The following is a 72,089-nucleotide window of genomic DNA, read 5'->3' as shown; positions in this document are numbered from 1 at the left end:
AGTGTTAGACAGGTCTCGTCTCGTGTAGAACAGACCACACTTACTCTGAATAATCAGGTCAGGCGATTGGAAGTGAATTTCGCTTCCCAACTAGCCAGGATCCGGGGGGAACTAGAGCAGGAAACGCCACTCGATGAGATCAGGTCGGAATGTAACGGTAGCATCCAACAGATGCAAGAGACCGTTCATGACGTGTGTGCACAACTCGAGAAGAAAATGGAGGAGTGGAAGAGCTCCATTCAGAAGGAGACGAGTGAGGTGATAGAGGGGAGACTCGCTAACATCTCTGTCTCCGGCACACAAGAAAGACCGCCATCTCCAAACGACATCTCGAGTCGCGATCTGCCTGGTTCTCAACCTGGGAACCTCGCTACTTCCCGCGAGACAGAACCTGTCCCGTCGACGTCTCGCTCATGTAATCATGAGACGAGACAGAATCTCGCAACAGCTTTTGGTCTCATACACAGGGATGTTACCTTACCTGTGTATGCAGGAAATGAATCTGAGACCGAAACCTATAACTTTCTCCAAGATCTCGACCGGTACTTTGAGGTCACTGGAGTACCGGACGAGATGAGGCTCAGTTTCATACCGCGAGCAACTCGGAATACTTGTTACCAGTGGTTTCAAGTTAACAGGAACAAAATCCACACTTACGAAGATTTTGTGCAAAACTTCAAACAGTGTTACCTTAGCGAAGAGCGGCTGGCAAACCTACGGGCTACTATTCTCACCTCCCACTTCGACAATCGTGTACACAAATCCCCCGCAGAGTATCTGCTGGATTTGTTACACAAGAATAGCATATTGGAGCCAAGAATGTCTGATGCTACTTTACTGAAGGTACTTCCGCGTCATTTCCCGAACTGGCTATTTAGGGCGATAGTCTCTTCTCGCCCAAAGACAATAGCAGAACTTTTAAATCTAGTACAGGAACTGCAGTCGTCGATGACGAATCGCGACCAGTTTTTCCAGGGTAACCAGAGGAAAGGGGTCAACATGCTCCAAGTGAGCGTGGAAAACGAGGACAATAACCCCTCTGGCCACAGTGGTAAGCACGCTGCTCGTAAAAAGAATAGAACGAGAGAAAACCAGCGTCCTTATCAGAGAACGAGACATCAAAACACGAATCAAAACAACCACCAGCGATCCCCGCCTCGCCATCAGAGCAGCGGAAGTGGGTCGTCTGGCTGGTCACGTGGGGGAACTCCCACTCCTCTCACAACAACAACGTTCGTGGAGCCCGCGGTAGGAGGGGAGGGATGCGCCAAACGGATAGACCGCAGGGAAATTCCTTCCGTCACGAGGACCAGGAAATCCAGCTGTTGGAACATTATGACCGGGCGCCTCCTCCTACCAGCCAGAACCAAAACATTACCAGAAGTAACCAATCCTCTTCTTCTGCTCCCAGAGAATGAGGATTGTCCGCATGTGCTTGGAACAACGGTAAGGTTACTATGGAGATTACGAGTACATCTGAGTTGACAAATGTAAATTCCAAGTATGTGCGAAATTTAGAAGAAAATATAGAAAATAGACATTTATACGAAAATACATGTGAAACCGCAGTTAAGGAAATTTTTGAAAATGTAGAAGGAAAAGAAGAAGAAAATTGTAAAATTTGTTTAGAAATTAAGGCAAAGAAGCATTTCAGTGAAGGCATGTTCAAAAATAAGTTAACCTTGTTAAGTAGGACTGGAGAACACATCGATTTAGATAGGGCTGTATATGAAGAGGCCAATGGCATTTTTAAGAATTTATTTGATTCAAGTAATGAAGAACAACCAAGTAATAACGTCATCTTACTGCCAGAGATGAATGTACTTTTGTTTGGAAAGGAAGTTAATTCTTTATTAGATACAGGGGCTACTTGCTCCGCCATTTCTAAAGAAATTTGGGACTCCGTCTCAAATAGGCACCCCACACCCGCATTTTTGAGTGCTAAGAATATACGGGTTACGTCTGCTTTCGGAAGTAAATCAGCGACGATCATAGGCCAGACGCTGTTAGTCATTCAGATACATGGGAAGGAATTTCATACGTTAGGCATCATTATTTCAGGTCTGAACAGATCTTTGATTTTAGGTTCCAACTTCTTTACAGAATCTCGTGCCGTGTTAGACTATGACACCGGCCTTCTACATCTCAAACATCCTCATGATGTAGAAGTGAAATTTAGATCAGTAGATTGCGAGACTGAGGATCTAGTAGTTCGTTGTTTAGAAGTGAATGGTGAGTGCGAGAAACCATATAGTTTCATAGAGGAGTTAGATACTTTTGAATGTAATTTTTCCCCGTCAGATGAAAGACGGAAGGCCATACGGGTTAGCGCACAGAATGAGCATAAGACCTGCAGAGAAAAGGCAGCTCGTGCCCCGAACTTGGATGATGGTAGATTCCCAAGTGCCCAAGAAATGGCAGTTCATGTATTCCCACCAGAAGAGTGGTTGAAAGTGAACACACGTGCCTCCCATTCCGATATAGAAGATTTTGTCTCGAACTACTCAGATCTCTCAGCCTCACAAAGAGAGAGTTTGAAAGCTGTTCTTTTAAAGCACCAGGCGCTTTTTGATATCAAGCCAGGTTGCATAGCTAACTACGAGCATGAGGTTGGAGTAACGGACGAACGTCCCATAAAAACAAAATTGTATCCTTACCCAAAGAAATTCAGGAATTTAGTATCGAATGAAATTTCGCGTTGGGAAGCCTGGGGTGTGATTAAGAAGATGCCTACAGCTTATATAAACCCTCTGGTAGTGACGCCGAAGAGTGACGGACGCATTCGAGTTTGTATTGATGGTCGAGCTCTGGCCAAAATTTCAGGGGATCTCTCTGACAGACCTATGCCACCCCTATCTGTTCTCCAAGACATTTGCGACAACTCTTGGTTCAGTTGCGTAGATGCAACCGAGATGTTTTTACAGATTAAAGTGAAAGAAAGTGACCAGAAATATCTTGGGTTCCTACATGAAGGCATTTCGTATGTTTTTCAAAAACTTCCGTTTGGAACAAAACAGAGCCTTGCTTCTTGCGTAAGAGCATTAGATATGCTGATTGGATCAGAAGCTAGAGAGTACTGCGGCGCTTATGTTGATGATTTAATTCTAGCCGACAGGAGCTTCGATGATCACTTAGTACACCTCGACAGAGTGTTGGGTTTACTCACTGCGGGCGGCCTAACTCTCAGGCTGAAAAAGTGCAATTTTGCGAGAAAATCATTGAACATACTTGGTTTCCATCTTTCGCAATCCGGTATCGGTAAAGATCCGGCGAAAGTGAAGGCGGTGTTAGATTTTAGGACACCACGGAACGTAAAGGAACTGCGTTCTTTCATTGGCTACTGCCAGTACTATCGTTGCTTTAGTAGGAAGTACTCGGAAGTTCTCCATCCGTTGTTCCAACTGCTAAAGAAGAATGTTAGGTTCAAATGGGAGCCAGTACATCAGGCAGCGATGGACAGGATCAAGCAAATCTTCCAGGAGGAAGTAGTACTGAAAACCGTCCTGCCTGACAAGCAATTGATTCTTGAATGTGATGCGTGTGATATTGCGTGTTCTTCTCTGTTGTACCAGCGTGATGACAATGATGACATCCGTGTCATTGCTTTTACATCACGTGTGTTCAATGCCGCACAACGAAATTATTCGATAACGGAGAAGGAATTTTATGGACTCATAGATGGCGTTGTTAAGTTTAAACAGTACTTAGTTGGTACTAAATTCATAGTACGCAGTGACCACCTTGCACTTAAGTTTATTCTCTATTGTAGACTTACAAACCAGCGCATCACCCGGTGGGCGATGTTGCTCTCCAATTTCAATTTCGAATTCCAGTTTGTCAAGTCCAATGAGAATCTGAGTGATTATCACTCTAGGTACCCTCCTCACACAGAAGAAGACCTCAGTGTTGCACGGAAGCCTATCCTCCAGGAGTCGCTGATGTCCATCCTGACGGAAATCCCATGTGAGTTGAGGAAGATGATAGCCATACTACCGGAGATGCAGTCTTCAGATCCTGTCTACGGCAAGATCAAGAAAGATGTCGAAGAGAAGACGGACTCACCAAAGGTGAATGGTGCTTGTCATCGTTTTGAAGTTTTGAACGGGCGCTTATGCAAGCGTGACCGGGAAGGAGTCCGAATATGCATCCCAGAAGTGTTAGTAGTTCCACTGCTCGATTATTACCATTCAGATCGAGGGCACATGTCGGCTAGCAAACTACTTCCACTTCTATCAGAATTTTTCGTATGGCCAAAAATGAGGGCAAGTGTGAGGCGTTTTTGTGCTTCCTGCGAATTATGCCAGAAAAGCAACCCTCCCCAATGTTATCGTCCGGGACCACTGAATCCAGTGGTAGTTGAGAAGCCAGGCTACTTGGTCTGCGCTGACTGGTTAGGGCCTCTAACCAAGGGAATTGGGGGAGTCCATTACATATTGGTATTTTATGATGCATTTTCCAAGCTAATTGGCTTGTACGCATGTAGAAAGGCAAACACTACCACTGCCATAAGGAAAGTAAAGGAGTATCTGAAAGTTAACCCTAGTGTGGAACTAGTCTTGACAGACAGAGGGTCACCTTTCCAGTCTAACCGCTGGAAAACCGAGTTAGCAGATCTTGGTATCAGGCACATCACGTCGACGCCATATTATCCGCAAGGTGAAATGGCAGAGGTAGCTGTCAAGGCGACAGTACGTTTGCTACGTAAATTGTGCCATGATAACCAGAGATTGTGGCCCAAATACTTGGAGAAAATAGAGAAGTGCTTAAATTCGGCCAAACACCTGACCACTGGCGTGTCAGCCTTTGAGTGTCACTTTGGGCAGTCTATGTCTAGAGACATAGCCAGGCTGTTTGAAATCCCAGAAGTGGATCATCGCCATGACGTGCAGTACTATGTAGAAATTGCAAGAAAGAACCATAAAAGGAATGCTGCTGCACGAAAACGCAACTTCGACAAGTCACACCGTACTGTAGAGTACAAAGTGGGTGATCTTGTGCTAACTAGAGTTTTCCCCAAGTCGGATGCTCTAGCAGGTGTGTCAAAGAAGCTCTTGCTCTTGTACTCGGGACCATGGCAGATTGTCGCCGCCACTGGTCGTAACATGTACACACTAGGGGATCCAGCGACTAAAGAAGTCAAGATGACAAGAAATGCTTTTCTATTGAAACCATACGTTTCTAGAGAAGAGAAGGATCACAGTGGTACTGGTAAATAGAGAAGACACAGATCACACATATAAGCATCAAGTAACCAGATTTGACAACCTGTGTATATAGTGGTAGTGTTAGTGTATATTTCAGTGATATAGGGTATTAGTGTAAGTGTATGTATTGGGAATTTATGTCATTTATGTTTATGTAACTCAGGGAACTCTGAATTCTCTTTATTTAGCTTTTGCCTATTTATTTTCATTTATTATGTTTACTGTGTGTTTAACTTTGATTTTTTTTAACTTTGGATGTTTTGTGAAATAATATTTCAGGAACGAAAATGTGCCCTCCGTATGATCTACGTCCTGTACTAGAAAGTACAGCACCTAGAATCATAGGGGGGAAATTACTGTAGAAGGCCGATGCCCTTCTCCATCATCTGCATATCGAAATGCAGATGAGGGGCACATTTGCATATTTATATGTAAATATAATGGATTTTGTGGTATAATTATTTGCTTAACATTAGCATATTCTGTGCATATTATTTTGATTTATTAGTAATGAAGTGTAAAACACCCAGCATAGTACGTAAATATTAATACAATATTGTATTATATTGTATTTATTTCATTTGTGTTTATTTCCTTTATAGGCATTATATAGTGTATTAATGGGTTGCATAATTTACTGCGTCGTTGCATAATGTATAGTTTACAGGGGATGATGGAAGGAATGATATTACAAGCATAGATGAAGGATTAATTAAATAGGAAATGAGAAGATTCTATAGGAATCATACATGAGTTTTCAGAACGCTTGGAAGAGAGCTAGCGCTGAGAGAAGTTTTTTTTTTTCTATCCCGACTTGCTGTCGCCTAGACTACTAGATGTGAGGTCTCTCTCAACTCAACATGGAAAGAAATTACCAGAATAGGAGCTAAATAAGTATCTTAATACACAGGAAGTAGCCTACGAACTTCCTTGGTGAATCTACACTGAGTTTGTTACAGTGTGTTGAAACAGAGCATTTGTATTGTTTCAAAAGCCATAAACTTTTTCGCATCTACATGCGAAATTTTAGCTTTCTATAGGTGTGATTTCCAATGCACCGAGTTCAAGCGTCATTTCCTTCCCCCCCTTCTCACCAGAGACCAGTAACCTGGCCAGCGAGCCTTTTAGTTATTTCCCGAAATGCAACACCAATTTGAAAATGTATACTCTGATTTGACTTATTTTCTGTGTTTAATATTAATATTTACGTACTAAGCTAAACACGTTCTTGGAAATACCGCACAAAATTCTGATTTATTTTAACAGCGTGTTTCCCTTATCGAACAAGACACTTGGATCTTGTATTTGTGAAATATAAATAATTAACAAAGATGTTTCCTTCAATCTCTCTCCAAGAAAACATGGCTGCATTGGTAGCAGACAGTTTTGAACGACAGCCGCAGAAATTGGGTGTACTGCTGCTTCTGGGAGAGATGACAGTTCATAAATTGTATAAATATGTATTCTTTGTATGTTTACCTTTATTTTGATGTATAATATCATATGTTTCTCAATTTTATTTGTATTTAACAAGTGAAGAAAAACAAAAGTGTGCGAAAAACTTTCATAGTTTCTGCTGCGAGCAAAACTTTCAGTGTTGGCCGTTCCTTAGAGAAGGAGCAGCACATGTCAGCCAAGAAAGGGTGAATTTGGCTACGGATGGTAGCTGAACAAGTGCATTGTGCAGGTCGGACCACACGCAAATCGCCTCAGGGCAGAGAACCTTTTGTCAAAGGTGGCTTGAGGAAGCGAGTTTCTTCGTTTCTTTGTTTTTGCCAGAAACATATACTCGTTTTCCTGAGAGAACGAGGTAGTTCAAGTCAGATTCGTGAAGCAACAACATATAGTTTTTCGGTTCGAAGGAAGTCACCTGACTTCTCTTACAGAGTGTTCGATACCCGGGACGAGGTGTGAGCAATTTGTTTCCGGCTCCCCTGGATTTGTCCTGTGAACAACTGTAATACGCGAGTGTGTAGAACTCAGTTTTTTATATGAAGCTATAATCATATTACAAAAATGTGTAAGACTTACACATATCTGCAGTTTGTCGTCAGTGGTGCTTATTGCATATAGTGACAATGGAAGATGAAATTTGAAATCATCAGTTTATAATCATTCATTCTCTGAGTGCTATGGACGCTCAATAGAGACAACATAATTTGAATCTCATCGCACCTCCCAATTTTAATATGGGAAAACCCAGTTTTTTCAAACATGGAAGAAATACATACTTTACGATATCTCAGTTAGAGATATAAAACCTAGGCCAGTAACGTCTCTAAGCTGTGCCTGTCCTTGGACATTTTAGTACAAGGTTTCAGTAATTATAATTTGCTTGGTTATAGGAGCTACTAAAGTTCCTTCATTGAACGTGTGAAATCCAGCTTACCGTATCTCCTACAGAACATTTTACATTTCAGTGGAATGGGAATCTAGGAGGACACTGTGTCATACAGCATAGAACTTGTGAACAGCGAGTGAATATTGGAACAGTGTATCAGCATATTAAATTGTGTTTATTTTTATCTTCAATCTGTGTATTTATATCACAGCTATTGAAATATGTTCTGTGAAATACATCTCTCCTCTAAAAACTGTTAGAGACAAGAAACTCAAAATTATGAGGAGATAAAAGAATGTTGTAAATATCTCTATATATAATTTTTTTTTCTTTCTTTTTGAAAAGGTCAGACAGACCTTTATAACTTCAGGTTCATCCTACCTTCTCCTTTTTGTTATTTTTATAATGATGAAATAGTGTGTTAAAATTATCAAGTATATCTATATTTCTAGAAAGTGTGTGTGTAGTGCACTACGAAATGGTGATAATTATTAGTGTATCGAAGTTTGGATATCAACACATTCATCCTATTTTATGTTCCTGATTCCGTTGTGGAAAATAAAACTGCCAGCTCTTACCAGAACAACTGTCTATTCAATTTGCTGTATGGTGAGTACCTGTGCTAATGATATGTTTGTTTTCAGGAGTGTGATTCAAGGAGGCATTTTCCCCTTGATTGTGTATGTTTGACCACCTCTCTGTATGGGGCTCAGAGAGAATTCTGCCCAAGGAACCAAATAACAGTCATGAAATAGTGAGATTACATACAGGCTGCTACCTGTAAATTTTAATGTCAGATTAAAATTTTTTTTTTAACCTTATTTGAAATATATAACTAACTCACTATTGTAGCATCTTGAGCATGGCTGTTATGCAGATTGCCCTGAGATCTGCTGTTCCACAAAACATAAATATTATTGCTCTACCGACTTCATAAGGGAGTGGCGGCCCTTACAGGAGAGAAACTTATCTCCAAGAGGGAATAAATCTTTTCATAATTTGTATTTGCATTCTATGCAAATATTTCAGTTAATTAAAATATTCCCAGCCACTCTCCTTTATTTTTTTATTTATTTTGTGTTGGTGTTCTTAGGTAAACAGTAGTTTCGGCTCTGGCTACCTAGCACCTCACAGCTACCCTTTATTCCTGCTTACTTCTTCCTCCTTCGTATGCTTAATTTCTCCTACTATTCAGAGCTTAATAAATTACAGCAACCCATGACGGTCTGTAATTTCTATGAATGCGCCATAGTTTGACAATTGTAGAGATATTAAATTACGATTTGGGATCGTCACATTCTTCAATGCTACTACTTGATATCTTTATTTTTCACTAATCAGACTTTTTTTTTCGAAAAAGAAACGAACATGTTGCATTAAGCTGGTAACTCCGCGTCACCCGAATTGGCGTATGGTATCAGCCAATAAGCTCACAGTGCTCTGTTACTAATCCTTCAAAGAGGAACCTAATCATTCATAATTGAGTTTGTTCGTATTTGTGGACAATTATGAATGATTATGAATATATATGAGTCAAAATTATGTTTCCATTTAACCCTTATTGGCACAATCTGGGCCTGAGAGGCCCGGAAGGTATTATTTCCTGCTTTAAGTTTTAAAAATATTTATGTATGAGGCTAAGTCTTTCTGACATAATGAGTTGAACATTCAATGCTGTTACGGTGATATCATTTCAATTTTGCAATTTTAAGTTTTGAAACGTAAAGGCATTTTCTTTATATACGCGGATTGTGCACAATCCGGGCCTTGTAGGCCCGGAATAATATTATTCATTATGCCATATACATGTTCTGTCTTTCTTACTTGTTTCCTTCAAAATATTGAAGTAAATATAAATTATTGTTTTACTTGTGTCAAATAGATGGCTCTTACATTTCTTTCATAATTTGTTTATATATATTTTTTTGGTATTATAATATTCAGGAAGCAAATATATTATTTTTATTTACACCTTTAGTATGTTTGAAAATAGGTCCTGCTAAGATTTTTAAAACATTTTTGATGCCATTCTATCTCTCTTTCGATATGTAATTTTACTACACAAGTTTAGTGTAGGTCTATTCAATACGTGTTATTCATTACTGTGACTTGTAAGTATAACTAGTCTATCAGAAGGTGAAAATATTAGACGGATGTTAGAAGAAGCGGACGAAAATAATACTTGTCTCTGGTTGAGCTGTAGTGAAAATAGTGATGGTGAGGATTCGAATGTTCTTAATGATATGGATTGTCATATAGAAAATACATAGTGAAAATGATACAAGTGAAAGTGCCAATTAAAATGACTCTGATACAGAGGGAAGTAACAGAACATCGAATATTGTAAATGCAGAATTACATTCAAAAGACCGACGTTCTTGGTCACGTTCTCTGGGCAAACAATCTCAGACTAGATCTCACAATATTATACGTCCAGCTCCTGAATCACGGCAGGGAACATATACAGATTCACCTCGCGCTGCGTTTGATTCGTTCATTACACATGACATTTTGGAGGAAATTGTGTTGTGCTGTAATTTGCAAGGAAGACGAGCAGCAACTAAGGTCCCAAATAAATGGAGAGAAGTCGACAAAGAAGAAATATTAGGGTTCTTAGGACTTCTACCTTTTGCTGACGTCGAGAACAATTGGAATGTATTCGTCAGAAAACTGTTTCAAAATTCCAACTCGAACCCGTATTACAACTCTACAATGTCTGTCAACAGATTTAAATGTATTGAATTCAAATCAGCCTACCGTCGAATCGTTAACAGTTGACGAACAGTTGATTCCATTTAGAGGTAGATGTCCTATTATTCAATACAATACCTAAAAATGGATAGAAAGTTTTTTGGATGTACAATGCTATATCTAGCTACGCTTTTGACGTGTATTTGTATTGTGATAGAAAAATTGCTGAACCAGTTCAAAGAGGTCTTGCAGTAGAAGTTGCCAAGCGTTTCGTGTCTAGCCTCAATCAATGTCAAGAACGTAACATAACAGACAATTATTTCACAAGTATTCCTTTAGCAGAATACCTTCTTAGAAGAAACATAACAATAGTTGTAACAGTTAGAAATAATAACAATAGCATCTCTGCCATCAGGAGACCTAGTGATAAGAGAAATGTTTATTCTTCCGAATTTGCTTTTAGTAATGATGTATCAATGGTCAGTTACGTTCCCAATACAACAAAAGTGATTCTCATCAGCAACATGCACCATGATTCGATAACCTGTGGTAATCACCTAAAAAGGAAGCAGGACATTATCAAGTACTACAATGAAAGTAAAAGAGGGTTCGAATTTATGGATCAAAAATTGCGAGAATATTCGTGTAAAAGACGGACTTGAGGATGGCCTTTTTCATGAATATGTTAGAAGTAGCAGTACCAAACTCTTGTCTTGTTTTCAAATATCATAATCCGTATTGGAATATCCAAAAGTAGCATAAGCGAAGGATTTTCATCAACGAGCTGGCTTATGATTTGATTACACCTCTAATGTTGAGAAAAGCTGAGTCCTCCACTTTGTAAGAGAATTTATTAAGATGTGGTATCAAGATTGAAAACGATAAGCCAGCAAGACCTGGAGAAAAGAAAAGGAAACAATGCCACTTGTGCACTAGTTTTAGAGACAAAATATTCAATGTGGTATGCTGCAAAATCAGAATAATATGTTTGTTGTGTGTGGGCAATATATGAAATATGCATTATGTGCAGAAATATTTCAAGGTACCAGTGAAACAAATAAACAAATAATGTATATTGTGAACAATAAACTTAAAACTTCTCACGGTAAATATACGCACTATACAATTTTAAAGCGTATATGTAACGTGAAAATTTGCACCTTTTCGTTTTCGAAATACTAATTTTAGTTTATACTTTATATTGTGCTCTTTATATAATTTACGAATTATATTGCTGTATGTAGAACTGAACATATTATACAAAATAAATGTAAGTTTGTTATACATTCAGAACGATCTCCACTAAATTATGTTCATATGTTCATACAACAGTGTACGTGAGCCTCGCAGGTCCGGAAAGTCCAAACTACGATAAGAAAAGCGTAGTGCAATTAAGGATTAAATGGGAGATGTTTATCATTCTTTAAATGTGATAAAGAATTTACATCACTATCTAAATCGGTTCGCCACCATATTCAACACATAAAAACAAAAGTTAGCAGTACAATTAGAGTTCGAATACACATTTTGAGGGGGGAAAGGATAACATTAATCATCCGATCATTTACATCATTTATGTCGTAAATGTTTCTGCTATGCACATGTTCCTTTACCATACTGCATAACCAGAAATCCCATTTGACAAATCTGGGGATTGTACAGGCCAGCACAGAGGCCTATCAAGACCAATCCATCGACTGAATATCTTTGAGATACACCAACAGTAGGAGTAAAACGCAACGGTGCACCATTTTGTTGGAAACACAATGCAAATCCTGTTTGTAGTGGTAGTTCATCAATGATGTACTGCTACAACATCGTTAAGTACACGTCTGACGTCGCTAAGGGAGATATACAAAAGTAGGGAGCAATTACTTCATTGACGCCACAACACACCAAATATTCCTCTTTGCCTACTCACATTCATGCTAATGACTGATTCAAGGGTTTTCATTGCCCCAAACTGTTGTGTTACAACTGTTTATAAGTCTATTCTTATGAAAAATGGTTTCATCGCTGAATGTCATTACATTCAAAACGTTTTCTTGGATATTCTTGATTTCAGCTTAAGTCTCGCCCATTTTAGTCTAACACGTTTCTTCGCCATTGATACAGCTTAAATAACTTGAATGTGCTACGGTCACATTCCAAGGTCATTTTTTAAGACATTCAACCTTGTTTTTAGGAGAATTCTTGTTTGAAGAATACCATTTAGTTCACTTTGAAAATCTCTCCAATAGGGCGTCTTCCACATCACCAATATTCAATTTCCACTTCCCTGATCTTGAGTGTTCTGCAGTTCTTCGATAGCTATTATATACAAACTTTCGGTAAATACCTTGTATTATTAAACGGCTTGGTAGGTCATGAGCAAATCACTGAAACATTCAATGGACTACGTACAGTGAATCATACACTTCTACCAAGCTTACTACAAGTCTTCCTTGTTCCAATGTAAATCGGTCAGCCATTGTGTAACCTATAAAAAACAAGGAAAACATGGTGAGTAAAAGGTGAAGTGATAAACAATAGAAGCTAATCTATGAAAAGGAAAATATGCTAAGTCAAGTTGAAGAAGTAAATAAGAGAAGTGAATCTATAGAAACAATTGAAAATAGAGTGAGTTGAGTTGAAAGAATTGAGAATAAAAGTTAATGGACGATCTAAATTCGATATAATACATGTTTTGTGTTTAGTAAAATACTGGAGAGTTCACTTGCTGTCAATGGTGGGAAACCTGCGAAATTATCGCCATCTTAAAAAATGTTTTCGGCCATTTTTCTTCAGAATTTTGTTTTTTGTGCTAAAACTATGCAAGATACCCGAAAATGTTATTGGACCTTTGTTGTAGAGCATTAAATTTCCAATAAATTGAAGCAAATTGCAATTCTCTAAAGCAGTGGTTTCCAACAGATGGTCCGCGGGCCAGTTTAGGTCAGAGGACATTCACTACAGGATACGCAATTTATAGTTAGGAACAGAGGCACAATATTCCTTTACAGTGAGAAGATGCAATAGAACATTGATGCATCTGCATTTATGCATCTGCAACCTAAAAACCAAACCCTTTGACATTTATATACTATTACATTCAAGAGGTTTACGGGATCGGGTGGTTTAAACGTGGTGACTGAAACCAAAGAAATTCCATCTTTTTTTCTGCTGACCCAATTTTTTCTCTGGTAACACTTTGCCCTTCCGTAGTTCACTTGATGATACACTCTGGATAGGTGTTGTTGGGCAGCCTCTGTTGTTGGGGAAAGTCTAGTCAAGTTAACTTCAATTTTGGATTTAGAAACGAGTTGACAGATTTTAGTATATTTAAAGTATTTAAAGGAGCCCTTGTCTCTGTAGTTCCGTAGATTCAAAGAAGACTTTTTTCTCCCTCGACCAGTAATATAGATGTTTATGCTGACAGATCATTAAAAACTGAAACTGCATTTTGAAGTCCAGAGTTAGTTCTCAGTAGTGATGTGAGGTGGAAAATTTTGGAAAATTTTGGAAAATTTTCCGCTATATTTTTCCGGAAAATTTTCCGTTCTAAAAATATCAGTAATCAAGTAACAATTCCTCAGCAATCATAAAATTGGTTGAATTCATGTACAGAAATGCAAATATGTGAAAGATCGTTTAAAGAATCTGAATTTTCATGGCTCAGACAATTTTCAGTACTATGTAGAAACAAGTTAAACCATTTTTCATGAATCGAAATATTTTCTGTCTTATATGGAAAAACTGAAGAACTTTTTATGAGTCGGAAAATTTTCATCATTTTGAAGCAAAAAGTAAAACAATTTTTTGTGCATCGGAAAGTTTTATTGCTCTGTAGAAACAAGTGAAAGTAATTTTCATAGATCGGAAAATTTTCATCATGATGTAGAAACAAGTGGAAAAAACTTTTCATAAGCCGGATAATTTTGGATATTATGTATAGTGATGTTAGGTGGAAAATTTTCAACTATATTTAACTGCACATTCAGCTACAAAATTGAATTTCTGTAGAGGAAAGTTAGTCAACAACAAATTATAATTTTCCAATTAGCTTTCGGGAACCGGAAAATTTTCGAATATTTCAAGTTGGGAAGTAAATTTTACACAGTGTTTCTCTCTTTCTCTCTCTCTTCACCTACGAGCTCCTTCTTTGCTAAGCAGTTAGCATACGTGCCTTTGGTGCGGAAGACCTGGCTTCGATTCCCAGCGGGAGCTCATGCAGTTCGGATTTCACGTTAATCAGTTGGTCCCGTTTTATATAGTCTCGTTGCTGAAAGGGACGTTAAACTCAAAATCAACTCAATCCAACTCCTCTCTCTCTCTCTCTCTCTCTCTCTCTCTCTCTCTCTGTGTGTGTGTGTATGCAAAGTGCAGAGAACATACATTGAGTTCATAGAGTACAAATATCCCACTCTATTATTTAAAATTTCAATTTATTAAAAATCATGAATGTTTTCCGATTTATAAAAGCATACTCCACTTATTCCTACATCGTTGTTTAGCCGTAAAATTTATTGATAATAAATATTATCTTAAAAAGTTTCATGAAGTGAAAATCTAACGATTCTTCATTTCAAGAATGTTTCAAAAACTTCAATGCGTTCTTCCCTCAGAATCCACCTTTGATCTTACAATCTTAGATTTCGTCAGTTTAATACGCATAAGACGGTTTTCTCATAGTTTTACTACTTTTATAGATTTACATTCTGCAACATTTATAAATAAATAGATATAATACAGAGAGAGAGAGAGAGAAACACTATGTAAATTTTTACTTCCCGACTTGAAATATTAGAAAATTTTCTGGTTCCCGAAATCTAATTGGAAAATTATAATTTGTTGCTGTCTAATTTTCCTCTATAGGAATTGTATAACTCAATGTGCAGTTAAATATAGTTGAAAATTTTCCACCTAACATCACTATACATAATATCCAAAATTATCCGGCTTATGAAAAGTTTTTTCCACTTGTTTCTACATCGTGATGAAAATTTTCCGATTCATGAAAATTCCTTACATTTGTTTCTACAGAGCAATAAAACTTTCCGATTCACAAAAAGTTGTTTTACTTTTTGCTTCAAAATGATGAAAATTTTCCGACTCATAAAAAAAGTTCTTCAACTTTTCCATACAAGACACAAAATATTTCGATTTATGAAACATTGTTTCACTTGTTCCTACATAGTACTGAAAATTGTCTGAGCCATGAAAGTTTTCTGATTCTTTAAACGATCTTTCACTTTTTAACATTTTTATACATGATTTCAATCAATTTTATGAATACTGAGGAACTGTTACTTGATCACTGATATTTATTAAGAACGGAAAATTTTCCGGAAAAATATAGAAGAAAATTTTCCACCTCACATCACGGCTAAACAACGATATAGGAATACGTGGAGTATGTTTTTATGAATCAGAAAATTTTCCGTTTCAAAATTTTCCGGAAAATTTTCATCGCTATACAGGACAGACAATTCTTTGATTCATGAAAAATTGTTTCACTTGTTCCTACATAGTACTGAAAATTGAGCCATGAAAATTTTCAAATTCTTTAAACGATCTTTCACTTTTAACATTTCTGTACATGATTTCAATCAATTTTATGAATACTGAGGAACTGTTGCTTGATCACTGATATTTATTAAGAACGGAAAATTTTCCGGAAAAATATAGACGAACATTTTCCACCTCACATCACGGCTAAACAACGATTTAGGAATAAGTGGAGTATGTTTTTATGAATCGGAAAATTTTCCGGAAAATTTTCATCACTGTACAGGACAGACAATTCTTCGATTCATGAAAAATTGTTTCACTTGTTCCTACATAGTACTGAAAACTGTCTGAGCCATGAAAATTTTCAGATTCTTTAAACAATTTTTCAATTTTTAACATTTCTATACATGAATTTAATCAATTTATGAACACTGAGGATTTGTTACTTGACCACTGATATTTGTTAAGAACGGAAAATTTTCCGGAAAAGTATAGAAGAAAATTTTCCATCTCACATCACGGCTATACAACGATGTAGGAATAAGTGGAGTATGTTTTTATGAATCGGAAAATTTTCCCGAAAATTTTCCGTTTCAAAATTTTCCGGAAAATTTTCATCACTGGTTCTCAGGATTTAGAAGATTTTCTTCTTTCCTTGCATAAACAAAGATGATGTGGTGTCACGGCCACTTAATGCATGTGAAAACAGAAATAGATTTTTGATATTTTTGAAACAGTGTTGCGCATAGAGGAAAACATTTTATCTGAAACTTTGCCTCGTCCTGGCTTCAAAAGATAGGTAAGTATCTCATCGGTGCAAGTGAGGTCAAGAGAATCAGCAGGTCAACATCTCCAACTACAACGACATTCTTATTATTGTTGATGCTGCTACCTAGTGGTGGTAATTTTTTTCACTACTGATGTTTGCTCGGTAATTGTACCCTGTAAGGAGTGGCTATGCTTGTTTAACATAGAACTCCGTTGTATACAGCTTTTAGCACTGATTGTGAATATAAAGTGAGGACTCCTCTTCCATTGACTGTCATTTTCCATCGCCTCTGTGGTAACCGTATTGTTTTAGCTTCTCAAGCCACCCCCTCCCTCATCACTGTCACAAGTGATTCGTCGGAAGAGTCACAAATGAAACAATTCATACTTCCACTATTCATTTTCCATGTGAGCTATTAATATACTATACTTACAAAGTCAAGTACTCTTGAAACTTCCTTGGGTTCCAATCTAATCAAATTAATGATATTTAATACATCTGGGAATTTTCACGACGATTTTAAATTTGAAAATAAATTGAACTTAGGTATAACGCCAGTAAACAAGATAAAACAGATTGTTTTAACAGATTTCATGTTGCGTTGGCAAATGAAAAACATTCTTGTTTCTATGTTTTCAACGCTTGTACAAAAAAGCGCACCTCTATCTGCTGTCAATATTCAAAGTTAAGCAAAATCTTGTCGAATATAATTAGCAGTTCTTAGATTTTTTTTGTAATGTACACATTATAAATTGATAGTCCAATAAGAGTAAGAAACCTAAATCCTAAAAATCGTAATTGAAATTCCAATTTTAAAAATCTCAGACTGAATGTGTCCTGTCACCAATTAAATCTGTTAAGACATAGTGCGGTTAGACATTTTAAAAATGATATTATATTGTTTGCTGAAGGCTAGTTTAAGATAAACCTTTGTTTCTAACTACAAATTGCGTGTCCTATAGTGAATGTCCACTGACGACCTCTATTGGTCCGCGGACTACCTGTTGGAAACCACTGCTTTAGAGAATTGGAATTTTCTTCAAATTATTTGAAATTTAATGCTCTACAACAAAGATCCAATAACATTTTTGCGTATCTTGTATAGTCTTAGCACAAAAAAAAAAAAAAAAAAAGTGAAGGAAAAATTGGCCAAAAATAGTTTTTCAAGACTGCGGCAATTTCCCAGGTTTCCTACCTACCATTGATATCAATTGAACTCTCCAGTATTGTTTCTAATACTATTTTGAACGTGTGTACCAAAAATCAGCTTGTTCCGAATTTGTTCCACTGATCGCCTCTTGTTTAGTTTAACTTGCTAGACTAAAAAGGGATCTAGCCCCGTAGTCATCTTAATAGAAGGATAAGATATTTCCTAAAGAATCATAATTATAAACAAATAGAAAAGAACAAAGTCAATGAAGAAGAACAATAAACGTTGAAGAAGAAATAAAGCGAATAATACTTAATCTTCATTTAAGCTGAGCATTTGATTTCTATCAATCCGAATATTCCTCTCACATGTCAGAGAATCGAAAATCACTCATTAATACGTATATTCGATTACGAATCCTTTCTGGTATTGGCCGCCGGATGTCGCCACTGGTAAAATTGATGTTTCTGCTTACGATTGAATGAGCGTGACTGATAGCACTTGAAATCCGTGCTGGCGTTGTCCCTCGTACTTTATATCGCTTTGTATAACATGGTTGTCAAACTGACAATAGCGACTCCATGTTATTTCGTTGAAATAATTAAACTACGACCATCATACATCACTGTGATGTAAAATAGATATTTACGTTGTATCTAATCATAACTGATTTGGTTTTCATTAGTTGTGCAATTTTGTTTTCTCATTAGAGAACTTTATATTTGAAACAAAATTAAGCAACAAAAGTAAAACATAAGAAAGAACATCCGAAAAATTTACCACGCTTAGATATATATTTCTGATTGCATTTTATATACTAATTTAAAATCACTGAATCCAGAGAAACTAATTCAAAGACACTATTTTTAAACTTGACATATACATTTAAAAATAGTTTCGATTCAGCGTAATAAAAAGTATAAAATATGGAATTGGAAATGTGTCCAAGCATGGGTACTTTACTATTGACATAACCGAAGCTTTAAAGCCTCCAACCTTGAGGTCATTTTCTGCGTGACCCATGAAAAAATGTTTTAAAATAGTTTATTTTATTCAACGTTCTCAAGTTAAAGAGTCTAATTAGCAATTTAACCAAACATGGACAATTATTACCAGTGTCAACATCAGATTTTTAAAAAGTCATTCATTGTTGGTTACATAGCCGCAATTTAATATCAATTGAATATTCATTTATGTATAACATATGTGCATCCAGGCACGTAGCCATGATTTCGTGAAGGGGGGGTCCGTGTCATGAAATACTGTGGTCATCACAAAAGGGGCTCGATCATTCTAAACTATTTTACTGGAACATATATTAGTTCGTTTAGCCAGGATTTCGTAACGGGGGGGGGGGGGGGTAACATGAAATTCTGAAGGCCCAGGAGCTCGATCAATCTAAACTACTTTACTATCAACATATATTGGTTTGTTAGGACAATAAAATTAAGATATGTTGGAAAATATTTTAATAACAAACTATGAAGAAATTTCGAGCAAAATAATAAAAAATAGTATTGAAAGACATTTTACAATATTTACGTCCTTCTCCTGTTTATTCAAGTATAACAATTTTCCTTTCGTTATGACCTCAATTCTTATAAAAAGTACATACTCAATACTGTCTTGTAAACTATCTTCTAATATAAATAAAATAAAAAGTTTGTTTGTGTGCTTGTCTGTCTGTGTGCGGCCTGGAGACCAGACGAGTGGACCGAGAGTTACCAAATTTTGATCAGGGGTACCTTGGCCCAGGCCCCAGGTCAAAACGAAGTTTTTTTTTAAATTTCGAAACAAGGGGGCGTTTACCGAAACCGGCTTGGGAACCAGAAAAATTGACCGAGAATTGCCAAATTTTAGTCACGAATACCTTGGTCCAGGCTCCAGACCAGAGTTAAACGTTTTTGTAGAAATTCGAATCAGGGGGGTCTCAGGGGGGCGTTTACCGGAACATGTAAAAGTAGTTAAAAATGACCGATATTTATTTATTTATTTAGCAATCACCAGATACAGCTCAGAGGTCATTTTACACTGGATATCCAACAACATTAACAATGGAAAGGATTTGGGAAGGCATCGACCAGGGCCTGTTTAGTAGGTGCCATCCCGGCATTTGCCTGGTAGGACTGAGAGAAACCCTGGAAAACCTCAGTCAGGATGGTCGGCAGCGGGATACGAAGCCACGACCTCCCGAATACGAAGCCAACGCTCTACCACTTGAGCTATTAGTGTCGAATTCATATTTACGCGGTCGCTGAAATCAATGGTGAAACTCGGATTGCATTAACTTCCAAATTCACGCTATTCGGCTCCGGGCCGGGGGGTCACCGGAAGGGGGTGAGATACCAAGACATATAAAAGTAATCCAAAATGACGGATATTAGTGTCAAATCCATAGTTTTAGCGGTCGCTGAAATCAATGGTGACACTTCCATTAGCGATGACTTGCAAATTTAGTTACAATTGTATGCTGGCCGGGAGTCAGCGGGGGTTGCATACCGAGACATGTAAAAAAATAGCCCAAAATGACCGATATTAGTATCAAATCCATAGTTTTCGCCGTCGCTGAAATCCATGGTGATACTCCCACAGGCGTTGACTTCCAAATACAGCCCCTGTGCGAAGCATGTGTATGTTCAACTAGTTTTACAATACATGCGTTCCTTTATCTGTTGAATCAAATGCTAACAGAACTTTCTTTCAACATAAATTTTTGTTTTTATTATTCCGTCAACTATTGTCGGTTCCAAATGACAGGTTAAAGGAGCAACAGAAAATTGCCCTTGAAATAACATGTTTGATACTGCAAGGATGCGATGACGAAAAAGTATGATTTAAAATGTTCACGCTGTTACACAACGGCACTATGATTTCGAAAGCTTGAAATCTCCCTGACTAGTAGCGGAAATTCTGAGAATTCCATAACTTTTCTTGAAATTTCAAATTCCGTGACTCTTCCAGAATATCTCGCTTACCTCGCCATCATACTGCAAGTAATACAAATCTCCTCATAAGAAAGAGTAAGCAAAAGCTTCCTGTAGTTTTCTTTTTAATTTTTAACGCTGATCCTTCTTTTTGTCATTTCATTTTGTTTTATCCTTCCTTAATTTTTTTCATTTCTGGTCTCGAGGGGGGGGGGTCTACGTGCCTGGTGCATCTCGCTAGAAATCCCAATTATAAACAGCCAGGATAGTAGGTGCCGTTATCTACGCTGCTTGTCTATATGGTGTTAATAGATGTAACTACTTGCGCTATTGCTGGCTAAATTTAAAATATTGAAATTGTATATAAGCAGAGAAACCTTTACCTAAAGTATAATCAATGATAGTTTTAGGGGTGGCCCGGGGACATGAATTCCCCCTACGGAACTACAGAATTTACACGGAACTACATTTTCTTCGATCATGCTCAACATGGGTTACCAGTATTTTCATAATAATATTTTTACTCTGAATATTTGAAGTCTCTCCTGGAAAATCTTCTGAAACCATCACTACAAATAGAAGGAATGTAATTTGTGGCATGGAATATGCATTCTGCCATCTTGAAGTCTTGAAATTAACAAACTATGTGCTAAAACAGTGACAATACATTAAGTAGAGGGGTTCAAATGTAATTTTTTTGAGATCCGACTACCCTTTAACTGTAAATTGACAAAGAAATCACACAGTTTGTAGAGTGAATTCTAAATTTATTGCTTGAAATTTTACGTCTCTTAAGAACACTGGTAGTATGTACAGTAAGACATAGATTTCGCGTGTTTCAGTATACGTTTCACGGTTATGCCGGCTAAGCTAAAGGAGACGGTGATAATGAGAAATGAATGAAATGGTGGAATGAAGAAAGTGGGAGGAAACGAGACAACCCCGAGGAAACTCACGCACACGGTGTTTGTCCACCGCAAAGTTCACTTGGCGGGAGCAGGGTTTGAACCCAGGACCCCATGTACCAGAGGTGAACGCTCTACCACTGAGTCATCGCAGAGTTTAATATGTAATATGAGTCACATGTATAGTACACATATCGGGAGTTAAACAAAATAAAAGTACATTACCAAAGTTAACCACAAGAGTGCAAACAAGTTACTAGCGTATGCACTTACTGGCAAAATATATCCATTCTTCCATGTTCTATCAGTAGGCTATGTTTGCAAAGAAGGTCTTGGGGTGAAAATTATTCTGTTAATTTATCGTTATATTGTTTGGCACAAAGCATGACATTTTGCATCGAAAATAAGTTAGGAGAAAGAGATATATCTTTCGACGGAGACACGAGAAAAGTAACCTTTAAATTAGGATATTTCTTGCAGTTACTCAAATATAAGCGCCTTATTCTTTTCTTCGATTCCAGGTTTAAATTACTTAAAGGCGCTTATGATCGCGCAATACGATTTTGGCAAAAGATACGTATCGAACAATAGAACTAATGAAAGAGGGAGTAAGGGCGGATTTTCAGGCAAGCGCCCGTTGTCTTCGTTACTTGCGATTTCTATGTGTAGCCAAAATTGTGTTACACATAGAACCGTACTTAAACAAATTTTTTCAATCAGCTATTAAGCCACATCGCAAGCAAAGAACGCAACGGACTTTAGCATGAAAATCCACCTCAAGATTTGAAAAAACGCCATTGTTAAATGTCAAAGTTCAATAAGAAAAAAAAAATTGTATTTGGCGTACGTAAAATCGTATGTTACATTTGTAAATCCTGTAGTTTTTGGACTTAACGTACAGCAGACGTATAACTAAAAACGCATGTTTTATAATACTTTCTGTATAAGTACGGTGACCATACGTCCCAAGAAAATTGGGACAGTCCCGATTTTAGGGTCTGTATCCCGGCGTCCAGAATAAAACCCCCAATGTCCCGAATAATTGATGGGGAAAAATAAAATCTTTTACATTGAGTTTTTACTTAGAGAATCTGACTAACTTACAAAGGAGGGAACCATTTTGTTTTCTTGGGATCACAAAATTAGGTTACAGTTTTTCATCGAAAATTTTTAAAAAATGTATTTGTGAACTAAACGGAGTAAGAATGTTAAATTTATTCTTTCGTCGCTTGCAGCTCTCGCGACTGTCTTAGTATAAACAATGAATGGGTTGTCTGCACTGCCTCTCTCCTCCAGATCGTCAACTTCAGTTCAATTCAGTTTGACAGTTGTTATCACCTGAGCAGTGCGGTGTGCTTCGTCGAGCTTCGTTTATTCGTTTAGTGAATTTTGGTTTAACGTTTTGTTGTTGTTCTGTTTCTTTTTTGGTAAACATGAGTGGTGATAATAAAGGCAAGAAACGTAAGTATTCGTTTAATGAGGAGTTAAGAAAGGAATATTCCTTCTTTTAAAAAAAAGTGACAATAACCCACATGTAGCTTTTTGTACCCAGTGTTCAAGTGAGATTAATATTGCTCATGGTGGCGTCTCCGACATCAAACTTTACACAAAGACTAAAAATCAAATGGCTGGAGTTAATGCAGTAGTGATGACTTCAATGAGTAAATTTATCATTAAGAATGATTCCGCCAAAAATGAGATTTTAGCAAAAGAGGCAGTTTTTGCGTACCACACTGTAAAGCATAATCACAGCTTTAGATCCTTAGATTGTACATCTATACTTATTTCAACAGTATTTGAGCCAAAATACTCTTCTACAAGAACGAAAACTGAAGCTATAGTAAAAAATGTTTTAGTTCCAGAGTGTCAAAAGCAGTTGTTACAGGAATTGAGTGAAACGTCTCGTTTTACTGTGATGGTTGACATCTCAAACAGTAGTGCTAAAAAAAATTAGTACTAATCGTTGTGAGATATTTTCATGTGCTTAGTGGAATTAAAGTATTAGAGCTTGAAACATCGCCTGGTGGAACGAGTGATCAGCTTAATGAGTTTGTATTTTTAGTTTAGAGCCGCAACGATCTGGATGAGAAATTAGTTGGAATGTCTGCAGACAATACTAATACAAATTTTGGGGGTGCAAAAAAGAAGGATCGCAATAATCTCTTTCGAAAGTTATCAGCAAGCACTAAAAAGTCCTAGTTGGGGTAGGATGCATGGCTCATATTGTCAATAACTACATTAGCAATACTGCTGATACACTTCCTGTTGATGCTGAGGTAATAATTATGAAGTTGTTTAAGTTTTCCCATATCTACACAGTTCGAGTGGCTGAACTGAAGGAGTTCTACGCATTCATTGATCCTGAGTACCAGAAACTGTTGTCTTATTCGAACCAGGGATAAAAGTGAGGGGAAACGCGGGAGGACGCCGTCCTCCCACCTCGAGAAGACATGTACGGTGTCCCCCTAGTTTCTAAAAAATATAATGGGCAATGATAGGCAGGAGGAACGACGTGACGTCATGCTGCTACCTACCGTCACTCTAGCTCTTCAGATCCACTTTTACCCCTGATTCGAACACACGATGGCTCAGACTTTTACCTGCTTTAGAACGTGTTCTACAAATGATGGAGTCACTCAGAAACTAATTTTCTGCCCAAGCAAATCCTCCTGTGGTTCTAAAATCGTTTTTTGAAGATCCAAATGGAGAACTGTGGCTTTGGTTTTTACACAATTGTGCGTCTCTTTTCATCGATGTTGTAAAAAGATGGAAGGGGATAAAGTATCAGCAACAGATGCAGCACGTGAATATTTGATTTTATATAAGAACTTGATTGACAGAAAACAGTCCTCATTTCTAGCGACGAAAGTTAAAGACCTTCAAAGAAACAATTTTGCTGCAGGACAAGGCTGTAACTTACAACAGGTGAAGGAGATTGTGTCTTCTTTTTATGATCATTGCATAACCTATTTAGATCTTTGGAAATCAAATGTAGACAGCTCGAGTCAACTGTCTTGGATAGATTTAAAGAGCTAAAATGGGTACAAGGAGAAGAAAGTTGGACTCTTTTTCAAGATAGTATGCCGCTTATTTCATTTGACGATTTATTTAACGAACTAAGTGTGCTGAACTCACATCCTTTAGAGACTGTTTTGTCAGAGTGAACAAACCAGAAGCTTTTATCAGAACAAAGGTGGTTAACCATATTCCAGGACTTGAAGAAAGATGATATAAATGTTCCTAATTTAAGATGTTTGTTGAGTGTATGTTCTTTGCTTGCCGGAAACAAATGTTTCGGTCGAGCTGGCATTTTCAATGATAAACAACTTTTGGGGCGCTGAAAAGTCCGTGGTGTCCATTGATTGTGTAAAATCAACTTTAGTAATACAGATGAAATGTTCACAAACGTATATAGAAATGTACGAGAACATCAATAAAAATAAGAATCTTTTATAAGCTCTGGCCTCATCAGAGAAATATGACTAGAAAGAGCCCAAATCATCTTCCTCTATGAACGCTGAAAAAGAGTACTACAGTGAACATATGAACTAATCTAATATGCATTTCTTTTTCTTTTATTCTGTCCATCAGTTATTGCAACGTTCGTTCTTTAGAATAATTAACACTAGGAATAATGTCACTGATTAATAGATTAATGTAAGTAAACATAGCAAATAAATTACAACCTACTACTATCATGTGAACAGGTTTCGATTTTAGCTTAATAATAATAATAATGTTTCATGGCAAAAGAGGGTTGAGAGTTTAAACGATAAGAACGGTGGGGCGTCGTTAGCGGGGGGGGGGGAATGCGACCCTCCAGATTTTAGTCAAATGTATTAAAATATGTTTCACTTATATATATATATATATATATATATATATATATATATATATATATATATATAAGCTTTGGCGGAAAGAGATGTTTGATTTTTATTCATCCGAGCCCCCACAGAATTAAAAAGCTAACGACGCCAGTGGCTGAGGGGACTGACTTTTAAAAATGTCCCGATTTTCACTAACAGAAGTATGGTCACCGTATGTATAAGTGTTCCATCTATACGTACTTTAGGCGGTCAGGATCTCACATACAAATGGACATATATATATATATATATATATATATATATATATATATATATATATATATATATATATAGCATAAAGCTGACAAAGGTAACATACATATATGTATGTAATATAAGGAAGATTGTTCGACATCAGACATCCTGCAAGGGCATGATGTACGTAACATCTACGGGCAATGCCTATGTAGCATATGGATAACGTATGCTTCGTACTGTTTTCTGTAGTAGGCAAGAGGATTCCGTATATTTGTACAGTCAGCGACAGTAGATACTGGAGGTTGGATACATAAGAAATGATAGCTTTTTCCAGTAGCAGAATAGTTTCACTCGATGTCTGATAGTTGGACAACCAACATGACAGCAAACACGTGCCCGAAAACATAACATGCCAGGATATTCCTCCATTTGGAGGAAAAAGTATTACTATCTGAGAGCATCACTTAGAGAAACAACCACGAGATAAATCTGCAGAAAATCCATTCACTTTAAGATCAAAGAGATAGGAATTAATGCAAAGGAAACGAAAAGAATAATACGCATCATGCAGAGACCGAAAAAGTATGGAAAGCTAAACAAAATGAGAAAAGAAGGAAAGAGGGAAAGGAAAGAGCAAAAGACATGGGACTAAATTAAATTTTAACATTTAAGGATAAACAGTGTCCGTCTTTCCTCCTGCCCCCTGTATCCGTCCTGGTTTTTCTCCCTTCATAGGATAAATCTCATTCAGCATCAAATGCGAACATCATTTATAGTGTTTAAATCTTTGAAAAAAAGTAACTTCATCCAGGCCAAGACTCGAACCCCGGACCCTTAGCATAACAGTCAGATGCTGTAACCACTTACCAACACACGCTATAGCAACTGTGTTTATAAACCAGCCATTACCGCTATCAAACGTCTTAAACCAGCCATTGTCGGGAGTTACCCCACTTACACTTGAAGTTTGAATTTTATTTACGGCCTTTAGCTATCTACGGCAACAGGCCCCATGTTTTCATTAAAAGCATTTGTTCTGTAGATTAAAATCAAGAATAACTTAATCTATACTCTTACTTACTGTTGTCAATATATACATATATATATATATATATATATATATATATATATATATATATATATATATATATATATATATATATATATACAGAGAGAGAGAGAGAATTGTAGGTATATAAAAATCGGATTAATGGGGCTTAAAAGAGTGATTTCGTAACTGCGAAATGGGTGATCGCATCACTACTGACATCTGGTAGCGGTGTTACATAATACACCCATTAGAAATAACGCTTCGAAACGACAAATTGCATGTTGTGCCGTGGATAAGTCGGTAAGGGGTCTGCTTATTGAGTAGGCAACTCGAGTTCGAGTCTTGAGTACCCCAATATTTTTTCCTTCAAAATACATTTCTATATATTTTTATATATGTTATTAATAATTGCTTTCCTGCATTTTTTGTAAATTATCTTAAATTAGTGAAGGTTCAGTAAAATCAAGAAGGTTAAAATACATATATATGATTGTTTTATCCGTATGTACAGTCCAGAGATGGAGCGGGTCGGGGGGCCGCGGGTCAACAGAACGTGACCCACTGCAACCCCCCACTGTGACTTAACAATGTATTACGACCCACAGACTCATTCTGCTCAGTGCATTGTAGACAGCTTCTGAACACTGGTGAATTTGTCTTCTTTCAAGGCATCCTTTTTCTTTTCATTTGTTTCTATTGACAAAAGAACTTCAGGCAATTTTAGATATTGATATTTGCAACTGTGATAATAGCAATAGGACTTATTTGAGACGCAGCCTGTGATTTCTTAGAGGAGCTAACTACTGGGAAAAATGTTTCAATCATGTGTAATATATGAATTATTATATAAAAAATTGAATGTAACTATATGTGCATGATCATCATATCCAAATTGCAAAGTCAAATGAAATGATTTTTGGTATATACTTAGGCCTCAATCTCAACTAGGAAGTTATCATAAATTCGGTATCGATTTCATTATATTACATATTCTAAGAGGGTCCGAATTTTTGCGAAAAATTTAGTATCTCACAAGCCGTTCAAGTTGGAGAGCTGATATTCAGTATATTAATTCTTTATCTAATATAAATAAAATAAAGAGTTTGTTGGTGTGTTTGTCTGTCTGTCTGTCCGTGTGCGGCCTGGGAACCAGACGAGTGGACCGAGAGTTACCAAATTTTGGTCAGGGGTACCTAGCCCAGGCCCCAGATCAAGACGAAGTAGTTTTTTTAAATTTCGAACCAGGGGGTCTCAGGGGGCTTTTACCGGAACCGGCTTGGGAACCAGACAAATAGACCGAGAGTTACCAAATTTTAGTCACAAATACCTTGGTTCACGCTCCAAATCAGAGTTAAACGTTTTTCTCAAAATTCGAACCAGGGGGTCTCAGGGGGGCGTTTATCGGGACATGTAAAAGTAGTAGAAAATTTCCGATATTAGTGTCGAATTAATAGTTCTCGGGGTCGCTGAAATCAATGGTGAAACTCTGATCACATTAACTTCCAAATTCATCTTATTCGAGCCGGGAGTCAGCGGGGAGGGGGGGATACCGAAAAATTTAAAAGTAATCTAAAATGACCGATATTAGTGTCCTATCCATAGTTTTCGCGGTCATTGAGATCAATGGTGACACTTCCATTAGCGAAGATTTGCAAATTCAGCTACAATTGTATGCAAGCCGAGAGTCAGCGGGGAATACTGAGAAATGTAAAAATAATCCAAAATGACCGATTTTAGCGTCAGGTTCATAATTTTCGCAGTCGGTGAGATCAATGCTGACATTTTCATTAGCGATGATTTGCAAATTCAACTACCATTGTATGCGGGCCGGGAGTCAGCGGGGAGGGAGGGGACACGAAATGCCGAGACATGTAAAAATAATCCAAAATGACCGATATTAGAGTCAAATCCATAGTTTTCGCGGCCGCTGAGATCAATGGTGACACTTCCATTAGCGATGATTTGCAAATTCAGCTATATATGTATGCGGGCCGGAAGTCAGAGGGGGAATACTCAGGCATGTAAAAATAATCCAGAATGACCGATATTAGCGTCAATTCCATAATTTTCGCAGTCGGTGAGATCAATGGTGAGACTTTCATTAGCGATGACTTGAAAAATCAGGTACAATTGTATGCGGCCGGGAGTCAGCGGGGAGGGGGGATACCGAGGCATTTTAAAGTAATCCAAAATGATCGATATTAGTGTCACATCCAAAGTTTTCGCGGTCGCCGAAATGAATAGTAATACTTCCACAAGCGTTGACTTCCAAGTACTGGCCCCATGCGAAGAACGGGTATATTCAGCTGGTATATATATATATATATATATACTTCTTTAGTTCTTTAATACCAATTATGTATGTACTTTGCCAGTACATGTCCCATAGCGTTAGTTTTTGTTGGAATATTTTATTCCCCCCACTCAGACTATGTTAACAAAATCGTAGTCGTAATTATTCGTACTAACTAACAAGAAGTAACTATAAAGTTATGTAGCTTCCTGTGTATTTATATAAAGTTATCCTTTATATATAACCTTATATATAAATAGAAACCTTATATATAAAGTTTCCTCTTCTGGGGGGGGGGGCGAACGCCCCGATCCCTCCTGGATCCGCCCCTGATTCTACCTAGGTATTTGTTAAGGAAACCTTTCAAACAGTGATGATTTCAGGGCATTACCTGTTCGAGAATTTGAGACCTTGTCGACATAAATTTCCCCCTTCGTGGCCATATTTTCGATCATGCTCAAAGCGGACTAATAATGTTTTATCAGTTTTCTCTCATTCATATCTTGACCATTACCCGGGGAGAATCTTCTGAAATTATCAATGCTTATAATTAGTTTTTTATTACAAATCAAAGGATAATAATGAAATATTGAACATACTTAATATTTTGTTTTCAGCTTTGGATTTTAGATCTGCAATTCATAAAATGTTCCTTTCTAATCGAATTTGAGAGAAAAGTAGTTGCCAAAGATTTATTCAAAGAAATGTTCTCAGTCCTCTGATGAAAATATGAACACACTTTTAAGAAAGAAAAAGAAACAAATTGAATAATACCTACAGGGTTTGAACACATACACTTATGATTGATAGACTATTCACCCAAACCGCTCCACCAGTTCGTACGTTTTCACTGAGCTTCTTTAGACTTTTGTGTAAAGTAGTTTCCTGCTCCACATTTTTTTTTGTTTATTTCGATACGACTATAAGTTTGTGGTGAATATTTGGGCGTTACAGGTGTTGCAATGCATAAAAATCTTTTTCGTATAAACTACATTCAATTTTACGTCCTAATAACTTATATACAACAGGTTGAATCTGAAATGATTGGGGTTGGAGTGATCGTAAATGTTTTCATAGTTAGGAGCCTGGATATGAAAACCCGCTTAACGTGGGGATTTACTTTTGTGAATTTTTGTACATTTATTTATACACATCTATGGAAAATTTGATTTCTATAGTTATTTCAGGATTCTAGTTATTTATATGTTTGTTTATGAATGTATTTAGTACTTGGACTTTTAAGACTATAGATTACGTTTTGACGTTTAGACTTGGGACTTCTTGTTTGTATTTAGGTAGTTTATTTTGGGAATTTTTAGTTTTGGGGATTTTTATTTTGTAGTTAGAATATTATTATTACTTGGGTATAGATAATTAAATTATTAATTTTTGTTTTGACAGATGACTATTGTACTTTTACATTCATAATTAGGAAAAAATATACGTTGCATTTGTTTGTAAATATACTGCTGGATGTGTGTAACGATTTCATTGAAGTTAAAAAGGTGAGGAAATCGGCAGTCAATTTAAAGTATAAATAGCACTACTCATGTGATAGTGGATAGAATTGGAACTCGTGCGCTAGGCTGTGATTTGTCCGTAGCCGTCCGTATGTTGATAATTACGACTACGATAGAGAAGTGGACAGTCAAATTCTCAAGGTTCAGTATCTGACCCTGGGTCTTCATTTTAGTTTTCTACAAGTTATACATAGTCAGAAGTGAAAACATGGAAATGTATACAAATTCATGAGTATTATTTATCAAATATCGACGAAATGTTTTCTGTAACAATTTCATTCCGAAACTGGAAGAGAAACGTGAAAGGCAAGAATCTGTATGTTATTACGGGAAGTTAAGTTTTGTATGAAATTTTGTGATAACAACGCTCAAGTTATTGCTATATGGATAGTAGAGTTATATAGCAATTTCTTCCAATAACTCAAGATTTATTCTATATTCTGTGATTGATCCAAAAATATGTTGAAGTTTATTAGTGGCAAATGCTATTCTGCTTTTCATGAATTTTGTGAATACGGCTATAGAGTATGTATTAGTCAAATTCTTGTGAGTATTGAGTATAAATGAATTGTGTTTAAAGTTGTTTCGAAGGTTCCTTATTAGCTTGTTTTGGAACAAAACCATATATTTATTGTATAAAGTGTAATATTCGCTATGAAAGATGTTGTATTGATATGCGAAAAATATTGGTAAATGTTAATTTTCCTAATTGAATACTCTTTTATCTCAAAGTTATCCTATTAAGTTGATTGAAGATTATTGAAGTTTATCAAATAAAATAACTTTAATAGAATATTGAGTATATTTGTGCTGATAATCAATGAATACACAATTATTAATTTTTTATATTTGTTGTAGGATCTATTTTGGAGTGATCAAATTGTTTATAAAATTATTTAAGTCAAATTTTATGTCCTGTTTCCTTAATGAAATTTACATATTATATCCGACGAACTTTATGTATTATTTCATTGCATAATTCAAATAGCCTATTGAGCGATTTACTCAGTTGACAGTATTAATGCTTCTGTTTCAGCTTATTTATTACACACACACACACACACACACACACACATATATATATATATATATATATATATATATATATATATATATATATATATATATATATATTTCTTTAGTTATTTAAAAACAATTGTTTATGTACTTTACCAGTACTTGTCCCATAGCGTTAGTTTTTGTGGAAATATTTTATCTTCCACTCAGGCTACGTTACAAATCACAAATTCAGTTTTCCACAAAACAGTATTGTTTTATTTTAATAATTACGAAAGATGGAAAGATTGGTCATTCATTCTACGTGCACAATTGTGTGGGTCAGGGCTGAATGGGCTATGACTTTTCCTATAGGTGCCGTGAGAATGCTTTCTTCAGGGAAGGTTTTTAAACTAGCTATTTTATAAACTGACAATAGAAATTAAAATAATACATAATCATCTTGTCCATCACAAATAGGGATTTGTTTATATAAATTACTAAAGCTGTCTGAAGCAATGTCTACACTTACTTTATCTAAATTAGTATTAAAAGACATAAATGAATTCTCTACACGTGAATCACCAGACACCAGTCCCGATAAACGCCCCCCTGAGACCCCTGGTTCGAATTTTGAGAAAAACGTTAAACTCTGTTCTGGAGCGTGAACCAAGGTATTTGTGACTAAAATTTGGTAACTCTCGGTCTATTTGTCTGGTTCCCAAGCCGGTTCCGGTAAAAGCCCCCTGAGACCCCCTGGTTCGAAATTTAAAAAAACGACTTCGTCTTGATCTGGGGCCTGGGCTAGGTACCCCTGACCAAAATTTGGTAACTCTCGGTCCACTCGTCTGGTTCCCAGGCCGCACACGGACAGACAGACAGACAAACACACCAACAAACTCTTTATTTTATTTATATTAGATAAAGAATTAATATACTGAATATCAGCTCTCCAACTTGAACGGCTTGTGAGATACTAAATTTTTCGCAAAAATTCGGACCCTCTTAGAATATGTAATATAATGAAATCGATACCGAATTTATGATAACTTCCTAGTTGAGATTGAGGCCTAAGTATATACCAAAAATCATTTCATTTGACTTTGCAATTTGGATATGATGATCATGCACATATAGTTACATTCAATTTTTTTATATAATAATTCATATATTACACATGATTGAAACATTTTTCCCAGTAGTTAGCTCCTCTAAGAAATCACAGGCTGCGTCTCAAATAAGTCCTATTGCTATTATCACAGTTGCAAATATCAATGTCTAAAATTGCCTGAAGTTCTTTTGTCAATAGAAACAAATGAAAAGAAAAAGGATGCCTTGAAAGAAGACAAATTCACCAGTGTTCAGAAGCTGTCTACAATGCACTGAGCAGAATGAGTCTGTGGGTCGTAATACATTGTTAAGTCACAGTGGGGGGTTGCAGTGGGTCACGTTCTGTTGACCCGCGGCCCCCCGACCCGCTCCATCTCTGGACTGTACATACGGATAAAACAATCATATATATGTATTTTAACCTTCTTGATTTTACTGAACCTTCACTAATTTAAGATAATTTACAAAAAATGCAGGAAAGCAATTATTAATAACATATATAAAAATATATAGAAATGTATTTTGAAGGAAAAAATATTGGGGTACTCAAGACTCGAACTCGAGTTGCCTACTCAATAAGCAGACCCCTTACCGACTTATCCACGGCACAACATGCAATTTGTCGTTTCGAAGCGTTATTTCTAATGGGTGTATTATGTAACACCGCTACCAGATGTCAGTAGTGATGCGATCACCCATTTCGCAGTTACGAAATCACTCTTTTAAGCCCCATTAATCCGATTTTTATATACCTACAATTCTCTCTCTCTCTCTCTCTCTCTCTCTCTCTGTATATATATATATATATATATATATATATATATATATATATATATATATATATATATTGACAACAGTAAGTAAGAGTATAGATTAAGTTATTCTTGATTTTAATCTACAGAACAAATGCTTTTAATGAAAACAATGGGCCTGTTGCCGTAGATAGCTAAAGGCCGTAAATAAAATTCAAACTTCAAGTGTAAGTGGGGTAACTCCCGACAATGGCTGATTTAAGTCGTTTGATAGCGCGGGTAACGGCTGGTTTATAATCACACTTGGTTAGGGATGGGCACGAGCGAGTTCGAGAGAGTTTTTTTTGAAACTTGATTCGACTCGAAACAGACATCTTTTAGCTCGACTCGAAAACTCGACTCGAAAAATTTCTTCCAACTCGACTCGAATTTGGATCGAGTTTCGAGTCGAGTTGAGCCAAGTCGAGCCAAATCTTGTGTGTAGTTTCAAGTTCGTTTTTCACTTATTCTGCATAAACAATATAATTATTATCAATGTTGCTACTTCCACTACAACTTATTATTATTTTTATTATTATTATTATTATTATTATTATTATTATTATTATTATTATTATTATTATTATTATTATTATTATTATTAAATTCTGTAATTAAGCTTGAAAGATAGGCGGTTTGCGTCTGAATACTAAAAACTAGTTGACTGCCGATTTCGGTAGTCGTGAAATCTAGGAAACAAGGACATCGTTCACGATGTTCTGGGTTTGAGTTCCAGAGGAGCAAGTGTTCGTGCTTGGGCCAAAATTTGTTAAAAGTTATAGCGTGCCAGGCAAATATGTTTAAAACTGTTCTGCCTGGGTCTACGGTTGTCAACGACTTGTGCGGCTTGGCTCACAGCTTATTCAATATCGAACCGAACCGAGAAGTAGGGATGCGCACGAGTCGATACACAATTTGTAAAATGCGAGTCGAATCGAGACTGCTCGTAAAAATCTTGATTCGACTCGAATGTCTCAAAACTCTTCACATATTTTTAAAAATAGTTTTGAAGAAACTAATTACTCAGAAACAGTTATATATTATTATTATTATTATTATTATTATTATTATTATTATTATTATTATTATTATTATTATTATTATACAGGTGCGGATCCAAGGGGAGCTACAGCCCTCTTGACACTCAGGTATACACTGGATAAGATAAGCTTCAATCCTGCTTTACACTGAATAAAGCGGCAGACTGTGATTTAGTCGCTCCCTTGATCATATCCTAGATCCGGGGCTTTAAGGGTTCATAGCTGTAAAACTATGGGATCTATCGTTAGGGATGCGCACGAGACGAGTCGAGACAGAATTTTCCGGACAAATTTCGAGTCGAGACACAGCTCTTGCAATAAAAAAGAATACATTTTTCGAGTCGAGACAGCACATTTTCGAGACGAGAAAGCCTCAAATCTTCTCTCGTGCGCATCCCTACCTATCGTAGTCGGGTTAAGACTTCACTTAGAAACTAATATGTGCGCTATCCAAATATACAATGTTTCAGAATCTAAAGTACACATGCGACAATTTTTAGAGAGGAACTTTGGCTATGTGCATATAATTTGAAGTACTCACCAAATACCTGTATAAAAATTGTTGCAGAAGTATGGCAGAATTCTGAAACATGGATATTTGGATAGCTCACGTACTAGTTCCTAAATAAGGTCTTGACCCTACTACGGTAGGTAGCCTAGTTTTGGAGCTATGGACCTTAAAAGTTCATTTCTTCATATTTTTGGCAGCCTATAACTCCAAAATTAAGCATTTGTGCGCCCAGGTTTGTTATTACTTTTTGTCTTATCTTGGTGTCAGGAACAGTATTTCTTCCAGATATGTTTTTGGGTCACTGCCCTTCTCCCGGAGGTCTGAGAGTGCCCCCCGGAGGAGACCAAAATATTACGTCTATAATACAATAATAAATAGAATAGTACCAGCAGTGCCCCTTCCCCCACCCTGAACATTTTTTTCTGAAAGAACAACTGGTCAGGAATCTCCTTGCATTTTTTAAATGGCAGTTTGCAGTGCAAATGGGAATGCAATGCAGTGCAAACATGGAAATGCAACATTGCATTTTCATGTTTGCACTGCAAATTGAAAAATCTATTGCAAATTGCGATACATCTTTGTGTCTTAAATTACTACGTAAGCTAAAATAAGGAGCAAGTTAAAAATATATTACTATTATTTCAAGAAACTTCCCCCGACTTGAAGGGTCGGTTATTGCAAGAAAAAATGCCTCGACTTTGGATTACAATAGTTTTCCACTTTTGTCTTTCCTTCTCTTTGTCAGTTTATTGTTACTGGGTCATTCTTCAGATCTTCTCAGGTTTTGGGTGATTATCCTTGTTTCTGAGCGTGTAATAATAAAAAAAAATGTTCCTTGAAGAAAAGGCGCATTGGCATCAGATTGGACCTAGCCGATATATGGTATATATAGCATGATTGTGGCTTGGTTAGTAAAACGCAGAAGTGCGTACAGTAGATCAGTAAAACAGTAACGGTATTCTTCAATGCCAAAAAGACAGTATAGGAAATTACACTCATCTTTGTCTCTCTTTTCTTTTTGCTTTTCATTTGAAGTACTGATATACCTGATACCCATTTACGTTCCTTGTTAAAAACTACATATGTTTTAGCAAGATTTCTTCTTGGGAGACGCCGCGAACCTCAAAAAACATCCCGAACAAATGGACTCTGTCTTTCTGTGTGTGTTTGAACCAATGAGTTGTTTTTCCTAAACCTAATTGTTGAATTTGCCGCTGTGGTAAAACTATTTCGCTCAATTTGACAAGTAATATAATAAAATATAATACTTATCCAGCAATGAGCGTGGATTGCAAGGAAAAGCAGTGAACCCTAAAGTACCCTTGTAGCAGGGGCGGATCCAGAACGGACTTCTGGGGGTGGGGGTTTATTGTAATACTACTACTTAGCTAGTTTTAAGAGCTCCAAATTTTGGGATGGGTTTTATTTACATATAAAATAAGAAAGCTTCCTCTTCCGTGGGAGGGGGGCGATTGCCCCGATCGCTCCCTGGATCCGTGTCTGCCCTATAGCCTCTCCCCGAAATTAAATACATTGATCTATTCTATCCAATTCCAAGTCATTTTCGCTTCCATGTTATTGGTGACGGAGCTCTTGTTCTTTGTATCTCTGTACTCAAGAAAATAATAATAATAATAATAATAATAATAATAATAATAATAATAATAATAATAATAATAATAAAGCATCTGAATAATAAAGATATTTTTCACCCTTCTTTAAACTTTCTGTGTATTTCTCTGAATCTGGATATGTTGTTTTATGGTGTATAATGCAAAAAGGCTTTAAACAGCAATCTGGCAAAAAGTATCTGTGTAAAAGACACAAACGTCTTATCAAGTTGTTCTACAAACAACTAAACAGCTGAAATTGTTTCTGTTTGCCTTTAAACACAATGTTACGATTTACAAGGCACAGACAAAAGTAGAGAGCAACATGATATTCGCCTAAGGGCAACTTCGTCGCTAAACTGAAGACTAGCACTCTGTCAATATATTGCATAGCTATCAATAAGTCAGACTCACAGGTTCTTTCCAAACGTTTTGTATAACAGGTTAATCAAACTACGTTGTTGTAGGTAAGGGATGAGACTCTGAAAGGCCGATGTGTTGGAGGTCAGAGCCGTAGCTAGAAATTTCGTTGCCCGGGGCAAAGTAGAATTCGGCGTCCCCCGACACTCACCTTACCAAGATTTGACTTTACTTTATGTGCTTTTATTTTTAACATATAAGAGAAACACCTTTTTGTTGTTATGCTACGCTGTTTTTTTTATTTATTTTTTTATTTTTTTTACCAAGCCGCTTAGACAGCCAAAAGCGATCGTTATGTATTCTTTAACAAATAAGAGTCACTCTCAAGAGGCTTATTTTAGACCTGCTGCTAAACTTGCCAAACTACCTTGTATACAAATCCATTTGGAGAATAATTATGAAAAAAGCATGGAGTCGATTCTCCTACGTCAGGACGACCATGTTAGACATGGAGTTGCTGGACGCGAGTGGTAGCGTTGGAAAGGTCCGGGTCCCCTGAGTCGAGCCGAGTTCTCGAGTCGAGCTAAAAGATGTCTGTTTCGAGTCGAATCAAGTTTCAAAAAAAAAACTCGCTCGTGCCCATCCCTAACCACTGCCCCTGAGTGCAGTAGTAATGTCAAAAGTCTGGCCCAGGCCACGAAGCTCAAGGAATGGGGTCTTGACGTCATGGATTCGGGTCCCTTCTATTCACCTATTAAGGGGATCTTCTACCTCTTCGCTTATGTTTCTAAGTTCCCATTTGAAAACATGTAAATTTTAATATGGTAATTTCTAACAAAGTATTGAAGGTAATGACTTGAAATGTTTAATACAAATACACTAGACCCATATAAATCCAACCACGGTTTCCAATTTACGTTACATGCGTTAGATTAATTGCAATATATTCTTCAGTAAGTTTGGCAACAGAGAATAAAAAGTATGCTGCAGAGGGGAGAGGGCTGACCATCTGTTCTAGCTGCTTTTAATGTGATTCTCACTTCTCAGTGGTTAGAATGGTCTGGACTGGAAGAGCCCAAAACCACTTCTTTCTTCCTTTCACGGTTTGTTTGTTTCTTCCACCCCCTGCAGTCACAAGAAGACAACTTGTTTCGGAAAGCATTTTGAATTAGTAGCAAAAAGCAAAACTGAATGACACCACGGACGGATTAAAGGGAGGGGCGGTCACTCCCTCCGAGAACATTTGAATACTTTGAGTAATCGGAGTAAGAAACTAGAAATTGCGTAATCTAATAAGAAAAGTTTCTTGAAGTATACAGATCAAGACGCATTTCAAGTGTCACAGCATTGTACTCTCCTCCCCTCCCCTCCCAATTCCCTTCTGAAGAAGTTCTCTTTTGTTCCTCTGTTCCATATTAGCCTTTACACTTACACTTTCACTATCCAGTATTGATTTTGACCATACCATCTGCACAGCAAGGCGAGTAAGGTTTACGAGTCCTTCCTGCCCCCTTTTTCTGCCCCTTTTTTAAAAATTGCTAATTATAATAAAATTTATCGAAAACAATTATCCCAACGATAAAGAATTATACACATTCATTATTGCAATCTTAAAATAAACTCGCCGCCTGTCGCGTATGCTAGCGATCTAATATATACGAATAGATGAAAAGTTAGTTTGAAGCCTTATGTATTGTTTTTTTGTAAGTAAGTCCGAATTCATACTTGTTTCTATTGTTGCATCGACAAAAGTGAGAGCCAAATCGATTTAGGCTCGTTGGTCTTTGCGAGGTCCCTAAAGATGCAAGGCCGTGGGCAGTCGCCCACCACTTGAAACGCCTCTGCACTAGAGGACTGCACGTGCTCGGGCCTACAAAGCATGTATCACTTCGGGCCCGGGAGGGGTTCGGGCAGTAGCGTCATTTCAGATTTGGCTTGGGGGGAAAGACCCCTTGATATATGTAAAATTTCGCGTTTTTCACTGACTTACTACTATTCTATTGATAAAATCTATATAAATCTCAAACTCAGGGGGGCAAATACCCCTCCCTGCCCCCCTAAATGACGCCCCTGGGTTCGGGCTGTGAATTTTTAAATATACAACCATATTTCTTGGACTTTTTCGGGCCTAAGTTTGTAAATATAGTGTAAAACACAAATTGCACCGTTCTTTCTGAAGGACTTTTAAAACACAACTGCAAAATCAAACCTCGAATTGCTGTAAATAAAAATACAATCTTGCATTAATAATTAAGTTTCTGTGATTCGGGCTTATTTCGGGCTCATTTGATTATCACGGAGCTCAGTCCGGGCTCGGGCCTAAATGCTAAGACATATTTCGGACTCGGGTCGGGCCTCACATTGTAAATTCACGGGCCGGGCCCAGGCTGAAAATTCCGACCCGTGCAGATCTCTGCTCTGTACCCGCACACATTCCTTCCCGCACTCTGTACCCGCACACATCTCTGCTCTGTACCCGCACAGAAAATCTCCTCCCCTCCGCATCGTCAATAATGGTAAATTTGTTCCTCGTATATTTGCTTATTATTGTAAGAGAAGTGCAAACGAGAACTCTAAACTTTGTTCGTTCTCTGGGGTAATGTGAGTAATGCAAATGAAGAAAGGTATGCGTAATATACAAATGTCAGAAAAACTTGATATCAATTTGAATATACCTTTTACGTAATGTTTATTTTAAAAATAATAAACTTACGCAAATATATCGAGGCATCTGAAATTTAATGTTAAATAGTGGCGAGTGAGCCAGAAGGGGCGTGCACTATTCAGTTAGTCAAAGAACTCATATATGTAGCTTGAAGACTACTACTATTTAAACCAATATTGAATTAGACAAATTTGTAAAAAGTAGGATAACTATAGTTGGAAATAGTGTGTGTATTTTTTTAGGAGGAAACCCAGAAGTACATTCTCGATAAAATAATAATAATAATAATAATAATAATAATAATAATAATAATAATAATAATCTTCCTTACTTCAATCATAGGTTGAAGCGCAAGAAGGAAATTTTAAAACTTTTCTCTCCCCTGGGAAAGCTGTTTTATAATTTGATAAGGTCTCTTCTTCGTAACTGCATCTATCCTTGGTCGGGCCGCGGTGGCTCAGTGGTAGAGCGTTCACCTCTAATGCATGGCGTCCTTAGTTCGATCTCAGCTTAGTGTGAAGTGAACTTAGTGGTGGACAAACACCGTGTGCGTGGATTTTCTCGGGGTTCTCCCGTTTCCTCCCACTTTCTTCATTCCACCATTTCATTCATTTCTCATAATCACCGTCTCCTTTAGCCTAACCGGCATAACCGTGGGACGTAAAACTCAAAGATTTCATTTCAATTTTTCATTTATCTTCCATGGTTTTCATACTGCGGGCACTGGAGTTTCCGAACTATATCATGGCGGCCATTTTGAAACTGGTGCTCCATATGAAACATCTTTTAGTACAGCGTTACTTAGTTTTCCAAGACCTTTCGAACGAGGTATTACTCGACTCATGTTCCCATTTGACATTTCAGAGTTACCCTCCGTTACCCCCATTTACGGGCGGCGGAGAGGGGTACTTTTGACGGAATTTTTTTCCCCCTTAGCAATATATAACGTGTACTTCAAACATTTCTTCTATGTTTTATCATTTTTCAGATATTTCCGTGGATTGATTAAAATGGCCCACCCTGTATATATATATATATATATATATATATATATATAGATAGATAGATAGATAGATAGATAGATAGATAGATAGATATGTTGGTGCACCAGTAAGCTCACAAGAGTACAGATTAATTCATTCTTGATTTTAATCTACAGAACAAATGCTTTTTATGAAAGCAAGGGGACTGCTACACATAGATGGCTAAGTGAGGTAAATAAAATTTAAACTTCAAATGGAACTTGGGTGGCTCACCGACAATGGCTCATTTAACACGTTTGATAACAGCGCGGGTAATAGCAGATTTATAAACATAAAAGATAGAGCCTGTGTAGGTAAATGGGTTCCGCGTGAGACTGTCATTCTAAGGGTCTGGGGTTCGAGTCTCGGCCTAAACTGAGTTAATTTTTTTTTCAAGGAATTCAACACTAAATGATGTTCGCGTTTGATACTGAAAGAGATTTATCCTATGAAGGAAGAAAACCCAAGATGGGGGCAGCGGGAAAGACGGAAACAGTTTATCCTTAAGTGTTAAAATTTAATTTATTCCCATATCTTTTGCTCTTTCCTTCTTTTCTCATTTTGTTTAGCTATCCGTACTTTTTCGGTTTCTGCATGAAGCGTATTATTCTTTTCGTTTTCTTCGCATTAATTCCTATCTCTTTGAACTTAATGTGAATGGAATTTCTGCAGATTTATCTCGTGGTTGTTTCTCTAAATGATGCTCTCAGATAGTAATACTTTTTCCTCCGAGTGGAGGAATATCCTGGCATGTTATGTTTTCGGGCACGTATTTGCTGTCATGTTGGTTGTCCAACTATCAGACATCGAGTGAAACTATTCTGATACTGGAAAAAGCTATCATTTCTTATGTATCCAACCTCCATTTTCTACTGTCGCTGGCTGTACAATATACCGCTGCCCGGAGAACGGATTTTTCTCAGTGTACTACAATTAGTTGAATTATTATCAAAATAAAGAAGAAGAAAGAAAAAATAACAATAATTTGAGCATTTTTGACAATATAAGTTTTTATTGTCGATTATTTAATTTTGCAGTTCTTAACCTTGTACGTAAGTTCAAGCATAGTACTTTTCACTATGCATAAAGGTATAACTGTTAAAACTGGAAACATACTTCCAATAAGTCACTGGTTTTGCAACCAATGATGAAGCAATGGTTTCGTTGGTGTGTAAATTCTCTGTAGTGATCACATAGAACATCATTGTATCCAATGGATCATACAGGGTGATCGTTGTATTTACATAACAACGGATAATGTAGATGATCTTTGTATCCACATAATAACGGATTGTATCCACGTGTTACTTAAATTCAAATAAATACGGTATATATTATTAATGTCCCAACTAAGATAAATTGTTTCTTTTGACTTCTTGACGGATATGTTTAAAGAAATAGTTCCATTGAATCCAATTTCCTGTAATACAAAAGTGCAATTACAAATTAATCTCAGCAAGTGTAATGTTTTAGAATTGCCATGAACTGTAGTTTTTTGGAAAGGAATCGAACAAAAACAAAAGCAATCATGAGAAGAATGTATGGAACCAAAACAACAACTTCCCTTGAAATTTGTAAATTTACATAGGATAAAATGATACTCTTCAGTAATTTCCGCAACTTTTTAGTTTTTCCGCACTCTTGAATTTTTTCAGTAAGGTTTCGGCGACAAAAGTATACAATCAGAAAATAAAAACTTCAGTATTTCGTCCTTGTGACTACAGTCTAGAACGTCACCAAGATTCCAGTCTTTACTCTGAGTATACAACTCGTCTCATTCTTGTCTTTGTGTCTTTGCAACAGAGAAGTTGCAATATCCTGGAGAAGAAGAAGAAGAAGAACGGAAGAAAGAAAAAAAAGCAAACAAACTTGCGTTACGTAATTGTCCACTGACCAACATTGCAGTATTTTCCAGGCGAAATAGTAGAGAGCAGATAATTGAGTTTAGCCTTATTTTCTTTTTTATAGTGTTGTCAAAATAGCTTCCTTGCAATTTTCACTGCGAACCCATTTTATACATATGGTCTCTTTCTATTATCTGTCCTTTGCTAAATTGCCATCACAACGAAATACATATACTTCGCAATAAAAGAAAAGTAAAATTGCTGGTAGCGTTTAAACAAGCAAAATAAAAATAAAAAAAATTACTTGTTTACAATGAAAATGAAGATAAAAGAATATTGCTGGCAAAGTTTATTGTAAATTAATATCATTGCAATTACATTTTCTTCTGACTATGTCTAGAAACACAACCAAATACTTTCAAATATGCTGACAGTAAATTTCTGTTTTTCTTTTTTTCTTTCTATAAAATAATTTCCTGTAATTTAACCAATACTGCTTTGTACAAAAAAAAAACACTTATTACTCTTATTCAGTATCCTAGCTGTAAACCACCCTTGCTGCCGAGTCTTAATAAGAATCTGGATAAAAAAGAAACGAAGAAATTGCCCGAGCAATTATCCTGTCCTCTTATGTAATCCCGCATAACCAGTATGAAATGATGATTAGATACAACGAAGGCATTATTAGAAATCACGAGAAATGTGTATACATTTTCACCCCCGTAAATTCCTACAAGCCGAAAATGAAGAAACGGCTTGTGGCCTTAAGATCTATATACAAAATATCGTAGACCCTTTCTGTTTCAAGTGTGCCCGCGGAAAATATATGAAACACTTCTGCCCAACCTCCGCCGCCGTCTTACAGAGGAAATATTTCCTTTGTTTTGAGGAAAGACGTGAAAGACCTCTGCTCTGTTGCCAATTTGTAATTCAATCGGTTTTATCTTAGCGAGTGAAGATCGTAGGCTACTTAGAATGGCTAATAAGACAGTGCACAACCAAGCCCGTGAAGTAATTCAATCTGGCAACCATGTCTGCAAATAACCATTGAAGAATCTTGTCCATGGCAACTTGTACCTCCACTTCCGAGAGAGGAACGGGAAAACACAGATAGACAGCAATTGTACACTTTAAATAGAAAAGCTCTAGCTCTTGGTAACGCCATTCTATGCGAAAAGTTGATCACACACACACACACACACACACACACACACACACACACACACACACACACACACACAATACTACATACATACATACATACACAAAGAAGTTCACAGAGTCAAACATACTGTTTTATTATTGTTACAAGTGACATAAAATTCTGTAGTCTTAATCCTTCGAACACAATTTACACTACCCAAAGTAAGATTCTGAAATGTATTACTAAAACGGTGTGACTGGAATATATCTCAATGTAGGAAGATTTCACATAAGATTTTGAAACAAATTAATAATACTGTGCTATTACAATATGTCTTAATGGAAAAATATTTTACGTAAGATTTTGAAAGTAATTAATAAAAAAAAATTAATGCATACAAAATAGAATTATGAATAATGCGTTCGGAATCTGAGACTGGGGTGGTCGTGTTCCTGCATATCTCACTGTGAGGTTGCAGGGTTAAAATAATATACGTTATCATTCAACTGAAAGTTTAGATGTAATTAAATTATATTAAGTTTCCTTAAAGTTAAGATGACAAAGCAGAGAGAGAGAGGAATTTGAAAATTTCCTTGCTGTTTTGAAAACATCCATAAGAAAGCTTACAAATTACACGAGTTATAAAAGCCTAATTTAAGCAGTTTTCCAGCAAATATTCTTGAACTGATGTAACTCGGAATGAGGTGTGCATATGCTTTACAAAGAAACAGTAACGTTTCGAAACTATCAATTTGGAATGTATGAGCAATTTCGCGGTATATTTTATGTTTAAATTAGGGATTACCAAAATTTTCAGGAATCGGAAATTTCACTTCATAGATTTCACAAAAATTCCGGAATTTTTCCGAATTCTGAATTTTGTATTTTACTTTCCGGATTCCAGAAAGTACAAATTTTGGAATTGGCCAACCCTAGTTTAAATATATATTATCAAACATACAATTACCAAATGTTTGACGAGATTATTTCATAGGCTTTTTTCTAACATGAACAATTACATAGTAGTTTATACATACATATATACCTAAATGATTACACTATAACTGTTCCTGTATAATCACACACCCCATATGTTATATTGAAAGTACTTCCTGAACATATTTGGTCTAGGAATTAATTCGTGCGGGTGGACAAGAGATGGCGCAACGAACGGAGCGTCCCACAGTTCCGTGTATCCACACATGTGTTGCAAACCCCTGTCATCGCGTATCGTTCGTAGTATAGGGCAGTGGATTAAAGCGTCAACAACACCAGTTTGTAGTTAAGTGAACATGGCGCAATTTGTGCCTGATAAAGTGTTTTTGCGGGGTGTCCTGCTGCATTACTTTAACATGCAGAAAAGTGCGTCTGAAAGTCATCGTATTTTGGTGGAAGTGTATGGTGACCATGCTCTAGCTGAGCGAACGTGTCAGAAGTGGTTTGCACGGTTTAGAAGTGGTGATTTCGGCTTGGCAGACCAAGAGCGAGCTGGACAGCCAAAAAAAATTCAAGACGGAGAATTGACAGCATTGCTCGAGCAGGATTCGTGTCAAACGCAGGAACAACTTGCAGCAGCATTAGGCGTTGATCAAACAACAGTCTCCAAACGCTTGAAAGCCATGGGAATGATTCAAAAGATGTCACATTGGGTTCCACATGAATTGAAAGACAGAGACGTTGAAAGACGAAAAAACATTTGCGAATTGCTGCTTCAACGACAGAGCAGAAAGGGGTTTCTGCATCGAATTATTACGGGTGATGAGAAGTGGATCCATTACGAGAACCCTAAACGAAAAAAGGCCTGGGTGAAACCAGGTGAACCAGGTCCATCACAACCAAAACGAGATATTCACTGTGCATATGGTGGGATATGAAAGGTGTGGTGTACTATGAGCTGCTGCAACCGGGTGAAACTATGAATGGAGAACGTTATCGACGACAATTAATGCGTTTGAAGCAAGCTCTGGCCAGAACACGACCAGAATGGGAGAACAGACATGATAAACTTATTGTTCAACATGATAACGCTCGCCCACATGTCGCAAAACCGGTCAAAACCTATTTAGAAAATGTCGGATGGGAAGTTTTACCCCACCCGCCGTATTCACCAGACGTTGCTCCTTCGGACTACTACTTGTTCGATTGCATGAACAACGATTTGATTGGACAGCGGTTTACTTCTTCAGAAGATATCGAAACATGGGTTTCTGACTTGATCGCTTCCAAGGATGAGGACTTCTTTCGCCACGGAATCCGCACATTGCCTGACAGATGGGCGAAAGTGGTGGCTAGCGATGGACAGTATTTTTCTTAAGGTATTTATGTATTTTGTGTTTGTACTACAGCTTCAATGTGTGCGTACCAACCGCACGAATTAATTCCTAGACCAAATACCATATATAGCTTTTAGAAATTTAGTATTTCCAATATCGTAGTTGTCTTCTCCAGATGACACTGAAGGAAAATATTCATTCATATAATGAAATGCATATCCTTCATTATCAGTGATAAAAACTACTTCCTCCGCCTTTCAGAACTTTCTAATATTTCATTTTATGAGTGACTACTAAATTGGACATAATGCGAAATTAAGTATACTTGCCCCATTTCTTAAAATACATAAAAAATAATGTCACCATAGATTTCTTCGATTCTGATCTACTAAACCTAATCTTCTAATACAGTAATTTCAAACTGGACCCTATGTAACGTTGGGCCGTGGTGGCTCTGTTTTAGAGCTTTCATCTCTGGTGCTTGGTGTCCCGGGTTCGATGCCAGCCCCCGCCAAGTGAACTTTGTGGTGGAAGCTTGCGTTCAATGGTTTGGCGACCATTGGTCTAGACGTCTTTAAGCCAGTATTCGTAGTTTGTGGTAAATTTCCCTAATCTAGGGAAATTACATAGTTAAATTTAGCAAAGAGGGAAAAAGGTAATTTTTGCTGTAAAACGCGAAAATCCAGAACAATTCTCGCGCTGATTGACCAACATACATGCTTAAATTTTTCTTTAATCTCTAGAAATGAATCAATATAATAGCAATAGCTTGTGTGTGTGTTTGTGTTTGTTCAAAGTAGCATAATTTGCACCCATTGTTTGCTGTGTGTATTTTTGTTAAAAAAAACAGTGAAGAAATAAGTAAAAAAAAAAATAGAAGCAAAAAGCAAATGAATAAACAAATATGGTTGTCACTTCCTTTAATATAGCTACGTTAATCTTATCACACAATTTTTGTTATAGGAATTGGGTACTCAACAAACTAGCGAAAATTTGATAAGAAAAGGGAACATTTTGTCTCAGCCAAGGGAAATTCTCTTAAGGAAACCTACGAGCACTGCTTGAAGTATGTACACATACATCGGGAAGAACTGACAAACATGGACGGACGGACACTTTCTCGATATATAGATGTCATGAAACCAGTAAACTAATTTAAAATTTCAATTTGATTTTCTTATGATCAATAGATTTTTTTTTTTTTTGTAGTCGCTTGAAATATATATTTTAAAAAATCATTTATCAATGTGCAAATGTATTCCTAAAAGATGGACAAACTGTTTTCATAACATTATGCATGGAATGTATACAATTACTATTTACAAAGAGAATTAGTAACTAGTAAAGTAAATATTTATTATGCAAGAATGTAATTATTCATACACACATATGGAAGGTACAACATCATATGAAGACAGAACAACTACCGTTCTGATAAACATAAAGTATTTCGATAAATACGGAAGTATACCTTGTTTTGATTGTCGAACAAAACCATTGGAAGGTAGTAAACATAAATGTGTATTCAATGTTCATAATAATATAGATGTTGTAAATACTGATTAATTGACAATTTCATATGTACTGCATGAAACACCATAATAAACTAAATGAGTGGAATACTTGCTTTGATTTCGAAGTTTTACTAGTACTAAGAATACTGTTGTAGAACGAAATGTTTGTCTTCGTATGTGTTTGTTTGCGTTCTAGCATTTGCAAACCCGTTTCTATATCTATACCGTTAAGTCTTTGGCCTTAAAATCAAGAAACTGCTGGAGGTGACAAAATGCGCGCGTTGCTACGGAAACATTAGGTTTTTGACTCCCTGCTGTACGCTGATTAGTAGTTTCTTTGTTTTTATTAGCTATCAAGTCTCGTGACGTCTTTACGGGCTCATAAATATAATTGGTATCCTTGAGCTAGAGCAAAAAGACCTCCCACCCTCACCTTCCCGCCCACCTCATTCCATATCATCATGTTATGGTTGAAATAACTGCTATTTAATAAGAGTTGGCGCTGTAAAATTTGTCACAGAGGACTATAGACCGTAGGCAGCACTTTCTCTAGCTGTGGTGCACCTGTCCACAAACATTATGTCGTAATGCTTACCGCATGTCATGGGGTTGGGGGCAGATATTATTCTGAGGCAAAAAGCCATTGTGTAAGCACGGAGCTGTTCTACTTTGTAACTTCGAGTATAATGGATAGTCATTCATTCTCTGTCTCCCTCCCCCTCTCTTTCTCTTTCTCGCTAAGCTGTTAGTTAGTAATACGAGATTTTGGTCAATGCAGTCTCCATACTAATATAACATGTAAAATGAAAGTCATAGACAATAAAGTCAACTAAATATATTTGCTCTACATTTCGACATGGCTTTTTGCTTCTTTCTTTCTGTCTTAATACTATGATATTAAGTAGACAGTATTCCACTTTGGATGTAATTAGGCATACTATTAGGAAAACATTATGGCAAAATACATTCTGGAAAATTCATTTGTTATAAAAAGAATTTTCTGCTTGTTTATTGATTGGATTAAACATTATTATTATTATTATTATTATTATTATTATTATTATTATTATTATTATTATTATTGCAAACTCTTGTAGTGAATTTTGTATATTTCTGGAACTATATAACAAGAATAAGTATAATTCGTTTTATATGTCTGAGAATCTCTTGCTAAAAAGGAAGAAAAATAATATACTGTTAGTGTATAGAGTAATTGGGTGGATCAAGATATAGCTAAGAAAGCGTTTATCAGTGATTAGATTTACTATAGTTTTTTGCTTGTTACATGTTTAACTTTTAGCATTCTTTTTATATTAATTCAATGTGTTATTCAACATAAAAAATTAATACAACAGTAATCGATTATATTTATTTATTTTAATACATGGAATTATCTAATGAAGAATATACATGAAAGACTTTCCCAGAATATTCGACTTGCAAGTAAATTTTACTTATTTTATTTGATAATTTAAAAAAATATATATTATATGTCTCATCTAGATCTCTCACAACAAATAATAATGAACAATTATACTTATACAATGTATCGGTCTTATCTTGGACAAGTTTCAAGTACGAGGGAGAATCAAAAACTAAGGTTGCAAGGCCAATATTTCTGGAGTTACGTCTGCTATAGATAAAAGAGGAGTGGGAAGTAATTTTAATACATAGAGTTGGCAACTGTGCAGAGTATCAGCCACTTACGGGACTAGTTGTATGTAAACACAAATGGATACTCGTTTTGAAAATTGGTCTTGGGAAAGATATCCGCTCAAATATTCAATTTTTTTAGGAAGAGGGTGCACAGTGACCACTGACCGATACTGTGAGACCTTGACACGATTGCGCAAAGCAATCAGGAGGAAACGGCCAGGAGTTCTCACCGAGGGCGTCATCTTCCTTCATGACAACGCGTGCCCACATACAGCCCAGAAGACCAACATGCGGTTGAATCAGTTTTGCTGGGATATCATCGACCACTTTCCCTGCAGCCAGGATCTTGCTCCAAGAGACTTTCACCGAGACTTAAGGAAGCCGTCTTTTCCTTTAGACGAGGAGGTGGAACACTCCGTGACAACGTAAGTGAACACACAAGGACAGGATTTTCACAGGAGGAGTCTTCAAACTCATCCCACAATGCGATAAGTGCGTCGACCAATATGGAGACTATGTCGAAAAATAACCTAATGTATGTACTATCTGTTGGCTGTATTGGTTGTATGAAATAATATATAAACGTTTCACTGTAGGCTTCGAAAGCTTACTTTTGATCATTCCTTGTGTATAACAAGAGGAATTTTTGAAACAATTGCTAAGAAGACTTGGATAAATATAAATTTATATTGTTACAAAACGATTATTAATAACTATAACGTTTGTTTTGTAATAATTACGACATAGATGAAATAATTTTCTTCCTGAGAATACAAAACCTCAATTGAGACAAAGAAAAGCAGTAAGTACTATAAAGTTGTAAATCAGAAAATTTTGTCAATAGGAAACATTAGTTTTCTTAACCCTTGCGTATGTGCAATATTTTGTAATGTCTGTAAAAGCGTGAAGTTGTCAGGTACACCCCATTAAAATATTTTGTATTTCTTATTTCCCAATAACACTTTGGATGAGATCTTATTGATGAAGAATTCTTAAAAAGCTTTCCTCTTAAGCGAACCAACAACAAAACTTAAAAATTTTAATAGTTTGCCTTCCAACAATAAAAATGTAGTAAATATGTTATATTTTGAAGATCTTTGCTAATTGGTTCATGCAAGTAAGTTCAATTAACAAAACTAATGATTAATAAAACAAATTTTTAACAGCTTGTCTTCCATAAATCAAAATGTAAATATTTCGCTTTGTTTTTAAATGTTTTCATTGTTTTGTACATGCACACAAACAAAATAATTAATATACAAAAATATTATTATTTTGGACATACATACAAAGGTAAAAGTGTGGAGGAACGCGGGGTAAAAAAAAAAAAAAAAATACAATGGGCAAAGATAGGCAGGAAGACTGCGTGACGTCATGCCACTACCTACCGTTCCCCTAACTTTTCAGACCCACTTTTACCCTTTCATACAAACATGAGATAATTATTAATACATGTACGGATAAGTTATCAAAGTAGTATGAATCAGTAAAATTTTATACCTGAATATGTTTTTTCTTTTTCAAAAGGTTAATTATACAGAAATTTCATAAATTAAGAGTTTTTTTTTCTATATTACAGTTAATTCCGTACTACCTTTGTTAAAGGGAACTTAAAATATTATTTCTGATATACACATTTTGCTCGTACTAATTGTTATTGTTATAGTATAGAAGCAAAAGTAACGCTAATAACAGTTGTAAGGAGTTGAACACAGGTAATATTACATTTTTATTATGTCTCTTACGAAACTATTTCAGTAATAAAAACACAGGGTTTTTATTACATAACTGTACATTGAGTAACATAAAGAACATTACAATTAAAATAAACAATCAACGGAGTAGTCGTACTTGAGCAGTGAGTGGCCTCTGAAACTGATATAAATGGGGGCACGGTGGCTCAGTGCTAGAGTTCTTACCTCTGATGTATGGGTACCCTCTTTCGATCCCCTGCCAAGTAAATTGGTGGTGGACAATATAGTGTATATGGGATTTTACAGGGTATTCTTGTTACCTCCCACTTTCTGATTCTACCGATTCTCCTATCATTATTCATCTGCCTTAATCATCTTTTCCTTACCGTAAAGGACATAATTGTGCAACGTTAAACTGAAATATGGCATTTCATTTCAAAGAAACTGATATATATATATTAATACATGTACGCAGATATATATGTGTATATATACGCAGAAATTTTCTCTTTTGTTTTTCTAAGGAAATATCACAAACAGTTTTCATGTAATACAAACGTACTATTTTCGGCATTTACTGTACTGTAAAGTGCTTTCACTTTTAACGTGTGTACAGTGGGCCACAAAAATTCTTGATGTATATACAAAGTCAGCGAGATAGGCAACCCAACTAACACCTGCTCCAAGATTAGTTACGCCTGGTAGAGTAGCTAGAACAGCAGCATGAAGTTGCCACATCTGTTAAAAGAACAAATCGTAAACTGAGTTTTTGTTGCAGGAGTGGAGCGAAACGCTGGCTGACGAAATGACAGAAGTGAGTTTTTGGATACTTGTACTCACAGTAAACAGCACAATACCAGAAAAAAATATACAGACTCCAGGGGCACCGATGAGAAGATAACAGTCGGGGAACTTAAATAATCTTATAACTAACTCAAATGAGGGATTATAAACAAGTTAACTTACTTCAAATTATTATGCATATACACGTATCAAATAATATACAGGTAGATTATGCGTTATGTACTACGTTATTTTTTTTAAGTAAACACAAAGCTTTGCGCTGAGTTTTGAAATTATTAGCAATAGTCCTACCTGCAAATCAATTAAAATATGGGTCGACCATTCGGGGGAAGAGCTCAGCCTCCAATGAAAATTTTGGGTGTCTAACAGGACCTGCGTTCCTACGTTAGGGCGCCACTGATTAATACGTAATATTACTTCGAAAGAAGAACTTGTCCGATTTCATTATTCGTTAAATGACTTTTGAAACTGTTAAATTTTGGTATGCAGTAATTTATTTGTTAATATTAAAAATGCAAAATTTGATAACACTCAAACGAGTTGGAGAACCTATCCGTACTAAGCGTATTTCCCCTTAGGTTGTAAATAAAACTGAAGGTTCTTGATTTGAATAATATTTGTGAAAATTTACACATTGAGACACAAGGAGAAAAAAGGAGAATATAGTATCAATAAACAACAATTTAAAAATAGACGGTTAATAAATGGTTAATAAACGGAAACTAACGGTTAATATCAAATATAGGACCATTAACAGAATTAATTCTGTAACTCGTTTCCTCCATTCATTTTTCTTCCTTTATTTTCAAGATTACATCATCATTGAATTTCTCCACTGGAGATTATTTTTCATTTAGCAGCATCCAACTGAAGCTCAGCCTTGTAAATGAAACATTTTAAGAAGTTGTTAACGGCGAAGGGGAGACTCGAACGCGGAACACCAGCTTAGAAAACTACAATGCTAACCACTCACCTAAAGGGTTACTTATTTGGGCGCGATTAAATAAAGAGGCTTTTCTGTTCGCTTAAAACAGTAGCTTGTTAATAGTCGAATTCAAAACACAGGAATATGTAATTGAGAACTCGGGGGGTATTATATCACTGTATTCACTAAATTATTAATATTTCAGACTTTTTACAAACAAAATACAAAACTTCTTTATTTTGAATTAAATACTGCGCGTATATTATGCTCGTAAAAAAACTAAAGACGAATCAATTACTGCGTATTAACTGTGGTTCAGTGGTCAAGGTGCTTGACCAATAATCCGAAGGTAATCAACTCGGATCCACGAACGACCAGTACATTTTTTTAATTCAGAATTTTCGGTGGCGATTGATCAGCGATGACAAATGTTCTAATATCTTCAGAAATTTGAATACTCGGATGTTTGAGTACTTGAACTATCAAATCTTTAGGAATAACAATAGTAATAATAATAATAATAATTAACTAATAATAATAATTTCCATTGATCTCCATCATTGAACTCTAATTATCATTCTATCATTTGTGATCGCGCTTTGTATTCTTATCCTTTGTCTTGAGGAAACAACCTGCTCTTTGCCAAGTTTCCACGGCGCTTTTTGTGTCCGGATGCTTTATTTCAAAGAAACAACCCAATCTTTGCCAACTTTCCCGGCCATTTTTGACCAACTCCTGCCTCGCTTTGTTCAACAGTGAAGTGTAATATGTTTCCATGATAGTAACGCCCTGCTTCAGTTAATTGTTGAACACAGGATTCTATTTGACTCAAAAAACAGACACCATCACCTTGGTTGATGACTTTTATTTCAGAATTGATTTGGTCTCAGAGATCCGGAATGTCTCCGATTCTTCGACTTCTCTCTGGTTTGGGGATAGTAAAAAATAATAATCAAGTATTGTCCACTGTGAGTAGTCTCTCCAGAAACCGGCTGCCATCACACTCAAAATACTGTATAATAACCGTGAAAGTTGCCACACCTTCATATTTCTGATCTACATTGACGTAATTGGAAATCAATTTGGCCTAACGCTTTCACGCTTCCACTGTCGTATTAATTTATACTCTCTTTACACTTTCAGCTATCCTCAAGTATCAGGTCATGCATAGTGTCCGCGAACACACCTCCACAGGTTTGCATCGACGCTCCTTATAACCAATGATAAAATGTCGAAAATCGGGACAATTACCTCTTCAGCATTGCACGAAGTTGTGTTATACCGTAGTGCTGCTGCATCCTTCACAGAGACTTTCCTTGTAAGCACGATATTCTGTTTTCCTTGAAATTCAGACCTTTTTACAATACTTCACACATGAAGAGAAGAAGGATTATTAGGACTTGGAAATTTAATATATAGTCTATTTAAAAATCCTAAATCATAATAATATTAATGAAATTATTGTCAAACAAAGCGAGAGGAGTGAAGCATAAGACTTATCACCAATCCCTCGTATAAAGTATCTTTAGTCCATAGGTGAACTGTATGTGCACCTCTGGTTTTTATTTTTTTCTTCTATTCTGAGGCTTGCATCGTAGTAGAAACTGCTTTGCAATGTTTATGTACCTTCCACCTGTTCTAATCTTGTCCATTACTAATCTTGTTCATTAGATGCCATCTACAATCATCATATTTCAAGCGATAGTTACAAAAAACAAAATATGGACCACTTAGTGCCAGGAGTCTAGAGTAGGGCGCAAAATTTCCGGTCGCCAGGCAGCCATTGGCGACTAGAAATTTAGAGCTGGCGAACAGTGTTTAGTAGGAATGATTTCTGCCTAAAATCACAGGGCTGTGCAGTTTCTGTTTCGCATTAAAATGGTTGTTACTGAGTGAAAGAAACCACGGAATGTAAAGTCTTCACAACGGACATGGAGAGTGAAGTCTTCACAATGTTGTAATTTGCCCCTCTTTTCCCTCCCTCAATCGAAAACTTTATTACAAGATTCCCAAATTTGCTTCCAATTGTTACATTTTGTGCAGTTTTGCCTGTGAGTACTGCTTTATGTGAAAGCGGCTTCAGCAGCCTCAAACTGCCTAAAGGAATTCACTGAATACTGACACACTGGATGATTTGCTGACAATTTCCATTAATGGTCCTTTACTCAGGGACTTCGATCCGAAAACTGCAATCGAGAACTAGTACTTCAGTACAGAGAAAGAGAACGTCCCACAAAAGTAAAGTTTTAAGGTGAGATATTTTTAACATGTACAGTATATGAATTGTCCCATTCGAAATTAATTTTCCTGAATCTAATTGTCTGGATTTGAAATGTTATGCCCTGATGTGATTTCCTTCTTTGTCAAAAGAGGTGGAGAGATAAACTCTCATAATTTGTACATGAGAGATACAGGCGACCATCATTTTTGGATTGGCGAGTGCGTCTGACTTTGAAAATTTGCGCCCTGAGGATAGGGAACTATGGGTCAAAATCTCTAAATATTCACGTCAGAACTCAATTTTCCTTGCTCTCATTGTTAATAGTTACGTTACAACTCAGGGCCGCCCACAGGGGGGATGTTTGGCGCAAGCTGCGCCATTGAGAAAAATTTGGGGGGGGGTTTTACTCTACTTTCGAACTAGCAATTTTACTGTCGGAATAGCATTAAAACACGATTTTGAGAAGCTAATCTTCAAAAAATTTCCGGGGTGAACCCCCGTACCCCCTGCTTCGATACTCGATGAATGAAGTACCGCGCAAGTAGCCGTATGAAAGGAAAGGTTGATTCTTTTTAAGAGAGAAGGGCCGCCCACAGGAGGGACGAATGGCGCAAGTTGTGCCATCGAGAAAAAAATTGGGGAAGAATTTTACTCTAATGTCGAATAAGAAATTTTGCTGTCGTCAGAATAACATTGGAACACAATGCGATTTTTTTTTTTAATCTCGAGAATGAATCCCCCTACCCCCTGCTTAGAAACTCTATGAATGAAGTACCTCGCAAGTTGCTATATTGAAACTTTAAGTTAAAAAAACTAATGGCCTTCAAAGCTATAAATAAAAGGCGATCTTTTAGGTCTTAGTATGCGCCAAGTTCTGGTGAACAACAGTTACAAACACTCAAGGAATCACTTTCAAATTTAGATTTGACACTTGTCTATGTTGTCTGTTGAAAATTATAAAGTAGTTTGACATAATTGTGAGCTAGTGGTAACCATACAGACAACAGCCAAGTTTCAAATCTAAATTTGAATTGAGCCAGTGAATGTTTGTAACTGTTGTCCACCAGAACTTGGCGCCTATTTTTGTGATTTCAATTCTTTTTAAGGCCACTCGTACTTGGCTCTTTTACAGGAATGTTTTTTGTTGGATATCACTTCTTTTTGTAGGCTAATTTCGAGGATAACATTTTCTTTTGGTATCAAACTCAATAACTTGTAACTTGCGTCTTACTTTTCATGTGCAAGGGAATTATATCAATATTTTGTAAAGAAAAAAATAATACTACTAATTGTAAAAAAAGAATACCTGTGCCATACACAGTGTGTAGAAGTTTTTATACCCTTCAATATCCTTATAGAACATATTTAGTATTGTACACTACCAAGACTACTAATAAAAGTAATGCCATTTTTATAATTACTACTGCCCCTACTACTACTACAAGCATTCTATAATAGTACTACAGGAAATAAAAACAACAACAAAAATAACAATTACTAGTACTATAAAAACTACTGCTACACTGGGCAATTGTTTTCAGAGGACTTGAGTTTTGAGGAGGGAAGAGATTATTAGTTTTGGGGGGGAGTGCACCATCAGCTTTTGGGGGGATGGGCACCCCTGTTACAATTGAGAAATGATAAGAAGAAAGTGTGATAGCTAAAGACGTTTCGTTAAGTTACGGATCAGGATGCTTTTAAGAAAGTACACATCTCTGCAAACATTATCGAATACTGCGGTCATATTAACTACTGTGCTGAAATTATTCTTCAGGAATGATTCAATTTCATTGCAGAAGAAAGATGACTTTTGATATAACAACAACAACAAAACAATCCTTCACATTCTATTGTCCTTTCACAGCAATGAATTGCACGTAATTCCGACTCTCGCATACAATTCAAGATATTATGCTCGAAGCCAAAGTGGACACAGTTATTGAGCAAACTTCGTTAATGTCATTTGAGTTAAGTGAGACTTCTTGTCAGATCGTTCTCCAAAATAGTTATCATTTGGAGCAGAAGCATTTTCCTCAATCTCTATTTCCATTTCCCCCTCCACCTCCTCCAAAATAACAACTTTATATGTGTTCATTGTTAAAATGGAAGCAGTTGAACATTGTAGAATTTTATTCATCTCTGCCTTTATATAAAGACAACAAGAGAGAGAGAGAGAGAATTTTAACAAAATTAGTATAATTCACTCTGTGATGTGAAGTTTGGAATGTTAATATTTAAGTCCTTATATTCCACGCTCGAACAACACACAAAGACCATTGTTTGTTTAGTTATAACGGTAATAACTTTAATCACGTTTACATGCAGAGCAAAAGCCATTTTGGTATTATGAGAGAATTTTGCGTTTGTTGTATTTTCCTTGTGATTTTGTGGTTTGCAATGGTCGTCGCCTGTGTCGAGAAGCAAGCAATAAGAACAAACAAAACAGTTTCTATTGCAAACATTAAAAGTAACTTCTCTTGTAATTATTTCCTTTTACGATACTACAAACATTTTCTACATTTAAAAAATGAAAAAAAAATTAATTCTTTACTAAATTTATAAAATGTTCTGACGAATACAACCAAGAACAATGTTATGATACATTACTACGCGAAACTCATTACAGTAGACTTTCGACTATTCGGCCTCCTTACAGTTAGTATCCATCGTACTTCCACTAATAAGATAAAACCTCTGTAACCTTTTGTAACTTTTTCATAAAATCGACTTTTCCAAGTGAAAGCAGTCATTATCAAAGAGTTTTTCAAAATCTAAAAGCTACAAGTTTTGACTCTTGAAGCCCTATTTCAGGCACCCCCCCAGAATTTTTTGTTGGGAGGAATTCAATACTAAAGGTCACTATATCTGTCAGGGCTTCTGAGCCTGGGGGTCACGAGAGAGTCTCATAGAGGTCGCAAAGATAACCGGAAGAGATAAATTTAATTAGAATCCAACAGCGGAAAATACTTATAAATATTACCTTGAATTTTGTCCTGATATTCCTATTTTTATTTTTATAATATTGTTAAGAACAACAAAAATATGTCTACTAAACATATCCAACAGGTGCAGAATTGTTTAAAAATCAATTTAAATGAAAAAGGTACAGTACGAAACTAATGAGAACTGCATATTGAAATACCAGAAAAATACAAATGCAACTAAACCTACATACTGAAACACAATTAAAATTGAAAACACTAATCTGCAATAGGTGTGTTCCGTTTGTTCATAAATCAAAAATGGACAAAGTATTCTGTCGGCAATAAAAGAGATTAGTTTTGTTTAGGATACTTTGTTGTTCTTTGCAGAATTGAACACGTAAGTGTGTGAGTCAATAGTCTTCTTTTCAGCAAGCTGGCCACAATGAAAGACTTTTGACGTGCGATTTTATTTTTCGTAAATTTTAAATGTAAACGAGTTGCTTTAATAGTTTTTGGTGATATTGAATACATACACAACAATGTGCCAAATTCACAACAATATAAGATAACTCAAATCGATGGCCTCTCGAAAATTAAAATAATGACTCTTTTAACAACTGTCCAAGTTTTTTTTTAAACCAAAACTAGAAATCACTTTATTTTTTTTTATCATATGACCCAAAATTAAGGGAGTTACAAAATTTTCAAATTTTCAAACGGACTCCATTTTGAAACAGTATGACGGATTGGAATCGATATTTATAGTATGAATAAACTGATAAAAGGGCCTATCCGATTTGGGATGAGAATCAGACATTGTAGCGTGATCAGGTCAAAACAGGATCGCAACCAGACACAGAAGGTTGGGGAGGGGCATGAATAAGATAGGGGGAGCCAAGTCATTAAAAATTGTGTTACAAATATCTAAATTGTGATTTTTGTATTAATAAAAGCATTTTGTATTGAGGTCTGGATGGGCCATTAAAAGTTTAGGGGTGGCTAGGCCCCGCTCTAGTTGCAGTCCTGGGTCGAAAGTCACGTTTCATGTTAAATCGAGTTTGGAGATTCCAAATCAAGATATATTTCAAGCATATATACCCCCTAACTTGCGCGTAGGGTACCCTAGAAAATTTAAAGAAGATGCACATACTTTATCATTATAATTGATTTTACTCAAACAACTTGACTTTTGACAATGTTCTATCCATATTTATCTTACGTGTTGTATATCGTTTCTAAGCTCTTCATTAGATCTTTGCAATAAGCTTTCAATTAGCCATCTCCTAACTATACGAGGTGTATCTGGAAAGTAAGTGCCATCTTGAAAAAACATATAGTAAACATTTAAAAAAAATATTGTCACAAGAAAGATTATATCTTACACTACTTTTCCACCGTTATCGAGGCACTTGTCGTAGCGGTGGATCGACTAATCTTGTTCTTCCTCATAGAACGATGCCGCTAGTGAGTTTGACACTATATGCCGCCAGTGATGAGAAGCATTGTTGCACAGCGAGATTCACTTCGTCAGGAATTCGCCTGAAAGCATTGTCATAGTGAAACGTCTGTTCTCACAATTTTTTTCATCGATTTTCCTCACCAAGTCATCGTTGACAACAGAAGGCCGACGACTTCGGGGTTCATCGTGGACATTAGTTCGCCCTCATTGAACATCCTTACCCACTTTACACACCATTCTAGCAGTCACTGCGTTTTCACCATAAACATCTTTAATTTGACGATGAATTTCGCCAGTTTCACATTCTTTGCGTTTAAAAATCGAATTACCGAACGAATCTCACAGCCAGTGGGATCATCAATTGTATTAGACAATTTAAACTTGCACTGTAAACAGACAACACTATGCAGAGCAACCAAAATGGCGTCAGTTGAGAGCAGACGAACAAGAATGACTAGTGCGCATGCGCGGAATGAGATCGCTGCGCAGCAGTGCCGGGAATTCGAAACAGTACTTTATTTCGGGATACGCCTCGTATTTTTTGATATATGTGGACGACTTCATTTTTTCACTGATTTTCCATCAAATCTACATAGTCTCTTCTACATTTGAATCGAATTTCAGCCATTTTCCTCTTTCAGTCTTTGGTATAAGAGGACGAATTATTTGTTTTTCATTGACTTTCAATTGACATTAATGTTAATGTTTCGTGCTTTCTTTGACTATGTTCCATCAATTTGCTTTTCGAATATAGAATTTACATAACCTCTTCTACATTTAACCTGAATTTCAACCATCTGTTCCCAAAGTCTATTCGCATCCTTTGGTTTTAATCCATTTGCTTTTAGGGAAGTTATTGTATCCACTATATACAAGAAATGGATTCTACTATTACAGAAATAGATGGATATTGTGAGATCTTCGCAATAGGTATATTAAAATTCCCACACAAGTTTATTACAAACCAGAAATTATAAGAAGGGTCGTTGGCAAGAGGATGTGATAAAATTTGGTCGTGATTGGAATTAGGTCGTTGAAAACCACTGGTCTATTTAATATTGAACATTATTATTCTGCACGTGAAAACACAATAATTAATTGTAAAATACTCCCACACATATTTTCAGGGAAAAACTTATAGAACTAGACTATTTTTATAAGAGAATAAGGCTGTTGAAGTGTAAGATGAAATTTTCATGCTAGATAGACCTTATCATTTTCCTGTTAAACAAGTAGACCTTATGGCTTTACTGAGAAAGTATACAAATGAATGTTGAGTTAGGAAGATTTTTGGTGGCGGGGTCCGACCAGTGCACCACCAAGCCAGGGACGTGTGTGCGTCCGTGTCTTTCCTTTTCACACTTGCTTAATTATTTCTTAATGTACAGTAAAAAACAATATCACCTATTCTAGCTTAAGAAGTTCTTGTTACACAGTAAAAGGCAAATTCTGACCAAAGCATGTATTATCTAATAAATAATAACGCTGTAACGATTATTAACTTATTATTCTTACACGTTACATTTAGTCCACAGTTGGTGTAGATTTTAAAATATGTCAACACGATGAAATTACTCTAAATCAGACACGTCACTTATATCTCTATTTCCTTTTTATTATTCATTTCACAGCTCCAGGGGTGCCCATCCCCCCAAAAACTGATGGCGCACTCCTCCCAAAAACTAATAATCTCTTCCCTCCTCAAAACTCAAGTCCTCTAAAAACAATTGCCCAGTGTAGCAGTAGTTTTTATAGTACTAGTAACTGTTATTTTTGTTGTTGTTTTTATTTCCTGTAGTAGTATTATAGAATGCTTGTAGTAGTAGTAGGGGCAGTAGTAATTATAAAAATGGCATTACTTTTATTAGTAGTCTTGGTAGTGTACAATACTAAATATGTTCTATAAGGATATTGAAGGGTATAAAAACTTCTACACACTGTGTATGGCACAGGTATTCTTTTTTTACAATTAGTAGTATTATTTTTTTCTTTACAAAATATTGATATAATTTCCTTGTACATGAAAAGTAAGACGCAAGTTACAAGTTATTGAGTTTGATACCAAAAGAAAATGTTGTCCACGAAATTAGCCTACAAAAAGAAGTGATATCCAACAAAAAACATTCCTGTAAAAGAGCCAAGTACGAGAGGCCTTAAAAAGAATTGAAATCACAAAAATAGGCGCCAAGTTCTGGTGGACAACAGTTACAAACATTCACTGGCTCAATTCAAATTTAGATGCTATATGAAAGGATGGCGCCAAGTTCTGGTGAACAACAGTTACAAACACTCAAGGTATCACTTTCAAATTTAGATTTGAAACTTGGCTGTTGTCTGTATGGTTACCATTAGCTCACAATTATGTCAAACTAATTTATAATTTTCAACAGACAACATAGGCAAGTTTCAAATCTAAATTTGAAAGTGATTCCTTGAGTGTTTGTAACTGTTGTTCACCAGAACTTGGCGCCATCCTTTCATATAGCAACTTGCGCGGTACTTCATTCATAGAGTTTCTAAACAGGGGGTAGGGGGATTCATTCTCGAGATTAAAAAAAAATCGCACCGTGCTTATTCTGACGACAGCAAAATTACTTATTCGAAATTAGAGCAAAATTCTTCCCCAATTTTTTTATTCCCCCCAATTTTTTTCTCGATGGCACAACTTGCGCCATTCATCCCTCCTGTGGGCGGTCCTTCTCTCTTAAAACAAACCAACCTTTCCTTTCATACGGCTACTTGCGCGGTACTTCATTCATAGAGTATCGAAGCAGGGGGTACGGGGGTTCACCCCGGAAAATTTTTGAAAATTAGCTTCTCAAAATCGTGTTTTAATGCTATTCCGACAGCAAAATTGCTAATTCGAAAGTAGAGTAAAATCCCCCCCCAAAATTTTTCTCAATGGCGCAGCTTGCGCCATACATCCCCCCTGTGTGCGGCAGTGCACAGCTCCATTAATAATAATCTTGTTTTTTGATCGTCATAGCAACCTTTAAACAACTATTTACTGTTACGGTAACTAGGAGTACAGTTTATACATTTAAAACCAACACAGATTTTAAACTACTACGATTAAATCAGATTTCTTTATATTTTAGAATCAACAACATATTATCTCTTTTATTCTTCTTCTTCTTCTACTACTCAACAGATTGTGTACTTTTACGTACCGTTGCCCAAAATCAAGATACGAAAATGGAAGCAATTTATCGCACAGATATACAATATCGTTGTAACGTTATAGTTCCGACAAAGTATCTTTACCTTTAGGACACATTATGACACATTATGAAATAATATTTCAAAAACTACAGCTTATGTATCTCAGAAAATGAGATTAGGTCATGTCTAGGAACGGGGGATCTTACTGATTCCTAGATATGACCTCCTCTCATTTTCTGAGTTATATAAGCTGTAATCTTGGAAATTCTATTTTATAATGTATCTGATGAAGGTAAAGATACTTTGTCGAAACTATAACTTTATTATTTATTAGATAATACATGCTTTGGTCAGAATTTGCCTTTTATTGAGTAAAAACAAAAACGTTCAAATCATTTATAACTAACTAACTAACTCTATGGCCTATGGAACCCGGAGGTTCAGTACCGCGTTCACAAAAGCTCTCCACTGACTTCTATTCTTAGCTAATTGGATCCAGTTTCTACTTTGTATTCCTATCTCTGCGAGATCCATCTTAATATTATCCTCCCATCTGCGCCTAGGTCTTCCTAATGGTCGTTTTCCTATGGGTCTACCAGTCAAGACTTTGAAAGCGTTTCTACTTTCTTCCATTCTAGCTACATGACCTGCCCACCTAAGCCTCCTGGACTTGACGACCCTAACAATGTTGGGTAAACCGTATAAACTATGTAGTTCCTCGTTATGAAGCTTCCGCCATTCCCCATTCTCGTTCCTCTTGGGTCCGAATATTCTTCTCAGGATCCTGTTCTCAAATACTTTCAGTCTATGTTCTTCCCTCAGAGTAAGCGACCATGTTTCGCAACCATACAGAACAACAGGCATGATTATCGTTTTATATATTTTAAGCTTCAAATTCCTCGACAGAATTCGCGACGACAAGAGATTTTGAACCGAATAGTAACACGAATTCCCTGCTTTTAGTCGACATTTAATTTATATTTAATATATAAATCATTTATATAAATTTAAAATCATTTATTTAAGAATTAGAGCCACATTTTAAAGTTTTATTTTAAAATTGCACGTATGTACAGGGTACATTATTTTTCATTTACTTCAATTAAGTTAAACATTATAGGGCCCTATGTAACATCGTTTTGAGCGTTTTGAGCTTGACTAACGTGTGATGCTAACTTCGGTATTTAGAAATACGTTCGTGCAGGTAACAGCTATTTATATCGAAGATAGCCGGCCACTATTTCCACGCAGGGTTGTCCAAACACAATTAGAGAAATCACTATAAGAAAAATTACGTCTCTCGTACATAGATTTCTCCCAATATGTTTCGACAACCTACTTGATAGAGCATCAAAAACTATCTGAGGAAGTAATGGAGTTTTTCGCTCACTTCTACAGTTCCCGAGATATTAGCCAAAAAAAAGTTTCGATTTCGGGAGATTTAAGGAACCATATGTCGAGAACCGTAAGTCATAAAGAGATAAAATATGATATTGGTGTTGATCAATATCTAAGAGGGTGGTGAACATTTTGGTAACCGGTGGCCACTGGCCAACTTGTCACCGTTCCCCAGATATTGGCCACAAAGTTGGGATTTCGGGAGATTTATGGAGCTATATGTCGGGAACCGTAAGCCATCGAAAGATGACATTTTGCAAATTTTTCAATTTTGAGTATGTATTTTCGTAAAATACGTATCATAGAACATTTTAGCAGAATTCTTAAAACAAAACATGTGGAAAAAATTCAATACTCAAGGAAATTATAAATGGATAGATATATTACAAGAATTATAATAAAGTGCATTGAACGATTAATATAAAGCTTGTAGAAGTTAATAAGAAAAATTAATTTTTTTAAAATTCCTTCTGGCAATGTTTTATTCTGTAATAAATTTTTCAAATGTAGTACGTATCAAACATGTATAAAGTACTAAACTTACTCAGACATCAGAAAACACGAATAAGGGTGGATTTTGACATAAAAAGTGTTTTAGTGGCATAAGAGCAGTTATAGAACTTCGGTGTATCTGGCTTTGCCCTCCCACCAGAATAGGATGGATAGTTGGAGCCTACTATATATATTTTTAATTTAATATTACTAATCTTGGAACGGTAAATAAGGACGGAGTTTCTCAACTGGAAGTTGGAACAATATGTGAATCGTGAATTGAATATATTAAAATTACAAAGGAATTTAAATCCTACATGAAATTAGGAGCTAACGACTGAATTCTTATTTAACTTGCATTAAAGTCGAAGGCGTAACACCAACAGACGAAGCTGTTGTGCAGAATTAAAACAAAGTTTGAGGAATCAGAATTAACAATAAAGATGTACGGATTTTACTGGAAGTGATTTGCCTATGATGTATCAATGTTTATTTCTTTCTGATTAACAAACTTTCTTGAACAATAGTGAACCCAGAGCGGAAAGATCTTAATGCAAACTCTTGATATCGTTCCGGAGATGTGTTGGGGTTGCACCAGTTATAATAAGCGATCAATTAATATTATTTACTCGGCTGTTCCAAGGGAATTATAATACAAACGATAAGCACCAATGTATAGCAGCTTTGCTTTGATTGTTGGTAAATTAAGAATAGAGAAATGATTTCGACAATTGGAACGGGATTGATTTCGCTTGATTTTTTTTTTTATTCTTTGCAGAATAGTATATGTATGTAAAGTTTATACAGATGTTTAGAAAGTTCGGCACAAACGGAAATTTATATCCACTCATTTTGGACCTATTTCATCTATAAGATTTCTATCTGAATTTTCTTTCTTAGTTTAAAAGATAAATGTTTAGATATTGAAAGATAATTTATAATGTAAAAAAGTTATCCACGTGCTTGAAGCCAGTGTTTCTTCCAGACATGTTTTTTGGGGGGAACTGCCTCCCGAGCTCTGAGAGTGCCCCCCGAAGGAGACCAAAATAATATGTTTTTAATATAATAATAAATAGAATAGTACCAAGAGTGCCCCCCCGGAAAAGTAAGTGTGCCGCCCGGAACATATCTTCTGAAAGAACCACTGTTTGAAGCTCCCCCTTCCCTAACCTCATTTCCACTTATTTGTTTTTTTTTTTTTTTTTTTAATTTACTGAATCGCTTAAAGACAATGAAGAATGCACGGTGTTTCAAAATGAAAATGGGGTTTTTAAGGGAATGTACTATTTATTACATTTAACGTACAATTATAAATAATATATCCAAAGAAAGAGCAACTCAAACAGGTTTTGCTAGAAGTGTTCAATGTGAGCAGTCACACGGTACTCATCTAATTGATAGGCGAGAAAGTCCTTTAAACATTCTCGTCGGGATATGGCACAAAACACATTCAATTTAGGGGAGTCTTGTTGCAACTGTATCATCTCGTGGGATTTTCTGAACCGCAGATGCGAGCATTATGAGTTTTTATATCGCCACTTACGTAGGTGAAATGTCGATTCGTCACTGAAGACGATATGATTCAGGGAATCTTCATCGTCATGCAGCAACACTTCCTTTGCAAAGTTGGCACGTAAAGCATAGTCTGTATAGGCTTTCGAGGTTGTAGCAACTACAAACGATAAGGATGTAGTTGTAAAGATATCTTTAAAACTCTCCACACAGACGGTTGCACTGTAACTACAGATTCAGTCTTTGCAAAATATAAATCACAAAAAATTTTCTGCTCACTAGTTGCTATTTTTCCTACTAGCGCTTTCTAACGGCAGACAAAGGCACGTATAATGCGTACGTATAAAACTAAGTTGCTTTTTCGTTTGATGTATCAGGTAACCATAAAATAAGTACCACTGTTCAGAGCAATCTGGAGACGTAACCACTTGGCAGAATGCAACCAAACTTGGTAGGAGTACATTTGGGAACATGCGAAAGCGATTGGTGTAGAAAACAAAATTAGTTCAAATTTTCGCCACCAGAGGTAATAATGGCGCTGTACAACACCAAGTAAGTGCAGAGTGGAAGAAGACACTAATGATACTAAATGATGAGAAAGGCTGCTGTGGGTCTCGTGGCGTTGATTACTAATGTTATTAATATCCCGTGGTCAGTGGCGGATTTACGGGGAAGGGAACTTTTGAACTGAAGCGTCTCTTGAAAATTCTTCGATATCTTACAAAAACGAAGTTAAATCTTAGTCCTTCCTGTGATCCCTAAAATGCAAGCTCCCTCCAAAATTCCAGAAAAAGATTAGTGTCAAATCTCGCCTCCAGAGGTTATTGTGTTTCTGTTCAGTGTTAAGTACGGTGAGTGTGGTATGGAAGACAAATGACATATTGATATTCAATGAAAGAAAGGTCGTAATTATGCCCCCGTGTGACGCGTGGCATTAATTTGTACTCCTATTAATAACCCCGTTGTGTAACGATGTGTTATGATCGATGATGATGATGTGGAGGTCCCTGAACAAGAAAAATGCATGGCTACTCGTGTGGTATGAGATGATGATGACGTTGTAAGGACTGGTCCTACATTGTAACGAGAAATCCGACTCACGTGTATCTTCACCGAAAATCGAACCCGGGACCCCTTAAACACTATGCAAAGAGTGTGGGGGGAAAAAGCAAACATCGGATCACAATCAATTCACTTCTGGCATGTAGTGGCCCTCAAACCCGTATCACTGAAACACGTGCAGGCGTGAGTAAGTGAATGGAGAGGTAATTACAGTCTTTATTATCATTTAGCATCACTAGTGTCGTGTTTCTTCCACGCTGCACTTACATGGCGTTGTACAGCGCCACAATCACCTCTGGTGGCGAAAATTGGAACTAATTTGGTTTTCTACACCAATCGCTTCTGCATGTTCCCAAATATACTCCTACAAGTTTGGTTGAATTCTGTCAAGTTGTTATGTCTCCAGAGTTCTCTGAACAGCGATACTATTTTATGATAACCTGGTATTATTTATAACTGTATGTTGATTGTAATAAATACTACAAACCCTGATATTCATTTTTAAACACTTTATATAAAATGTAAAAAATGAGTCATTAGATGATATCTGCCAGATGATACAATATGAACTAATAATTATCTTCAGGACCTGTTGTAAAGTTTACGAACTTCAGTGCCTAACATTAATGACACAACACTCAGTTCCCAGGGAGGTAGATACAGTGATGCTAACCTATGCGAAAATATCATTTTATGTAATTTTTGACACTAATTTCTCGAATAGGAATAAAGCGAGTTTTCGTAGAAATTGGAGGCATATATAGGATTTTTCATATATATTTACTTCATCGACACCAACAAAATTCTCTATAGGTAGAAAGTAAGCTAATGAGTCTTTAGTAAACATTAAATCAGTTCTAATTATCACATGTAGTTATTGGAAAATTCACATTAGTGTGGAAATAATGTATACAATGACTTGTAAAGCTAAAAACAGAAAAAAAACTACCCCTAAAGAGCGTAAATTACACTGTGGCATGTATATATGTAAATAATTAACGGGAGAAAGTAAAACATAAGACGAGGAACACCCAATTTCCAAGACGTTTTACATTACATAAGTAGAGACAGAAGTTTTTTTAGTTTCATTTGGTTCAGTAGATTATAGCACAAAACTATGATAGAAAATTGGGACATTAAAATGTATTTCTGTTCGTCAATATTTTCCATTATTTCCTTGAATCAAGGAAGATACTTTCTCAGAAACTACTTCATAGACGTAGTAGGTCGAAATTTATGAGTAATTTACTCATACATTGAAAAAAGTTTTGGTAATTAGTAGAGAGCGGATTTTAAGGTGCAGCACCTTTTCTAAAAAGGTAGTTGTTATAACAATCAAAGTTCAAAATATGTATTTCTGGGCATAAAACGAACTGAAATAACACACTTTATTGCATCTTTTTAGTGAATGTTGCACATTTTTTGCTAGATTCATAAAATTTATCTTTTTCTTATTTCTTTTAGCTTTCAGCACCTTTATTGTCCCTTTTCTCTTCTTTTAAAAAATGGACAGAACAATATGTTTTATTTTCAATCTAGTTTACACATAACATTCCATACATTTGGACGCAATCTTGACGGATTTGCTAGGGATAAATTTGAACTGAATTTGCGAAACAATCTGGGCATAGAAACCTTTGGAACGTCAACTAAACTTCTGGTCCATGTGCTTAAAATTGTGTACCATTGGTTTCCGTTGATGTCGAGCGACGTTCCTCCACATACAAGGATCTTCTGAGCTCCAAGCGACAGAAACTAATATTCGGAAACACAGAAATGTGCATAATCAAGTATAACCAGTTTCTGAAAACTTCATAGTATGTAACGGTTTCTTAAGCTACAATATTACTAAATTAAAGTTTTCTTTTTTGAAATACGGAGTTGGTTTTAACCACAATTTTATTACAAGAATGTTGAATGTTGTACAAGTTTGGAGTTAAATAAAACAATATTGCAATTTATGTCTAATGTTTAAAGCCAAGATTTTAACAATATTTGCTGGTGTAATGAATAAAGAATGTTCATGTAACTGTATACTATAGAATTTAATAAAGATATCCTATAAGCACCTTTTTTGCACCTTTTTGAATGATTTTTGAGCCCCTTTTATTCCCTTTTTCCTACCACACTTTTGCACCTTAAAATCCGGTCCCTACTAATTAGTATAGCGTGGAAAATTCAAGAGTAAAATAGGAATATTTACCTCTTGAAAAGGAATTTTATAAAGACTCAGGTTGGCATCACTGGATGGATATGAAGTCGCAGACACCTCTGGTGTTTGGGATCCCTGGTTCGATCCCAGCTCGAGCCAAGTGAACTTTGTGGTGGACAAACACCGTGTGCGTGGGTTTTCTAGGGGTTCTCCCGTTTCCTTTCACTTTCTTCATTCCACCATTTCATTCATTTCTCATTATCACCATCTCTTTTAGCCTAGCCGGCATAACCATGGGAGGGAAAACTCGAAAATTTTATTTCATTCATTTTTCATGAAATCGCAGATCAACAGGTTAGCCTACGCGAAGCACTTGAGACTTATTGTTGTAGAACAGGGCCAAGAAAAAGTTTACAAGACTTATATAAAAGCCCTTGAGAAACGAACTCATTGTTCTAAATGTAGTCATGTTTGCACGTGATTTCATGAAAATCAGTGGTGAATAATATGCCAAAACATTTATAGAAGTGTTTTCTCAATGCTAATACTTACGATGTTGAATTCTTGAATTCTAATAGGGATGATTTGCAATGATGAAAAAAGGTCAATTCGTCTCCATGCCCAAGTATATGTGTAATTTATGTACTTATCGCTCAGCATGCAATTGAAACTGAGAACTAAACTCTCTCGTGGCTAATCGGTTAGCAACGGCGCCTTTGGCGTGGGAGGTCCGGGTTCGATTCCCCTAGAACTCGTGTTGTTTGGATGTCACATAAAGCTGTAGGTCCGCGTCTCATATAGCCTCACTGCTGAAAGGAACGCTAAATCAAATCAAACTAGGAACTAACTGTAAGTCTTCAGACACTTTAGAAAGCAATGCGTTACTATTAAATTACATATTTGATTTTTGACAGCTAACTTTGGAATTTCTAAGAAACGAAACAACCGAAAGACAGTATGTTTGGGACAAAGTAAACTAACAATGTTAGAGGATAATTATTTTTAAAAATAAGTATTGTTAAGTTTGTTCGTTTGTATACTTAGTTGCTTTATCTTATTTTTTTAACCTAATAAGTACTGCTCACGTGACTATCGACTCCAGAAAAAGCAAAAGGTTTACAGATGTACCGCGTAGTGTCGATAATAAACGTCAATAGTCCAGACTTATAGGTGGCCCTATATACCCTTTTTTTTTATTCCAACAGGCAAGCTAACAAGCACAGTTGAGTTTTGTATTGTTACCTTTCATTATCCTAACAACAATGGAAACTTATACAGGGTGTTCTTAAATGAACATTGACGTTTCAATTTAGTGTATGTTCTATTACATACAGCTACAATACAGAGATGAAACATATCTTAAAAGGAACGGTAACTCAAACAGTGTTTTCTCACATATTTAAATGTGTGATCCCTTTGTGACACGGCCACATATCTAGCAGTGGATTTCTTCCCATACTGAAGCAATAGCATGTCTGATGTAACAGGATTCACTGCTTCAACAGTTCTGGGTCTCAATTCAGGGAGGTCAGCAGGTAGCGATGGCACCTAAATATAATCCTTTACATACTACAAACAAAATAAATCGCAGGGGAGAGATCTTGGAGGTCAATGCAGAAGCCCTACTTCATCTGCACAATGACGATCGATCTATCATTGGAGAAAAACTTGTTTTCAACCAATTGGTACCTCGCGATGAAAGAGAGGGCAGTCTTGTTGTTAATGCTGCTCTTTTTCCACCCTCAAGATGCAGCTGATGGTAGAACCATTGCTGGAATATGTCCAAATATACAATTCCACGGATATTTTTCAACAAACAAAGAAAAGAGGTATATATTGTAAAACTTTCTCTGTTATATAAGGTAGAGCACGATACAGTACACGGGAGATTGGACTTTCCCATCACCTTTTATTATGAAAGATTCTCTTGAGTACAAAAGTATATTACAATAACTAGTTTTCTCTAATATATACGTAAGTAAATAACCCAGTGCAGGCGACTTCGTGCTTTGTAGGTGAGGTTCCTTTCTTTGACCAGGCGCCCTGAAAGGGAATGAGAGTTTGTTGATTAGGTGCTTCTCTATGACCGGGCGTCGTAAGAGGGAAAAGGAACCCAATGACCGAGCGTCTTAGAGCTTGTAGGAAAGGTGTCTCTCAAGTGACCAGGCATCGTGAGAGGGTAAGGTGTTCCCAATGGCCAAGCGCCTTAGACTTTTTGGTAGTTTGATCAACCGGGTGAGATTGATATTTCTTGAAGTGTGCTGTCGTCTTTTTATCCTAAAATGTAGGCTACCTTCTTTGATCTCCGTCTTGTGTACTGTTGGTGATGGTGGGCAACTCCTCTTCGTTACTGTCGTCTGCGTTGCATTTGTTAACTGCAAACACGTGTAGTAGACACATGGTTACAGCATGGTATGAAGACATGCGGAACCTTACAATATACTTGGTTCTTAGATATTGTACAAAAGACAGTCGCTTATTTTAGGCTAGTTCCTCATGTGCTACACTGTTCACTGTGGATTTTCAGACCCCCAAACACATATAATGCGTATTCACTGTTTCATTAATGATGAAAAGAGACTTCGTCATTAAAGATCACAACTAAGAAAATCAACTCCTTGCAGAAATTGGCACATGCCATCTTACCACTTTTACAGCTCGAAGGCCTGCAACACAATCTCTTTCGCAACACCCTTCAAAAAGTTTTAATTGGCATTGTTAGGTCCTGACTCGCCCGCCTTACAAGTTCCTTGGGATCCCAAGAGGAACTTGTTCTGACCTGTTCGACATGCTCATCTGATAGGAATACACGCGGCCTTCCGAAGCTCTTGCCCTTTGGACAGGCATCCGCATTTTTAAATTGCTTGAGTTACCTTCGAATGTTGATATTTGATGAGGGATCACATTCACATTCCCGCTAAAATACATTTCAATTGCTGAGTTACACCTTTCAAATTCCAAAACACAAAAGGATTAGCTCAGGTGTCGTCGTCAGCCTTAAGGCCAGCGTCACGCTACGGCTAACTTACAAAACACCACCTACAAAGTACAAAAATAACTGTTTGATTTACCTTCTTTTCCGGTATGTTTCATTTCTGTATTTTATATGAAAAAGAAGACACACTTAACTAAAACCACGATAATCATTTAGAAACATCCTGTGTGACACAAGCATACTTTATTCAAAAATGTTCTATTATTAGGTTGGTGCAAGCGAAATGCCTGCCCAAAGTGTGTCATTTCCAAAGACCAATTCAAACTAAGATGCCTTATTAATGAAACTAGTCGCCGTTTGCAACCCAATACTTTTGCAGAGCTCAATCACCGATTGATTCCATGACGA

Source organism: Thermobia domestica, chromosome 5 (assembly GCF_964235325.1).
Source record: "Thermobia domestica chromosome 5, izTheDome1.hap1.1, whole genome shotgun sequence".
In the NCBI taxonomy this organism is placed as follows: Eukaryota; Metazoa; Arthropoda; class Insecta; order Zygentoma; family Lepismatidae; genus Thermobia; species Thermobia domestica.
This window is presented reverse-complemented; position numbering follows the sequence as displayed.